This window comes from Thunnus thynnus, chromosome 23 (genome assembly GCF_963924715.1).
Source record: "Thunnus thynnus chromosome 23, fThuThy2.1, whole genome shotgun sequence".
Classification (NCBI taxonomy): domain Eukaryota; kingdom Metazoa; phylum Chordata; class Actinopteri; order Scombriformes; family Scombridae; genus Thunnus; species Thunnus thynnus.
This window is the reverse complement of record NC_089539.1, coordinates 6317598-6389686: the sequence shown is the minus strand read 5'-3', so window position 1 is coordinate 6389686 and position 72089 is coordinate 6317598. Positions and strand designations below refer to the sequence as shown.

Genomic DNA, 72089 nt, shown 5'->3' with positions numbered 1-72089 from the left:
TGTAGGCATATTTTGACAGTCACAAGAACGTGGAGAAGCCTGGCAAGGTGAAAATGCTGGCAGGCCATTTAGCCAGCAAGGACACAAAGTTCTTTGTCCCCTTCCTCTCCTGCACTCTGAAACTACTGGCCGATTTCAATGTTGCGTTTCAGGTGAGCTGATGATGAGATAAACTTATTGCATCTTATCACGAGTGAATACTTGTGTTGTGGATAGCTTAAAGGATAATTCCTGTGTGATACTCAGATGGTTCTTTGGCTTGAGAATTATATTTTAATGTCCATTCTATTCCCACATTCTCTCCTAAATTAATACATTTTTTTATTAAAATATGTCTCATGACTAGGACCCCTGCTTTTGTTAGTGTATTGCTTTCATACAATTGTATTTGGGGTTTCCATATGTTCAATTTTACATTACTCTTTATCATTACCAACTCCTCAAGAACCACCCTTGCTAATTACATCATATTTTATAACTGATAAATCCTTCATGTGTTTCTAGGCTGAAGGGGTGATGGTACACAGGCTGCACAAGGAGATGACCAGCCTGGTGGGAAGATGCCTGGGAAGATTTCTCCCTGCCCACCTTAAGGCTGATGTACCACTTAAGGACATCAAATTCAAGGAGACCAGCCTACAGTTGCCAGATGAAGACCTTTCTTGGAGGACAAAATGGATGACCTTTCCTCTTCAGTCCCAATGATGTGTAAGTAAGCGTTATTGTGTAATCCAAATCAGTTTACCTCATAAAGAAATAACTGAAATCCCATCATACAGTGGCTATAATTGTCCACCTGATCATATGTCGTAGGATAATGAGAGGCTTCTTTGTAGCTGTGACCATAAAGATGATGACAACATTTCTCCTGGACAACATCATCCTCCAAAACCTGACCGTGTTGGACCCAGAGTCACAGCACCAGTTTTCCCCAAGCTCAGGTGCAGTAATGAAACTATTTTTTTAAATTTATGTCATTAGTTGTTTATTTTATTATAATTGGATACAGAAGTTACAGAAATAAAAAAAAGGGCACCTCCTCCAAGCACATCAACGTGGGGCCCCACTGGGTTGAGTGAATATTAGTTAATGCCAGAGATTCACACGAGTTCATGCCAGAGGGGCAAATTATTCTGTATTCTGTCCTGAAATTCTTAAAATTAAAAGTATTTAACATAAAAATGCTGTTGCAGTGTACTTATTATTTTGTTATTTTCTTTCTTTAAAAGTCACCAGTATGCAGGAAACAAAGTCTCTGAACCTTAGACTTTTAACAACCTCCTCCCCCTTTGGTTTCAAAATTATCCCTATTTTTGAGGTCTCAAGGTGGCAACTATGGGTCTTGGTTCCTCAGAACCGGGTGGACCTGTGAAGACCTCTAGTAGTAAGTCACAAACCTCAGAGCTAGCATATGAACATGGGCACAAAATGTGGTTAAAGTATCTGAAAGTAAAGCAAAGGAAGTGATTCTTGTGTGGGCGGTCCAAACTTTTTAAGTGTAAAATGTGGTGAAGATTGAAACAAATTTGAAGGCTGCAAAAAACTTTTACATGTTTTGGACTTAAAGAGGCAATAATATGCCCCTTTTCCAAGGCCTCAATAAAAGGTCTTAATAAAATGTGTTTGAATCAACTCATCCTGTCTAAACAACCCTGCTCAGAACAGCCAGTTTTAATGTAAATAAACTTAGATTTGGTGTGATTTAATTGCAATAAATGGATCAAAAGGATCCTGAAATAACTACATCATGTCCACATGACAACAAGCAAACAACTGTTGAAATGCTTGTTTTCTGAATGGAGTTCAGATTGATCAGAGCTACGCTAACATTGTCGCTCCCCCGTCAACACTCAAAATAACGTCATCTAAAGGCATAAATACAACAGCTTTGTTATTGTTTATACACATTGATATCTACAGACTGTGTAACATTAAAATCATATAAACTCACCAGCATCTAAGATGTTTATTATTGATGACAACAGCTGAAGTGGTGTGTGACTCTGGTGTTAGCTAGGCTGAGAAGCCAGTTTGAAGATAAATCCACTTAATCCCAAAAGTTTAAAAAACAAAGTCCCCCCGCTGGTAAACTGCTCTGGATCAAAGCAGAATCAGGTTTTTATTCCTCCAGAAGACAAGGAAGCAGCTGCAGCAGCAGTGACGCAGGACACTTTGTCTGCTCTTTGGCTGGCTCTCTCCTGCAGAGCTCACTTGAGCATGTGTTGACAAGCAGTGGCTCTGTCTCCCAGTCCAGCCCTGCCATACGGGTGAATTTTTCGCCCTTAGCTTAGCTTATTTTATCCTAGCTTCGCCCCATGTTACATAAGAAGGGGCAAGAAATCTGAATGGCCTGTTGAATCACATGAGTACAGAGCAAGCCAGCCCACACCAAACTGACTGGGTGGTCTTATTTCACATCTTCTGTTAAAAGGAACATCAGGGACCCAAATACATATGCACAAGCACTGAGAAAATGAGTTTTTCCTAATATGACCCCTTTAAGTTAAACTGGAGGGTGTTCAAAAATGGCTGTGGCCTGCAATGAGAGGTGTATTCATCCAAGAAATCCGAAGAAAAAAGGAGTTTAGTTTTTATCTCATTTATGTTCAAAGTGTAAAATTGGCTGTTCAGAGTGCCACCATGGGGTCAGGTTTTTGTTATTATCTCTGCCAGGCGTAAGTCTGGAGGGGATCATGCATTTGGTTGTGTGTCCTTTGTGTGTCTGTCCCCAGCTAATCTCACCTACCACTGGACCCATCAGCCTAATATTTTTTGTGCACATTTATGACTGGACCTCTCGTGGTTGTGGTGATTCGCAATTTTGGAAAAATTCTTCATGAGCCTAAGCTTAGACTTTCGTCTTTTCAGCAGTCCTCGCCATTTTACGATATCTGTTATGACATAGATAAAGGCATTTCTGGCCAGGCTAAAAACAAAGCTTTGGACTTATTTTCCTGTTTATTGTTGCCTATTAAGTTTATACAGTATGGACATTGTGTCCAAGGTTTGTCTCCATGTAGGTTGTCTACTGTAGTTATACCTTGATAATGTATCCCGCATATTGTCTCCCCTTTATTCCAGTACTCACATGCATACTCGCCGAACACACTTCCTGTCCTGCAATTCCTGCTCCCCACCTGCGTGCCCCCAGACTCTACTACTACTCATTCCTGCGGGAGACAACTTTCAAAAAGAGGTAACTGTCAAACTGTCAAAACCGACAAAAAGAAAAGCTCCATGTTGGGACAGTGCCATGTGGGAGTGGTTAAGTAGAAAAGGCTTCAACAAGAATCATTACCTGATGTCAAGCAAAGAAAACAGACTTCCCTGCAAACCAGCAAGATACACCCCAGGATTAATCTGAATTTACTGTGTTCCTTCAAAATGAAGCTCTGCTGAGGTAAGACACATGATATGTTTAAATGTTGCTTATTAAATGTTTGTATGCTTAGATTAAATTTGTTGACATTTGAAATTTCAATTCATACACATCATGAAAACTAAATGTGGCTGCTAACCATTTTCAGAGTTTTAACAAGTTTAATTACTTTAACTTGCAGCAGAAACCCTGCCTCCTTACGTTATAAGTGATTACATTTCCCACAAATTGTTTTTGGCAAAGCATATTTTTGTAGAATTATGTAAACACAATGTCTAGGTTTGCCAATATAACACATAACCTCACATTTTCTTTTGTTTGTTTGTGAACTACACGGTATTTGAATATTCATATACTGTATGTTTCCTTTACTTTACTAAGCCTTCCCTCAATAGGAAACTAAAGTATGTGATAACTTTTATATGTGTCCTAATTTTACTTAAGTGCAAAGTAAAGCTGAAATAAATGGAACTCTCGCTTCTTTGTGTTTGTTCCTGGCACATTTCTGTACTTACACTTTATTTGGATTTTTCAATGTCAACCCTGAAATGTGCGTCAAAACATTTGCATGTGAAAGAAATGATATCCTCTCTTTGCTGTATGTCTGCAGAACACTTCCTTAAATTAACTCTATCCTAAATGATACATTCAAGCATACAGTACATTAGATCAAATATATTATCAGATCTCTCTCTCATCATGGCTGTACTCTTTCAGATAAAAGTAAAAAACCTGGAACCTGAAACTCAGACTTTGAATTTGACTGTTAAATATATTTGTTTACACCTGGCAAATATTCAGCATCCACTATGCGTCCAAAAGACAAACATATTTACAGCCTCCCAAAGGGCTGAGTACCCAACCGAGCTTATGAATCAATTATGTAATAAAGTCTAAATATTTTTTTACAAACATGTTCACAGACAACTAAAAATTCTGGTGATTTTGATACAGCTGACACATCCTGATTCACAGATCTTATCTGTTGGTAAGATAAATTAAGTGTAAATTTAGCCTACAACTGCAGTCATTTAGTAGTAATTTATTATTTATTTATTTATTATTTATTTGTTATTTATTAATGATACAAAAGCTGAAAATAAATTAACAAAATATTTTTGTCTGTATAATACTCCACATATGGGCTGCCACTTCAGGCCAAAGATGTTCCCCCACACCACACCTACTGAGTAATTATTTCCTGGTTAATAAACCTGTATAACAAAAAACATTTGAGTGACAGACACAACCTGGGTGTGTATCTACAGTGACATAACAGGTTAAGTCTCTGATTTGAATGTAACTGCGACTGTTGATTCAATGTTTAGATTAGACATATATACCAGTACTTACCACTTGCACGCACACACACCTATCTATATCTATCTTTCTCTCTCTATATATATATATACACACACACACACAACACACACACATATATAGTACTATACATACTATATGTATACTGTGTATTTATGTATGTGTGTGCATAAATATGTTTGTACTGTATATTCCAGAGAAGGCTGGTCCATAGAGGCAGAGGAGGTTGCTCCTCCTCTATTTTTTGAAAGGCAAGAGGGAGATCAAAATATAAAAAAGAATATTTGATTGAAACAAACCATTACCAAGTCTCAGTATCATTTATAAAATATTTTTTCTCTCTTCTTTGGAAAAATGCATTATTGAAATTCTGATTAAAATGCTTCAACAGTGACACCTGCAGGGCAAGAGGAGAAAGGGCAGTCTGTGTGAAGTGGTGGTGGGGAGCAATGGGTGCAGTGGAGGGCAGAGGAGGATGGGTTCCTGCTGTTCTCCTCAGAGTGGGACCTCTTACATCAATTGAATGTACTTCATTTTTTTTCATGCTAATCTATGATTGGCCAAGACACGTAAAATGCTCCAAGGGAGGACGTCCTTCCTAACCAATCAACAACCAGAATGCAATATTGACGTCACATTTGTCCAATGATAGTTTCCAGATTTCATCTTCAATTCTCCCTTTTTTTTCCTTCCAACTTTATTGATAACAATCAAACTCAAACAACAGTAACATAAACAAATTTAAAGAATAAAAAGAGGACACAGAATCCCAGGGAATTCAGTTATGAAATTAAAAAAAAACATTCGGAAAAGGGATTGTGCAAGAAGCTTTTTACATTCACTAAAAGCAAAATAATACATAGGAAAATAAATAAATAAATAAAGGGGCACAGGTTAATAAAGTGATACAGTTGATAATTTTATGTTTCAAATATTGTTTGGGTCTTTGCTGCTTTTCTATTTGTCATCTTGACTATAGAGTTGTTATAGAGGCTAATATCAATTAGAAATAAAGTAAAGTTTGGTTTTCTGTTGGTATATTTCATTTTATGCATGTGGAATTTGCCAAAAAGTATAAACAGTTGGATTAAAAAGCTAACATTTTTATCTATTGAGTTATTTTTAAAATAAATGAAGCTATCACTACCAGAAAGGCAGTCACTACCGGGCGCAGTGTTACCTTTTGGCCTTTTGGCTCCTTGGGATGTCCAAGTTGGTGAACAACATCAATGGCAGCAACAACATAATTTTTCTCTGCCTCAGGAAATGCAGTTCTGCAAATGACTTTCACTTTTGAATGAATGTTCTTGTCTGTTTTCTCTGTGATGCCATCCAGTCTCAGGTTTCATCTTCTGCTGAATCTGTCAGTTTCATTAACTTTTTGTTCGGTCTCAAGAACTTTCCTCTTGAGGCCACATATTTTTCAGTGTGGCATTTTCTTGTTTTAGATCAGATACCTTAACCATGCGTCTAAGGTCATCTACGCTTTCGTTGATTTAGTTAGTTTTGGTTGTCAGGACACGAATAATGTTATCTTGTTCTTCACCTAGAGATAACTCAGGATTCATCTTTGCCTTCTTTGTCTTAGCTGATCCGTTCTTTGCTGGTGTGTTGGGGCAAGAGTTACATTCACCACCTTCGTTTGATTTGCAGAAATAGGAATGAGTCATACTTATGTTTCTCCTCTCTCTTGAATTGTCCATTTCCATTTCTATCATCGGGTCTTCCATGATGAAGGTTTGTTTTTGGTCTTCCATTTTTTAAGCTAATGCTAGCTTCAAAAAGTTGATGCTAAGACATGTTACAAGAGAAGGAGGTTTTTCCAAAAAATACAGTCGGTAGCTGGTAGTTGGCAACTTTGGTAATTAATTTGACATTTAAGTACGGGTATTTACAACTTAAATAAACTTTGACAAAATATTAGTGAGGAAAACCCAAAGTGTCATTCCTCAGTTGAGGTCCATACAACCGCTCACTCCAGCGCCATCTTGGCTCTTTCTTCAATTCTCTACCACTGTAACGTGCATGTATGTGATGAACTGCAGAGAAGAAGACCAGTGAGATATAGATAAATTGATAGAGTAACATATTAGAAAATAAATTTACATGTGCAAATTGCAAACTATATTTTTAAACACATCAGTAAAACATTACATGCTATTTAGGCCCTTTCAATAACCAAATTTCCTTTTTATCAGATTTAGAAGTTACATTTCACTTCTTTTATCAAGCACTAGATAGCTGCTTCTGTTAGCCAATACAACAGTTGGCTTGTTGTAGCAGCCTTGAAGGACTGTTAAGGATACCACTGCCCTGAAGTGAGCTCCTCTCAACAACAATAGAAAGTTAATGACATAAAACCCTCAACAGGCAACGATTTATCCTCAAACACAGGAAACTTAGAAACAGCTGTAAAACCTGACATATATTTGGACTGTTTTTTTCTTTCCTTAGCTAAATTCAATGATTTGTTCAGCTAAACCATCAACCTGTCTCTTAGACCCCATCCCAACTAGATTGCTTAAGGAAGCCTTACCCTTATTTAGCGCTTCTTTACTAGATATGATCAATCTGTCATTAGTAACAGGCTATGTGCCACATAGCTGTAATTAAAGTAGCTGTAATTAAACCTCTTCTTAAGAAGCCTTCTCTTGATTCAGCATTTTAGCCAACTATAGACCTACATCTAATCTTCCCTTTCTCTCTAAGATCCTTGAGAAAACAGTCAGTTATGTGTCTCTCTACATAACAATAGTTTATTTGAGGATTTTCGGTCAGGATTTAGAGCACATCATAGCACAGAGACAGCACTGGTGAAAGTCACAAAATGATCTCCTAACTGCATCAGACAAAGGATTTCTCTCAATACTTGTCTTGTTAGATCTTAGTGCCGCATTCGACACAACTTACCATCACATCCTATTACAGAGACTGGAACATTTAATTGGCATTAAAGGAACTACATTAAGCTGGTTTAAGTCCTATTTATCAGACCAATTTCAGTTTGTACACGTTAATGATGAATCCTCCATCAAGGCAAAAGTTAGACACAGAGTTCCACAAGGTTCTGTGCTTGGACCAATACTATTTGCCTTGTATATGCTTCCTTTAGGTAATATTATTAGGTAACACTCCATAAATTTTCATTGCTGATACCCAATTATATTTATCAATGAAGCCTGATGAAACAAATCAGTTAAACAAACTCCAAGCATGCCTTAAGGACATAAAGACCCGGATGACCTGCAACTTTCTACTACTAAACCCAGATAAAACTAAAATTATTGTGCTTGGCCCTAAACACCTTAGAAACACATTATCTAATGATATAGCTACTCTGGATGACATTACCCTGGCCTCCAGCACCACCGTAAGGCATCTGGGAGTTATCTTTGATCAGGATATGTCCTTTAACTCCCACATAAATCAAATTTCAAGGACTGCCTTTTTTCACTTACCTAATATTGCAAAAATCAGGCACATCCTGCCCCAAAAAGATGCAGAAAAACTAGTCCATGCATTTGTTACTTCTAGGCTGGATTATTGCAACTCCTTATTATCAGGCTGCTCTAACAAGTCCCTAAAGACTCTCCAGCTGGTCCAGAATGCAGCTGCATGTGTACTAACAAAAACTAGAAAAAGAGATCACATTTCTCCCATTTTAGCTTCACTACATTGGCTTCCTGTAAAATCTAGAATAGAATTTAAAATCCTTCTCTTAACTTACAAAGCCCTTAATGGTCAGGCACCATCATATCTTGAAGAGCTCATAGTACCGTATTACCCCACTAGAACACTGCACTCCCAGAATGCAGACTTACTGCATTCTGGCCGTTAAAGGGGAGTTTTTCCTTACCACTGTTGCCAAGTGTTTGCTCATGGGGGAATTGTTGGGTCTCTGTAAATTAAAGAGTACGGTCTAGAGCTGCTCTATGTGAAAAGTGCCCTGAGATGACTTTTGTTGTGATTTGGCACTATATAAATAAAAATGGATTGATTGATTGATTGATTGACTTTGTGCCAGGGAGCTGGTAAGGTAAAGTCCATTTGGTGTCTGGTCCAACTGGATGTGTATATATATATGTTGGGACTACATGTGGACCACAGTTTACCACATGTTTCAAGACTCCAAGAAACCTGAGCCCTGGGGGTTCGCACCCAAAGTGTGAAGCTCCACCCATGGATCCAGGTTATCAAAACTAGAGATTCCCCTCTTATCTCTCTTTTTTTCTCCACGAGCTGCAGCAGGAGCAGCTCCTTGCTCTCTTTCACACCATCTCTGCTCTCTTGTGTGGCCTGCTCACAGCAGACACACACAGTCTTCTTTACGGCAGAAGACGCGAGAGCCTGCCTAAGACTCAGAAACTAAGTTTCCTTGTGCCAGCAGCTAACACACAAGTCTGCTGGCCAGTTTAACAAGTACAGGAGCCGCGAAATGGAGTTAGCTTGCCGCTAACTCTACACCAAGGAGTGACCTGGGCCCTCTGCATGACTGGAGTGCTGTCTGCCCAGCAACGCCCCTCGTCTTTCAGCTTCAGAGCCAAAGCCTTCTCAGCCTGACTCACCCACGGATTCACCGGCTACAAAGCAGGACACCACAAAGCATCTCTTCCTTCATGGATTGGTAACAACTGGGCATAGCCTAGCAACACAGTGAAGCATAGTACGGCTAAGCAAGAATGTTTAACTCAAACAATGTACTGTACGTGTATTGATTTGGTTAAGGTTATACATTGAACTGTTGTTGTGATGTCCTTGTTGCCTATAGTCAGGTTACTGCATAGCCACACCGCTAGGTTAATGTTAGCATGCTTAACACATGTTACATCCAGTAACTAGGCCTTGCATGCAACTAACCTTGTTTTAACCTGGCACCTTTAGCGTACACCAATTGGCCTTGAATAGAGAACCACACAGTTAAGAGGTTAAAACCTAGTTTGGCAAACTTTGGTTCAGGCAGCACATGTGGTTCAAGACACCACATGGTCTGGCCTTTTATCCCTGTAGTTCCCTTTATCAGCCAAAGTGTCGGCATGCCATGTGCTCAGTCACCAGGTGACTGCAGCCATCTTGCTATTGTCTCCCCTACACACACACACACACACACACACACACACACGCACACACTCACACATTCACACTTGTATATAGATACACTTAGCTAGATTAGTATTGTGTGTTGCTTTTACCCTTTTGTTAAATAAATGCTTTTGGATATACCTGTTGTCTGTTTTAATGTTGCACAAGAATGAGTTTTGCCAACCTCTGCTCTGTAAAGAACTTCAAGTCCTTCAACCATAACTAGCTATTGATATGGTGATTTTGTTTATAGTTATTAAATTAATTATTAATCAAAGTCCCAAATTCATAGATTAGTACACTTTGAGACTGAATTGGCTATCTTTTTCCCTGAGTCCAGGGTGGTGCCCCGTTATTATTAATTCTTATTAATAATTTTATTGATTTTAATAATTAACAATTATCTTTGATAATCGTTAATTATTGCTGATAGCCAAACTTGTAGCCACGGCCCAACAAAATGGCGCCCCGCGTGAGGCAGAATATTGTTGGCAATTATTCATAATTGTGCAATATTAATTTCAGCATAATTTTGGCCAGTACCAAAATTCTGGAATCTAAAACCTTTAGACTATCCAAAAGTCTTTATATTTAACACGACCAGTCTGCCACAGGAGAAGATATCTAGCTGTACTTACTAACAAATGAAGTGTTGGGAGAATTGATTTTTTCAGATCAATTTTAGCTAAAGCAATTGGTAACCCAAATCTTGAGTTGTTGATAACTACCACTTTAAGCCCTCGTAGTGTTAAACTAAGAGATTGCTGTTGCTGCTAGCCACTCAGGTTAAACCTACTCTGTAGGAAGTGTAAGAATTTTGGTTCAGCATTCGAATAGTACACATTCAATGCCATCCAGTCAAGCTGTCAGAATTAGTTGTTAATTCAAGTGCTCCCCTTGTTAATTAAACCACAGTGTGCCACCGGCCTTGTGACACATAGAGAGTTTGTACCTGGCTGTTACTGCCATGCATTCAAGCCTGAGTAAGAAATAGAGCCTGTGAGAAAGAGCCACAGTGTGCTACCAGCCCTGTGAAACTTAGAAGTTATCCTCTAGCTGTTACTGCCATGCATTCCAGCCTGAGTCAACTTTAAGAAACAATCCTCTAGCTGTTACTGTGCTGCATCTCAGTTAGTGCATGTTGAAATCTGTTGTGCCCACTAGAGCCACTAGACGGTGTCGTAGCTACCCCTCCTCCACAGGAAGCTACTCCCCATAGTGTAAGCCACAAAATTGTTTGGTTAGGCTAGTGTACTGCCCAAACTACACTACAAAGTGTCTGCCACGCAACACCATAGCCAACCACATTGTTTTGTTGTACTAGTCAACTGCTAATCTAATCCTCCGTACCGGATACAACAATGGAGAACCCCTGTGTAGAACAGTTTACTTCTTCCCTAGCACAGAGCCTAGAACCTGGCTACCCAGAATTCATCAGCAGGTTGAATTTCAGTGAGTGCAGGAAAGAGATAGACTCACTACTCAAGGACAGGAATGATGCACAGACCTCATCCAAAGATCCATTGTTATGCTTGCTTCTGAACTTCCACAGGCAAACCAGCCTTGCCTGTCAGAGCAGAGCAGCCCTGGAAAAGGAGGTAGATTTCCTTAGAGCGCAAAATGCTTGCCTCCTCCATGAGGTTCAGACGGCCAATAAGAAAGCCATGCGCTATTTAGAAGACCTGTACTCAGCAGAGTTAAATCTCTGCTCACACAAGGAGGAATTGTTTAGGCTTAGGTCAGAATGTCCTGCCCCACTACAGTCATTCAGCCAATGTGATTCCGGTTATTCCGATTCACACTCCTCCCATAATGAAAGGTTAACTCCCTCTCCACTCAGAAGATTGGAACAATTCCCAACTGACCCTAAGTTCTTGGGAAGGAAGTCAGCTTCTCAACCTCCACTGAGAGACAGAGCTAACAGCTACCTGAGTTCCCATCTCTCTGAAACAGACACTGAAGAGACATGTAGTTTATCCTCTAGAAGATATTCTGCCCAGTGTTTTTCTCAGCCACTGATACATGACACATTCATCCGTGCTCATCCTTCCGAAGGGGGGACTAGATCATCCCGGAACTGTTCAGCCTCTCCTCAGCACTATCAGGAAAGTGATAACAGTTGTTCAGCCCCTGCCCTTCAACCAGAGAGAACTGTAGTACGTGATGCACATGTCCATGATAGTGCTAGTTTAGTCTTGTCTTCACCAGAAATGATTTCACAGTGTCCCCGCCTTAAAGTGCTTGAGCTCATAGCTAAGGACATTGATCATTTTGACCCAGACAGCCGTAATCACCACATTGAGGATTACTTTAGAGAACTAGAATACAATCTAGTTGACCTGCCCCATGCAACCCAAAGTGAGAAAGTTAAACTTGTGTGGAAAACCAGCTCTAAAGCTGTACACAAGTTTATACAATCACAACCTTCCAGAGTCAGAAATGACTACCAAGAGCTCCGTCAAGCACTAGTAGAAGAATTCTCTTTTACTGCTGACGAGACCACATCAATGGTTGCAGCCCTCCAAGTTAAACATACCCGTCGTGAGCATCCCAGGGATTACTACCAACGTTTGAGGCATGCGTACTTCCAGGGCAAGAATGCACCAGGCTTAGAAGAAAACCCCACCTTCAAGTCCATATTCTTGCAGAACCTTCATCCATGCGTACGCACTCACGTTGTACTTATGACGCACCAAGGTAACCCCTCACTGCGTGAGATAAGAAAGATGACACAGGTGGCTTGGGAAACTGCTGTCACTTCCAAAGCAGGAGGGAAAACAATTGAGCCTGCCAGCTCAAACACTGAAGCGTCATACAGGTCTGCTGCCTCAAAAGATCACCCTCATAACAGTCCAAAGGGGGGTGACAAAAGGCAGCATAGGGACACTGAGCGTAAGCGCCATGTCCACCAACTGCGTCGAGATAGGCATTCACACAGTAGAAGCTTTAGAAGGCCATACGCAGAGATTCTGGCCCAGAAGTGTGACCAGACAATGGACAGATCAGATGATGACCACAGCATCTCAGACCACAGTTCAGTACATGGTCAACATCTATCAGACAGTGACAGTGCCTCTGAATGTCTCTCTCCCTCTGGCTACACGGAGCGTTACAGCCCTGAGCCACAAGTTAGAAACTTAAGGCACAAGAGCTCTAGAGTTCGCTTCTCACAATTCTAGACAGCAACACAGTCCACCCCTGTACTGACAGTAAGACAGATACCAGTGCCTTACTTTTCCTGCGGTTACATAGGTAAACTTGGGTTTGTTAGCAACAGTAGCAACCTCAGTTATTCTAAACTCAGTAATAGCCAGACAGCCTGCTATTAGTTGAGGAAAGCCTAAATTCTGATTCAGCTCAGACACCACTGTCCTACTTTGCAAGTACAATTGGATCAACTCCTTGGTAGTATTTTGTCAATAGGATCACTTTGCAAAACACTAGCTTAGGACACTTGATTAGGTACTTTCAGAAGTAGTCATACACATGTCCTCACCCACCAAAAGTTTAGGACATAGTGCCAAACAAACAATGATACAGCCATTAGGACTTTGGGATTTTTGGAAATATGATGACATCCTTCTGCAGCTACATTTGCCTGAAGGACAAAATTGTAAAGTCTGCCAAGATCAGACTGAGTACTACATTGAGTAGTCAGTATTGTCATCAGATCCAATGAGTGAAACAACAAACACTCTTGGACACTCCAGAAATGGCTTTATCATTTTAGGTGCCACTCTCTCTGCATCTCACCTTAACAAAGTTACACCACTAACATTCCTGTTCTCACTAACCCAAAGAGTAATGAGAAACCCAAGTTATGTTATTTAGGACTATGCCTTTGTTGTTGTCTATCATGCTTTTGTTTTGCAACTCTGACTGTTCTTGCTTAGCCAAGATAGATAGTGTTAACCACTGCCCAGATGTTACAAACTTGAATGAACTGACAAATGAACTCTTGAACTCAACTGTGGACCATACAGTACATGTATGTTTGTGCTCCCAGGATCACACATCAGGTGCAATCCTAGGACCAAAGGGGGGATGTTGGGACTACATGTGGACCACAGTTTACCACATGTTTCAAGACTCCAAGAAACCTGAGCCCTGGGGGTTCGCACCCAAAGTGTGAAGCTCCACCCATGGATCCAGGTTATCAAAACTAGAGATTCCCCTCTTATCTCTCTTTTTTTCTCCACGAGCTGCAGCAGGAGCAGCTCCTTGCTCTCTTTCACACCATCTCTGCTCTCTTGTGTGGCCTGCTCACAGCAGACACACACAGTCTTCTTTACGGCAGAAGACGCGAGAGCCTGCCTAAGACTCAGAAACTAAGTTTCCTTGTGCCAGCAGCTAACACACAAGTCTGCTGGCCAGTTTAACAAGTACAGGAGCCGCGAAATGGAGTTAGCTTGCCGCTAACTCTACACCAAGGAGTGACCTGGGCCCTCTGCACGACTGGAGTGCTGTCTGCCCAGCAACGCCCCTCGTCTTTCAGCTTCAGAGCCAAAGCCTTCTCAGCCTGACTCACCCACGGATTCACCGGCTACAAAGCAGGACACCACAAAGCATCTCTTCCTTCATGGACTGGTAACAACTGGGCATAGCCTAGCAACACAGTGAAGCATAGTACGGCTAAGCAAGAATGTTTAACTCAAACAATGTACTGTACGTGTATTGATTTGGTTAAGGTTATACATTGAACTGTTGTTGTGATGTCCTTGTTGCCTATAGTCAGGTTACTGCATAGCCACACCGCTAGGTTAATGTTAGCATGCTTAACACATGTTACATCCAGTAACTAGGCCTTGCATGCAACTAACCTTGTTTTAACCTGGCACCTTTAGCGTACACCAATTGGCCTTGAATAGAGAACCACACAGTTAAGAGGTTAAAACCTAGTTTGGCAAACTTTGGTTCAGGCAGCACATGTGGTTCAAGACACCACATGGTCTGGCCTTTTATGCCTGTAGTTCCCTTTATCAGCCAAAGTGTCGGCATGCCATGTGCTCAGTCACCAGGTGACTGCAGCCATCTTGCTATTGTCTCCCCTACACACACACACACACACACACACACACACACACGCACACACTCACACATTCACACTTGTATATAGATACACTTAGCTAGATTAGTATTGTGTGTTGCTTTTACCCTTTTGTTAAATAAATGCTTTTGGATATACCTGTTGTCTGTTTTAATGTTGCACAAGAATGAGTTTTGCCAACCTTTGCTCTGTAAAGAACTCCAAGTCCTTCAACCATAACTAGCTATTGATATGGTGATTTTGTTTATAGTTATTAAATTAATTATTAATCAAAGTCCCAAATTCATAGATTAGTACACTTTGAGACTGAATTGGCTATCTTTTTCCCTGAGTCCAGGCTGGTGCCCCGTTATTATTAATTCTTATTAATAATTTTATTGATTTTAATAATTAACAATTATCTTTGATAATCATTAATTATTGCTGATAGCCAAACTTGTAGCCACGGCCCAACATATATATATATATATATATATATATATATATATATATATATATATGTGTGTGTGTGTGTGTGTGTGTGTGTGTGTATATATGTATATGTGTATATATATATATATACAGTATGTATGTATATGCATGAGAGTATGCGTGTATGTGTAAGTGGTTAAAACCTGTATATACTGTATGTATGTGCAAGTGAAGTTTTTAATTTTGGCCGAGGTGGCTTCTCATAGATTTTCCACCTCACATTCACACACCATTTGTTATTGTAGCAAGGGGACCCTAGGACCCATGTAGTGGTGATGTAAGGGTAGTGGTAGGAATTCAAAAACAGTGAGATATTGTACTTATAATTAAATAATAATTAAATGGGGTTGCTTTAACTTTTATTGTAGGATGAGAAGTTGTAAAAAAAATACCTGATACATAACATATTAATTTAAAATATCGCAAATTCATCTTTATGTTGCACCTAATTTGTAATAGTGCTCTTGTGGTTATTTTAGTATTGTTTTGTTATGATTCATAGCAGTTAATGACAGGTGTGGTCTGTGTACTGGGAGTCCTGTCACTGTTGATAGTGGTATGGTTTGATAGCATTGTGTTTTTATTTGAATTATTGGTTTTACTTTGTTTTTTTTATCCCTTTTCACAGGTAGGATACTCCCAGCACTCTACCAGTGGGTGGTTGGTTCCCCGGCTGTGGTACACCTGTCTGCCCTCTCCTTTTCCTCCCTTTTTAGAGGTATTAATTCCTGTTTTTAATAAATAGCCATTTATAGCAACTACCCCACAGAGATGGTGTCAGATTACAAAAGACTGCAGTAGTATTTACTTTCTAAGTATTTACAATATGTTGCAACAGGTAAATGACTTGGCCTCTTGGGGATGAATCCTCATGTTAAACTGCAAGGGGAGTAACGCTGCTGACTGGCCTGTGTTGATGTCACTGTTGATAGTGGAATGGTTTGTTAGTGTTGTGTTTTTATTTGAATTATTGGTTTGGTTTGTTTTATCCTTTTTCACAGATAGGATACTCCCAGCACTCTACCAGTGGGTGGTTGGATTCCCTGGCTGTGGTACAACTGTCTGTCCTCTCCTCTTCCATCCTTACTAGAAGTGTTAGTTCCTGTTTTTGATAAATAGCCATTTATGGCCGCTAACCCACAGATATCGTGTAAGATTGCAAAAGATTGCAGAAGTATTTACATTATGTTTCAACGGGTAAATGACTGGGCCACCTGGGGATGAATCCTCATGTTAAACTGCAAGGGGAGTGATGCCGCTGACTTTGGACTTTGCTGCTGACAATCAGGAATGTCCTGGGTGACTGGATTAAGTTTAGTAAAAAAGATTGAAAGGCAAACATACCACACTATTTGCATAGAGATCATTTCACTGCTCAGGTTATGTTTTTGCAAGTAATCACTAACAAAAATACAGCTAAACAAAGTGTCAATTAACACTGTTTCTTTGTTTTATAGCCACAGATTAAGACTGATCGTCAATCATGAAGGCCAGAGTTTGTAGAAAAACAGTGGTCAGCTTTTGCTGTTTGACGTTTGCTGCCATCTCCCTTTTCCTGGCTGTGTTTGTCCTCATCTTTTTTCTTTTTAACATGGACGTCCTGGAGGTAAGAATTAGGTCTTGAGTGGGACTGCTTGAAGGGTGGACCCTGTTTGAAATAGTCAGATTTAAGGACATTGTTTTCATATGCAATATGGCTTTGGATAACAGTAATGTCCTTCATTCATATTTCTAAACAAATGCAATTCGAGGAAAATGGTTCTTTTGCTAACAATCATGCATTTGGCTGACAGCAGAAACTCCTTCAAATAATTATACTTTTATATATTTTCATTTTATTATTCCCATCTATATTCTTTTCTTATCGTCAATAAATCCTTTCAAAAGACCAAAACCAACAATGTGTTAGTCCATTTCTCAATATATTCCCTACCCTGTCTATGGCTCTGAGCCCCAAGCACATTAGTTTCTACTGAAGACGTACATGTAAATCTTTAAAAACAGGTCAAAAATATGTACAGCTTTTTTTTCCCTTATGCAGGGTAGTCACACTGAGCTAAAGCTGATGCTGTTACTCTTAAATGCCCTTCTCAATAGTCGCTTGCATAAAGACATATTTTTGAGACAATCAGGTACTGATGGCATGGCTCTGTTGGTGGGAGTTGCTGCCCTGGTAGTATGCAGGACCAAAGTGGTGCCGCTTGCCCCTGCTGTGAGGGTGTTGTGGAAATGGGTGTCATCATGGCATGGCTAAATCATAACAACCCAGGCCCATTGCAAAACTGCTTTAGTTTCTTGGGGACTATTCTCAACCATAGATAGATATGTATTTGCTGCACTGCTGAGTATTTATGGCAGCAGAACAGTGTATGACGTGCACATGAATATGTTAATTCAAAATGAACTACAATGCCCATGTTAATGGTAATAAAAGAACATGTCACCCAGAGCAACAGTGTGGCTCACTGATGTGTTTTTAATCGTTTTTGGGCAACAACTGAGCTCTATGAAACAGAGGAATAATCCACATATATCAGGCCAAGGCTACATGGACAATACTTGTTAGTAGGATCAATTCATTGTTGGGTTTGGTCTTTTCATGAGTTCAGTGCAGAAATGTTTGTTTTTTGCAACATTCTTTAGTGGAAACAAATACAGTACTTCCACAATGAAAACCCAATGCATAGAAAGAGTATTGTTACAGACATTTTAGACCAATTTAACATTATATTTGTACCTTCACTTCTGAGATTTATATGAGGAGGAAAATCAAAACTACATTAGTTTTCCACCAGAATAACCAGTATGAACACTTAAGTTGTGTTAAATATTAACAGTAACAATGTCCTCATTTGAAAATTCATTAAGAAGGTTTTTTTTAAAGGAGAAAAATTGCTCTCTGATAAATAGCACACCTTAAATTTGTCAACCTGTATAACTGTCTGTAACAAGAAATATGAAAAGTAACATTTATTTATTGCTACAGTTGTTACTGAAATGGACTGTAAGGATATTCTGACTGTAGTTTTCCTTCCTTTCTCTTTTTCATGTTGCTGTTATCACTGAGTGTTTGATCAGCTTCTTTCATCAACCCCTACAAATATTCAGTGATTTTCTGATGTGGGGCAGGAAAAACAGTCTTTTTGTTTCATTTAGTTCATTTGTCTTACATTATAATTTTTTTGATATACAACTTTGTCACATCACTCTCTTGACCCCCCTCCTAGTTTCAGCATAAGGTGATCACCACCTTTCCTGTCACGAGACCTCACCTGCAACACCACTTCTACAACTTCCAGCCACAGTCCCCTGAAGATGCTCTTGAGGAACGCCTACTATTAGACTCCATTGCTTGGCCTGAAACTCCATCCCTGCCAGATCCTCTTTCCCTGGAGCAGACCACCAATCCTGCCCACAGCACCTTCACTATTCTCCCAGAGGAGGGTGGACGACAGTGGCATGTAGGGGATCAGCTGGAAGTTATGATCAAAATATATGACTTCCAGGGTCGTCCCAAGAAGTCTGGGGGAGACGTCTTACTCGCCCGTCTGCACAACCGAGCACTTGGTGCAGGTGTGGCTGGGCAAGTGCTGGATCATCTCGATGGCTCCTACTCTGCTGTATTTTCTTTACTCTGGGAGGGAAACGCATATGTTGAGGTGATGCTAAAAAATATGATGTTAAATATGATTGTGACTGTTACTCAGCTACTGTTGCTAGGCCTGTCAACTTTTCGTTCTTATATGAAACATATGCAGTTTGCAATAATACCCAGGGCAGATTTACTACTCAAAATCCTTAGTAATTTTCAAAACAGCGGGTCCTTTATTTCATGAAATGGTTAGATTCTTCTGTATGCTGTCAATCATTCTTATCAAAATCAAGATAACCACTCTACTATAGTCTAGATTTGATTGCTAGCACAGGATTGAGAAGTGCTAAACCAATTCAGCAATCAAAGATTTGATCTGAGAAATATTATCCTGTTAAGCATCATTTAATATGTTAGTGGAAAATTTAAACTTATGTATGTATGTCCAAGAGTAATAAATGCCATTGATATATCGAGAAAAAGGTTTCTTCCATCAAGTGGCAACTATTGGCAGCGTATAAACCAACTAACATAATACAGCAATGAGAAACAGATGGATCTAAACCTTTGTCATCATTTAACAAAAGCAGAGCAGGAGAAAAGCTATCAACCTCTGTGGACTTCCACATCATACCTGTGTGCATGGAGTTTGGAAAAATTTGAGCATTTAGAAGAATCATTCAATGAGACCCTGGCAAGCCTTTTTAGGTGCATCCTCATGAAAAAATTGTAGTGGATCACTTGATGATTAGGATTTCTATATGCCAGCTTAATGTGCCATACTCTGGACCAGCTGATATGAATTACTGTTTATTCTAGACTTTTTGACAAATATTACAAACTGTATGGTGAGTTGTATTACAAAGCAGTAAAAATTGGAAAAAATTTCAAACAAAGATAACAAAATTACTTAAAGAAATATCAGTGGGAGGCTTTGGTGCAGCTGGCATCATGTTCAGTGGACTTTTTTAATGTAACCTGCAACCCCCAAAAGTAATGTAGTATGACATGCTCCTTGTCCTTTAGGTAATGCTGGGTTACTACTGTAGGTAGTAAGCTCATTAGCCGGACATGCTAACATTTGCAAATTACATTAGAGCAGACAAACACACTAATTCATTTCTTAAGCTTTTACTCTAAAAAAGAGAGCACCTTGCAAACTCTTTAAATGTCGAGTATAGCTCTCACTACAACCCCATGCACACCACTTCACCATGTGGAGAAATTCAAAGATTGACATGTCCTCTGTGCCTAGTTATGGTTGCTGAACTATGATTTGGACAATCGCTGCTCAGGGGAGGGGTAAGTGAATGGTTAGTTCTCCAGACATGAGTATCTGGAGATCAATCTGGTTTACACCTGAAATGAAATGTGCAACTTTAAGTAAGTTTACTTTAATTATCTTTACTGCTATGACATGGTTTCAAGTAATGGGTATGAAATTTGAACTGTGGTTCTCTGTCCTATCAGGTGACACTGGTTCACCCCAGTGAGGCTGTCACGGTGCTGCAAAGGTTGACCAGAGAACAGCCGGATAGGGTTTATTTCCACAGCGTCTTCCGCTCAGGCACAGTGTCTGAAACTACCACCTGTAATGTCTTCCTGCGTCCATCCCAGCAGCCACTGTGCAACTACACTGACCTCCACACAGGTGATCCGTGGTTCTGCTACAAGCCAAAGAAGCTGAGCTGTGATGCCAGGATCAACCACTCCAAGGGAGGATTCAATCAAAAACTCAAGGACAAGGAGGAAAAACTCTTTAAAAGGTAAAGGAGCAAAGAGACAGGACTGGCATTTTGTTTGACTTATAATAAATAAATACTATGTATCTCCTTGGTGGAAATCTCAAGAGTGCGTATGATACAAATCAAATAATAAGCCTGATTGACTTTAGTTTATGTTCATGGTGTGAGAGCTGCAGCTCTCACAATGTTATCTTTGCTTTCTTTATTATTATTTTTGTTTTGTTTTTTGGCGTCTATCTACTTCTGTACTGTTTGCCATACAAACTTTGTTTCAATGTCAAAATGTACATCTTGGTAAGGAGATGTATGCTTTACATGTTTTATGTTTTGGCTAATAACTCATAAACTGTGTGGCGTGGCAAAACAATATTTGTACAGCATGTTACTTGGAAAAAGCTGATTCGAATGACATAGGCCACGTTCATTTGCACCTGGAAAAATCTTCCGCCATTTTTGGTTATTTTTGATTTTTTGGTAGACACATCTTTTGCTTCTTTTGGCACATATTTCATGTAATGTTTACCAAACTTGGTACATACCATATTTAGATGACCCTGAACAAAACTTATGAGCTTGTTTTAGCATATCACTTACAGTTTGTCTGGAATTGGTTATCAAACTTTCGAAGGCATGACTCTGATGCCCTTAGGGGGCCATAACTCTTCAATGCTAAATTGGATTGCAACCAAATTAGGGAATGTTGTACATACAGCCATAATACACAAATGTGAAACATTTGATACAGTTCTACCAACATGGGGTATATATATTATAATATGATATTTCTGCAATTCTGTTGTCTTTAATAAAATTAAACCTGGTACACAAGTTCTTCATGAGAATGTCCATGACATATTGAAGCATGGCACCAATACCCCTACTTTGTGGCCATAAGTGAAACAACACCATACTACTTATTTACTGCCATATCTCTTAAATGTAATATTCCATGGTAATCAAATTTAGCAAAGTTGTACAGATGGGTGTGCTGAGCAAGTCTGTTGCATTTGATACAATTTCACCTGTAGGTTCTTCAGAAAATGCAAATATTCCAGTTTAATATTGTTATTTTGTTGTTATTCAGTTATATTCTAATTCACATTTTAACCATGTATTTAGGATGTGGTCTTTTAAAAAACATAAGGATACACATTTCAAAGCTGTAGCAGATGTCAACTTTTCTTCTTTTGTGACAGGAATGCAGCATCTCTGCATGTACTGGACCATTTTAGGAATTTAGTCTCTACATGAAAAATGGTTTGGTTATTACATTTTATTTCTAAACCTTGTTGACATGATGTACTTGTCAGCAAACAATTGTGTATTTACACAGAGCAACATAAGCAATCATTTAGAGTTTCAATATATATATAAATATATATTTAATAGGTGCTAGGCAAATAGTGTGCAATTGGTTTATCAATGCTTTTTGCTGAAAACAGCTGTCTGCTACATATGAGTATTTCATTATGCATGTTTTTTTCTTCAGTGGTGTCAACATGAAAGTCTCCATTAAGGCTTCAGGATTGGCAAATGTCAACGTGTTGCCAAAAATGAAAGGTAAAGCAGAATTTTCACTACTTCAACCTCTGCCTGTAACAATAATTCAAACTTTAATGTGCTACAGACAATTACAAGTAAAAAAAGGTGAGAAGAAACATTTACAAACAACCTACCATTACCTTTACAAGCCAAATGTCCTTTTAATGGGATGTTTTGACAATAGGAAAAATATACAATAATGCCAGCTATAATGCCTTAACTTCTTCTCAGGTCAACCAGAGGTAAAGAGCAGCAGTGTGAAGTCTGGACCCTCTGGCTATTACTACCAGGATACGTGGCAAGCCTTAGGTGGCACCCCAGTCCGCCAGTTCAACACATCCCCTGCTATCAGTCAATGTCTGAAAGGCAAGGTGGTCCACCTGTATGGAGACTCTACCATCAGGCAGTGGTTTGAACACCTCACGGCAGCACTACCAGGTAGTTAATAAACAGAAATCTCTGACAACAGTTCAAGCTGCAGTGTGAACATTATTAATGTGTCCCAACTGTGTTTCCTCTTTAATACTTTTAGATCTCAAGGAGTTTAACCTGCACAACCTGAAGCAAGTTGGGCCCTTTATGGCCTTAGACTATGCAAACAACATTCTGGTGACGTACCGCTGCCACGGTCTCCCTATCCGTTTTGTCAATGTCCCAACCAAAGAGCTGCGCTACATTGCCAATGAACTAGATGATTTAGTTGGAGGTATCAACACCGTTGTTGTTCTTGGCATCTGGTCTCACTTCAGCACTTTCCCCATCGAGCTCTACATCCAGCGGCTGCGGAGCATCCGCAGGGCGGTGGTGCGCCTGCTGGACAGGGCTCCGGGTACGCTGGTCGTCATCCGTACTGCAAATCTCAAAGCATTGTCGCTTTATGAGACGCTGACCAACAGTGACTGGTACTCGCTGCAGCGTGACAAGGTGCTCAGGGCCATGTTCAAAGGACTGAATGTTCGTGTGCTGGACGCCTGGGAGATGGTCTTGGCCCACCACCTGCCACACAGCCTCCATCCACAACCTCCCATTATTAAGAATATGATCGACGTCCTCTTATCCTACATATGCCCCCAAAAGGCCGGCTAGACTGGAAGACTACACAAGTTTAAGCTAACAAATAAACTCACAACCGTAATTTAGCAGGAAGACTGCAATGTCGCTTACCTCTCCCATGGAGTACAATAAAAAAAGGGAGAGGTAAGGGCAGGAGACATCATTTATAGGGGAGGGGGACCCACAGAAGCGAACGTCGGGACACAGAAACTGAGACTCAAATGTTCCACATATTGACCCAGGCGGAGTAGCACATCAGGTTATAACTATTTACAGATTTCTTGTAGTTACATAATACTGCTGTACAATTGTCTCTGTTACATTGTTATGGGGAATTTATCTGTTTTTCGGGTTCTAGCATACATCCATGCTACAACTGAGTGGTGCTCTGCCAAAACGTTCTGGTTGGAACATGTGCTCTAGAATTATTGTTCTGCATTTCTGAGTATGTGGATTATTAAACTATTTTGACAGTAATTGTTTGGGTTGTTGTGTATTCTTCGAATGACTGCATGCACCAAACGGTGACATCCATACTATGACGCTTCGGGACAAATACATGGTTCTAGGAGAGACTCTTAATTAGGATATTGTATGAAGAGACAGGTGGTAGGAATGTTGGAGACATGGCAAACTACTGATTTGTCACAATTTTGCAGCATTTTTGCCTTACTGAATTCCATTCGTGGATTGTACAAGGAATTTGTTGTACTTCTCTAATAAATAATGGAGCAGCCCATGTCCAGACTGCAGCAGTACATTTCTGCCCAGCACAGAATTAAATACAGAATTTAAAAAATCTAAAATCTTATGTACAGATGGGTCACCTTCCTCCATTAAACACACACACACACATACACACACACACACACACACACACACACACACATATACACACATACACACACATATATATATATATGTAGTATACATACAGTACGGTACTAGTGAACATACACTCTCTACACAAACAGATATGAAATAATCACATGTAAAGTTTGGCATTTATATTTTATTAGATGTAGATCTCTTTCTCTACACAAACAATAGCACAATTAAAATTTGCTCATTTAAATGGAGGTCTGCGGCTCAAACACATGGCATCCTTACACTTTCTGACCTACAGTTGATTGTAATGTGTGATGTCATCTGTAAACGATATGGTGGACCGAGCCAATCTGGTTCCTATACTGGTTCTCATGACAACGACCACGAGGAGAGGTTGACCTGACCCGGAGAAGGTAGGACAGCTGGCTGCTCTCTCTATCTGCCTTGTCTAAGAAGTGATGTATGAATAGAGGATTATGATATATATATATATTTGTACATAGTATATATATATGTGAAAATTTTACACAGGTCCATTTTCAGCTACTAGCAAGAAAGCAGCAAGAAAGCTATGGATATTCAAGACACTCGTGGATGGAGTCAAGATGAGACCAAGTGTCTGCTCTCAATTTGTAAACAAAAGTATACAAGCAAAACTTGGCAATTATATCGCAACCGTGCCATTTATGAAGCAATGGCTAAGCAATTGGTGGAAAAATGGCTACAACCAGTCCTGGCTGCAATGTCACGAATGAATGAAAACGAAATATTAAACACATTAAACTGGCATACAGAAATGCCAAGGACAACAAGAAGAAAAGTGGCAGGGGCAGGGTAACTTGTCCCTTTTTTAATGAACTGGACGCAGTGCTGGGTGATCGACTCACGTTTTGCCCTGGTTAAGCTTGTCTTCGATTCTGATGATGCTAATGTTGGCATAGACTCCACCAACTGTGCCATTGACGAGAACAACAGGAGTGGAATCGACAACGATAAAGATGGCATATTGTTATCCACCTTCAACTTGCCTAAAAATACCAGTAATGTTAATACAATGTTGACTTGTTTTTGTGTGTAGATGATGAGGACCATGATGCTGCTATGTCATCTGCAACCTCAGAATTTTATAGCCAGAGGAAGCGATGCCCTGCCACTAATGAAGCAATGCAACATGCCACAGCTCATTGGTCACGATGGTTATTTATTGATAATCACCTGTAAATTGATTTCACTCGCCTGTTCTTTGCTATCAAATGTTTGTGATACAATAATACATTAGTTGACTGATTTTGTGTAAGGGAGCATAATACCTGCCAAATAGTTAGTAACATAGCCTATCTACAAGTGTCAGATATCTGTATGTAAATTTTTTTTCTTCACCTTTACAATCATACACACACACACACATACACGTTTCTAGCATTTGCCTCAGAATAAGTCTGGGTGGGACTTTTCTTAATATTGTTTTTGTGTGTAGATAATGAGGACCATGATGCTGCTATGTCATCTGCAGTAGTGCCCTGCAAGGGCCAAAAACTCCAGCTCTAGCCCGGTTCTGGCTTGGTGTGTACAAGCCCTAGCCTGGCCCCAGCCCGACAAAGTCTGCAATTTTCCAGCCCAAGCCCAACCCGAGAGCACCAATATCACTTTAAGCTCTCTCTGATGCGTGCTCTCTGAACAACACAAAGATGAGGATACTCTGTTGAGCCACACATATTTCGTCTGCATTGTCATAGAAACATGAAGCATTATTAATGCAAAATGTAATACTTTATTTAATCAAACTTTTGAAATGAACTTATTATAGGCCTCAAACATAACAACCAGTGCCACTGACAATCATGCCCACAAATATTATATCGACTGTCTATTACAGATAAGCATAAGCATGCAGTAGAGAATAAAACAAAGCTACGTAATCCAGCAGCAAATAAGTATATAAAGATTTATGGCCTACCTTTCTTTAATGTAAATTTACAGAAAATGAAGAACAATGCTCCAACTTCTCCCTGATTTTCTGCATAGTCAACTATCATATAATGTATGCACATATACATCTGTGTATGGGCACAGTGAAAGGAGAGGAGTTAAATGAGCCTGAGTCCGACCTGAGCCTGATCTAATAAAAAAAAAAATTGGTGCGAGCCTGACCTAAATCAACTCAGTGTGTCGGGACCCGCTGGGACCAAACAGGCTTGCAGACCTCTAATCTGCAGAAGCTGATAGCCGGAGGAAGCAATGCCCTACCACTAATACAGGAGGTACTTGTTAATATTCTCATGACGTGTCGTTCCATACAATATTGCGCAGAGCCATAATTTATTATTTTGTTTTAAAAGTCTGTGTTTTGTCTACTTTTGTGAAGTGAAAGTCATAATAACAAAAATGATTATATTGTAAACTATTAACCTACAATTCTTCTTTCACGTTTCCATCATTCATTTGTTGAATCTATTAAATGCATTTAATAAACTCTAAGTTTGTAACTGTAACTGGCATGTGTACTGTGTTATGTGCAGTGTAGAGCAATATGTGCTCTCAAACTTCTATGCAAGTGGTACCTTAAGGGTGTTTGTTTTATTTATTAATTTATTTTGTTAGTGTTGGGCAATGTAGCCACCTAAAACTATTACTTAATCAAAGAAAAATATTGTTAAAGTCAGCTAAAAATACAGTTCACTGTTTTTAAGGGTTGTAAGTTAAGACAAAACATTAGTCATGAGTAAACATAAACATTAGTCATGAGTAAACATATAGAGGCCATATGCAGTGTGAAAATTAAAGGTGGGTTAGCTATGAACTAGAATTGTCTATGAGCAGGAATTGTTAGGTGATCAGTACAATCAAAACATCTGAAGCTTGTGACTTGTAATAAACTCTGCTTGAAATGTGATGATTTGTTAAATCAGACTGTTAAATGAGATGTTTTATTATATTTGAATGTTACATGTTTTGTTATATTTGAATGTAGGTTTATCACAGGATCACCTGTGAGAAACCTCACTGCTAATGTTTTAGAAAAATCATACAAATGTAGGAACAGTGACATCTAGTGGCAGTATACAAGTATAGAAATAGGAATAACATGATACACATGATGAGATTCAAATTTCAGCTTAAAAAACAAATAATAAAAAATATGAAATAAATCTTCATTAACAAAAATAAATCAGTATTTTCTTGACATTGGAGGTTTTCTCATCCATCTTTATTAGCATTTGTTAGCCACAGTTGTCAATGTCCATCATGTCTGAAAGTCAAATATACAGAAAAGGATCTGTCAGATAATGAAAATTCAAGTCTTTATGTACTTGATTCACAGTTTATGATGCACGTTTTCTGTATGCTTTTTGATGTTTACTCTTAGCATCATTGGAAAAGCACTGTGTACATTCTGTATTATTTGCCATGAAAGTCCTCAGCCTCACACCCATTAGCCTGAACATTAAACCACACTCCCTTTAAATGTTTCAAAAGATTCCCATGACAACACAACAAGGCCTGTGAGTTAGATAGATCTCATATTACTAAGCAAGCAGATGTCAAAATACTATCATGGTCATTCAGTAACCTTTGACCTACACATTTTTGTTACTAAACCCACCTTGACCCCCTTTTATTGTAGGTTCCAGTAAAAACTTCCTCCCCTCTGACTAACAGAGTTAAAGCGTAATTTTTAGGCAGTAGGGCTTTGCCTTCAAAGTGTGGCATAGCTGTGACTTGGAAATTTGAAGGAAGAGTAATGTGATTTTATACATTTTTACAGCCACACAAGTAAGAAAAGTGTGATAAAAATTGCTTAGCTTACTTATTCCAGGCATTAGATGAATTTTCCAGAAGAAATAATTTGAGGCACTTTAATCCTAAATTATTGGTAAGAGAAGCCCAACTTTGTGTGTCAGTATACTGACAGACCCACCATTTCATTTAAATGCCAAAGATAGGATGGAAATTATTATTTCCTCCTCTAAAGGCAAAAATAATGAACAATTATAAAAAAACTGCAAAAAAAGTGACTTTATTGTATGAATATGAAAGTAATATCAAAGAGCTAAGAAAGCTACAAAGTTGTATATCTGCAAACTTTTTCCATTCTTTTTAGGAACAAAAAATCATGTTTAACAAAGAGGAACAGCAGTCATAAAGTGAAACTAACAAGGATGTGACTGACATGTCCAGAGATTGACTAACTAAAAAAAGGTTTGGGCTAAGCCCTGAATGTTTACAACGTTTGGCTCTGCCCCTGACTGGAGATGAGGACAGAGGAGCAGATTAAGGAAAATCAAGACCACTGAGGCAATTGTTGTGACAAAAAACAAAGCACCATGTTTGAGGAGTGGCCTATGTGAGTGGTTAAGTAGAAAAGGCATCAAAAAGAATCATTACCCAATGTCAAGCAAAGAAAACAGACTTCCCTGTGTCGTGGAAAAATCTTCAAATAACTCTTCAGGTCACCCACAACTTAGTATTAAACTCAAAACTTATGAGAGAAAAACTCAAAAAATACACTGGAAGCTGGTAGAGTTCAATGTGAATAGGTTTACTGTACATAAAGAGATACAGAGCAACCCGAGGCTTCTTTGTCCTGGGACAAAAAAAAAAAAAAAACCTGATGCAAAATCATAAAACCTCATATTATATACTTTTCATAACTCCTCCTATCGTGGAGCTTATTTTCTAGTCTCCACCTCATTTTTCATTATATTTAACCATCTGGTCATTATTTCTGAGGTTCATAAGTGACCTTGACGCTTTGGTGATAATACAAGTGTGACTTATCTTAAAAATTACTGTCTCAGCATCTTCCACCTTTTTCTTTTCTTTTTTTTCCACTAAAAATGGACCTGGCGGCCTTTAATCATTTCACACAGAAAACCAAAATGCTATAACACAGATTAGCCGTCTTGCTAACTCCCTGGGAACTGTCTGTTCACTAACTGAGACCACACGAGGACATTAGATTTCAATAGTTTAATTGAGATAATGAAAGAGAGCTGATATGTTGATGGATGGGTTGGAGAACCTGATGAAGGATTAGGGATGGAGGGATGAAGTGATGGGGAGAGGAAAGGGTTGAGGTGTGAGAGTTGAGGAACATAGAATGGAGGGTTAAGGGACGATGATGGATGTCTGGTATGTCGACTGGACGACGACTGCCGACAGTAGGGAGGTAGGAGGGAACAGGGGGGAGAGGTTGAGACTCTGAGTGGGGGAACTGTCTCTCCGGTTCATCGCCTGGATAGAGCCCCCAAAAAGAACTTCATGCGGAGATGTGTTCAAGAACGTGGCTGGAGTATGGTTCTGGAGAAATCGCCGACTTGTGCAAAACTTGCAGGTTTGCAACCAGGAACATGTGGCAACTCGCCTGGTTTGGCGGTGGAGAGTGGGTTTTGTGGATAAGCGTGGTGGGCTAGCCTCTGGTTTATGTAGGTTTGAATTGTTCTGAAGGCTCGAATAAGAATTTACGTGAAAAGAAAAGTGGGGCAAGAGAAGCCGAGCTGGTTGGTTTGCTTGCTTAAGGTTAAATATGAGGGTATCTGGGAGTGGCGTCCTTGTCTCCGAAGAATGAATGGGAATATCAGACGTCGTTGCATGCTGTAGAACGTCTGTAGAGATGTGGATTCTACGACTTTGTCAGGGTAGGGAGGCAGGTGGCCTTTACGGGGAATTCTGGCATAGCAGGCCAGGATGATGATGAAGTGGGGGGCAAGCGCTTCGACTTAAGGCTGGGTTTGGCCTTACTGACCTTTGGATAACATGCCGAAGTGTGGAGCGAGGCTGGATATGATGTCATTGAGGATTTCTTGTTTATAATGGTTAGCAACGATATGGCATGGGAACGAGGATGACTAAGACCTCTTTTGCCCCCAAAGAAGGGCTTCGATGATGACTTGACGTGGTTCATCGAGCAGGGTGGGGGAGGGGGGGGGGCAGTTGAGGTGGCCGACTGGAGGTGAACCACCTAAACTGCTGTAACCCCGGAAACAGAGAGAGACGCTGAGTCAGTGCAGCTGTATGTTGCGAGAACAGGCAATGTGGTTGTCTCCGGAAGGGTTGAGTGTCAGGACTTGGTGGAAACTGTGGGACAATCACGTACGAAATGGATGGAAATGGATGGTCTGGCGGTTGAGATGGTTCTTTGGAGTTAATGGCAATTAGTGCTTTAGGATATAGTGGTGTCATGGACCGTGCTTGGTGGGGTTCTGCGGGCCACTGCACCTAACATAGGCACCACTGAAGGAAGGATACTGTACGTGGGTATCGACGGGCGTGATGCACCTGGATGGGTACGATGGCCGTCGGAAGCGAGAGGAGAAGTGCGTGGCCTGCGATGAGCTTTAGCTGTCAAGACTTTAGTAGCCTGTGATGGGGCTTGAGACTGTCAGGACCTGCAAAGCCTGCTGCATGAAGGGAGTCGAAGAAAGGGGGAAAAAGGGGGAGATGGTTGGGTGTGGGGGCTGAGTGCGAACTGTGGGATAACCGTTTAAAGGAAAACTGATGGTCTGGATGGCTCTTTGGAGTTAACCGAATGGAGTGGGTCGGAAGAAGGAAGCTCCGTGGCCCGCTGATGTTATGAACTAGTGGTGGGGGAATAGACGCTGACTGGAGCACTGAATTGATGATGAATGGTTATATTGGAGATGATTCGTTGTGTTGAAGCATTTTATATAGTCGGTTGACGGCAATGAAAGAGTGAGGGCGCACCCTCCATGGTGCCTTGAGATTCAGATGAAGGTAGAATGGATGGATTTGAGTGAGCCATGTCGGCTGTGGCTAGAAAGCGAAGAACAAAAAGGTGCAATTTTATGGATAATATGGGAGGATGGAAGCCGATGTGATATAGGAAGAAAAGATAGAAAGTCTGGAGGGAGGCACGGGGGATGAAGGGGTGAGGGTTGGAGGGATGAAGGGTGGGGAACTCAATTCAATTCTATAATATAGTGCCGAATGACGACGAGGTCGTCACGTGGCACTTTAGTGTAAAACAGGTCTAGACCATTCTCTTTAATTAACGGAAACCCAAAAATTCCCCCGTGAGCAAGCAGTTGGCGACGGCGGTGAGGAAAAACTCCCCTTTAACGGGAAGAAACCTCAAGCAGAACCTGGCTCTAGGTGGGCGGCCATCTGCTTTGACCGGTTGGGTTAGAAAAAACAAACAAACAAGAACAAACAAAAACGAGGGGGGGTGAAGGAGGTAAGTATGAAAAATGAAAGGGTGAGGGTAAAAGTAGGGTGGAAAAGGAGGAAGGATAGAGTTAGAGGGATGAGGGGAGGGGGAAGGGATGGAGGGGGAAGGGAGAGGGTCGGGGGTGTGAGGATGAGGGGGTAAGGGTCGAGTTCGTGGGATGCGGGATGAAGGGATGAGGGTCACGGGATGAAGGGATGAAGGGAATACTTACCACGCATGAGGAATAGGGGGGGAGGGGTGAGGGATGTTTATTGGATGAGTGGTGGAAGAGCAGGTGTGGAAAAGGAGGAAGGATAGACTTAGAGGGATGAGGGGAGGGGGAAGGGATGGAGGGGGAAGGGAGAGGGTTGGGGGTGTGAGGATGAGGGGGTGAGGGTCGAGGTCGTGGGATGCGGGATGAGGGGATGAGGGTCGAGGGATGAAGGGATGGGGGAAGAAGGAAATATTTAGCATACTGGTCGAGAGAGAAAGGGAGGAAAAGAAGAGAGAGAAAGGGAGGAAAGGAAGGGAAAGGAGAGAGAGATGATAGTGATGGGGGTTGAAGGAAGAAGGGTCGACGGATGAAGGATGAGGGGATGCATGTATGGCTGTGGGCATGAGGTCGCTCGACCTGGCCCTCGGCAAATGTGGGAGCCGTCCGCTGCTCTGCTGTAGTGGGCGGTGTGGTGCCGTGGGTGTGCCCGGTATAAGAGACGTTGGGCAGGGAACCCGGAGGTGAGCAGCTGGATACATCGGTGATGAGCTGGAGGCTGTGTGGAGCGGGAAAAGCACGGCTTTTGAGACGAGGAGGTGGTGTCTGAGTCGGGTAGAATGCGTGTATGATACGCTGGGGATGATCGATGGTCCATTGTTTGGAGAGAAGAGGATGAGAGTTCCTGAAGAGAAGTAGAAGCGTTAATGAAGAAACATGAAAACAGAAAAGTGAGTTAGTATGAACCATGGAGTTACGCGAGCACTTAATAAATAAGCAGGAAAATGGGATGAAGGGTTAATTCGGAAAATAAAATTAAAAAAAAGGAGGGAAGAAAAGAAAGTGGAGTGTGCCCTGGCCGGAGCTGGAGAGTCAGGGCTCCGTTGTAGCAGGCAGCGTGGTGACGACATTGGTGTGCGGTGTGCATTGGGTTAGCGTTAGGCGGTGAAACCGGAAGAGTGGGACGATTTGAGCTGCCGGCTGGAGAGGTGAGGAAAAAGTTTCTGTAGAGTTGGAAAAGTTTGGCAACGCTATTGTTTCGCTGGAATGGTGTGTCCGTCTGTTTGGGGGCACTCTGTAGGCGAGTGAGTGTCCGGTCGAAGATGTTGCTTGAAGGAAAACGAGCCGGGTCGGAATCGGCTATAGCCTGGGTGTGTATGGGTCCCAGCTGATCAGCAGTGTGGCGTCTGAGGGAGTAGCTTTTCTTCCGAGGAGCAGCGGTGTAAACGGCCTCTGCGTGGATGTGGTGGTGAAGGAGGTATCTTGTTGGTACTGCGGGATCGAGTCGTGGATGGTATTGCTGGGGAACGTGGTCCAAGGAACGCGGGCGAGGGGTAAGCGTTTGCGATGCGACCCTGTCACGGGTCACTTGCAACTGAGACGAGGGGAGAAGAACGGATGGGGTGTGCTTAAATACTTTGTAGTGCGGAAGTGGGATGTGTACTCGGCGTGGTCTCTGTTCCCGAACCTTGTTTATAAATCTATAAACTTCATTTATTGGCATAATGCTATCTTTGCAGTCTCACTGGCACATTCATCATGGGAAGGCAGTTTTCCACCACACCTGCTGACCAGGAGGATACACTTCAGGGGTCTATTCCAGTAAGCAGTTTTAACAAACTATGATCCCAACCCTGAACCCTGAGTCGATGAACCCTTAGATGGAAAACTCAGAGTTTTAGACATCTATTTGGATCTTGGCTCAACAGCATTCAGTGACTTTTTTTCAAGTATTTTAACAAATATAGTTAATTTAAACAGTCACTGAAATGCTGTTGAAACACGTACAGATTATAGGCAGCCTATTTAAAATACTCACTTTCAAATTACATTTAGTTTGCAGAGGCACCACAATCCTGCTCACTCATATTAATATAATCTCCAAACTGACATGAAAACTGTAATCGAAATGTTCAATCATTGCGAACAATCACATCATGAGTGACAGAGAAAATTATTCATTGATCTTCTGTCTAAAGCTTCATACATTTTTTTTTATCATTATTTAAACTGAGATTATACATTATGGGCCCTACCTTACGCACGGCACAAAGCAGTGCCAAGCGTGACGCAAGTGTCTTTGTTAGTTTAAGACCAATGCAGTTGTCATTTTCCAGTCCAGCGCCCACGTTGTTTAAATAACAAATGCATTTGCGCCCATCAGAGCGCCCATGGGCGTGTTGGTCTTAAAATGAGGTGTGGTCAGGCTCATTGTTGGCGCATTGCTAACTTGAGGCAGCAGAGAGCAATTGCACTATGGACCAACAAAAACCTGGTCTGAAGTCAATGGCGCAGTGTTTCACTGTTATTTTAAAGGCGCATTATCAAGACAGTAATATGCGCCTACATAGGCGGGTGAACAACATACACTCTGCTTTTTACACACAGGAGGCGCAGCAGCACACAGACATGCAAAAGATTACAAATAAAAGAATTACAATGTGAAAGATTATTATTGTATCAAAATATTTTAAAAAATACATGTCATAATGGTTAGACATAATATTTATCAGAATTAACTAATCACAGTAATGACGGATAAAATTGTCTAATTATTTGACCAAATTGTGGCAATACACGTGGACAGACGGACAACAACAGATCAGACACAAATCGACTTTCCTGCTGCATCAATACATGATGACATGAGGAACACATGAGGAAATAAATGAGGTGAAAACAATGATTAAACTAAAGAAGGAAATAAATCTGCACAGCTTCTAGCTGCTGCTAGCAGCAGCAGCAGCAGCACCTTGGAGAGCTGACCAAGTCCTGATAACTGTGTTGATGATTCTTTACATGATTAAAATTAATTATTTAATTTTTGAACAATATATAAGAAACATTCTTTAACATTTTTGAGAGTACAGTGATCAGGTTTCCATACTTTCAACAATTAATACCCTGCTGATTTTACCTGTTACTCCATGACTGGACAAAACAATTTTAAAGATCTGTAATCTGTAATTCAAAAAATAAACCTTTTCAAAAACCAAACGAAAATACAAATTACAAAAACAAATTAATGAACAGAATTTTAAACTGGTGGTCTGGGGCCATGGGAGGGTTCAGGAGCAGCAGGGGCCAGTGCTTTGAATCATGCAGAGCTACTCTAGTGGAGTCCAAAAATAAAAATTTACAGCTGAAATGAGCATAATAGGTCCTCTTTAACATTTCTCAACACAAAAACATGAAAGTCAGTTACATTTCAATCTACCTGAACCCGATGTGCATAGATGAATTTTCAAAATAAAGAGACCCGACCAGAGGAGGACCCAAGCTGCCAGATCCAACCCAAATCGACCTGAACAGAGAGAGAGAACACAAACACTGTTGTATTGTTTAACATTGCTGCTCTTTCACTGCGGTGGGAGATTAATAAATCCCTGCTTTTGTTACAACAAAATGTTCTAAATAAATAAAAATGTTTAAACTGAAAAGTTTGGACTTATCGTACTGTTTATTTTTTATACAGTATGGACATTGTCTCTGAGGTTTGTTTCCATATAGCCCGTCTACTGAGGTTACACCTTGATAATGTAACCTGCATATCGTCTCTCCTTCATTCCACTACTCGCATGAATAAACACAGCCTGCCCTGCACTTCCTGTTCTCAACCCACATAACGCCAGACACGCCTGGCAGAGATCTGCACTCTATTGAGTGCACTCTTCTAGACTGATAAAAGAGGTAAAACCGGATTACTATTTATGTATTTAGGAGTCAGGTGACATGGACCAGTGGAGAAGTCTGAGGGCATGTGGTGAGCAAGTAAAGATCAACAGAATACTCATACATGAATAGGCCAGGGGGAAGTAAACAGTGGCTGGGGATAAGTACAGAGGGGCAGTTTGATGAAAATCAAAACCACTAAGGCAACTGTTGTGACAAAAAGAGGAATCCTTACCCGATGTCAAGATAAGAAAACAGATTTCCTGCAAACCAGCAAGGTACACTCCAGGATCAGTCTGAGTTTATTGTGTTTCCTCGAACTGAATCTTTGCTAAGGTAAGATACATGATTTGCTTAAATGTATTTAAGTATACATGTATTTGATGACATTTGAAGTTTCAATTCATCATGACATCATGAAAACTAAATGCTAACCATTTTCAGAGTTTTAACAAGTTTAACTGCTTTAACTTGCAGTAGAAAGCCTGCCTCCTTATGTTATAAGTGATTACATTTCCCGCAAATTGTTTTTGGTGAAAGAAATTTTTGTAGAAAAAAAATGTCTAGGTTTGCCAACATAACATGCTCACATTTTCTTTTGTTTGTGAACCAAATGATATTTGGATATTCCTATATTGTATGTTTCCTTAACTTTACTAAGCCTTCCCTCAATGGGAAACTTAAGTATCTCAAAACCTTTATATGTGTCCTGGTTTAACTAAAGTGCAAACTAAAGCTGAAATAAACTGAACTCTAATTTCTTTATGTTTGTTCCTGGCATATTTCTGCACTTACACTTTATTTGGATTTGATATCCTCTCTTTGCTGTATGTCTGCAGAACACTTCCTTAAATTAACTCTATCCTAAATGATACATACAAGCATACAGTACATTAGATCAAACATATTATCAGATCTCTCTCTCGTCATGGCTGTACTCTTTCAGATAAAAGTAAACAACCCGGAATCTGAAACTCAGACTTTGAATTTGACTGTTAACTATATTTGTTTACATCTGGCAAATATTCAGCATCCACTATGCGTCCAAAAGACAAACATATTTACAGCCTCCCAAGGGGCTGAGTGCCCAAACAAGCTAACGAATCAATTACGTCATAAAGTCATACATTCAACAAGTATAAGTCATACAAGTCAACATTTCTACAAACATGTCCACTGTGAAAGAAAATTGAATAGTAGGTTATCATTTTATAAATCTTTTGTATATATGTTACAAATGTTTTCAAACTAAGGAATCAATGTTTGTTATCAACTGAATGTGATGTAATGTCATTGTCATTTTGGGGATACATGTTGGTGAAGAAATCCTACTCCTAGGCTAGTTGAACTCTTGAACCTGTTTCTATCTGAGGATTGCTTGCTGACCTCTGGGGTTAGCTAGAGATATCTTTGACTTAAGCCTACTGTTTTAGAGACCATACTTGTTTGTAAGAAGGTTTAACGGTTTGTGGAAGTGTCCATTTAGGGACTAGACTGTTTTTAGCTTTGCTTCTAGAGAGGTATAAAGCTGTCTAGTTTTAGTTCACAATCTTTAGAGAAAGGGCTGGCTTTAGGGAAAGGGCCAGCTGAACAACATGCTTTCTCTCCAAAAATACAAGATGATTGTATTTTTGTTTGTGTTTGGACATTTGTATAATTGTTACTGATGATGTGATGGATTGTACAGTGTTTACAACTGCTTCAACAAGTAACAATGTTTAATGCTTTCTTTATGTCTCCATGTGCCTCTTTCTCGAGAGAAAATTTCCACAACACCACCAAACACAAAAATTCTGGTGTTTTTTTGATATGGCTGACACATCCTGATAAAATTAACAAAATATTTTTGTCTGTTTAATACTCCACAAGATTTTCACCCACACCACACCTACTGGGGAATTCTTTCCCGGTTAGTTAACCTGTATAACAACAACAATAATAATAATGATAATAATAATAATAATAATAATGATAACTTTATTTATATAGCACCTTTTAAGAACAAAGTTTACAAAGTGCTTTGACAGATAAAGCAAAAGCAGTACAATGCAAAGCAAAGACATGAAACAGAAGACAATAACAGATCTGACCTTAAAAAGATGGTGGCCAAAGGCAAAGAAAGACAATAAAGAGATGATAAAAAGTTTAAAGGAAAGATGAAAAGTAAAAAAAAAAGAAGTTTAAAAGAAAGATGATCTAAAGACAACATTACATAAAAGCAAGTCTGTAAAAATGGGTTTTAAGAAGTGATTTGAAAGAAGTTACTGATTCTGCAAGCCTTATCTCCTCAGGCAGGCTGTTCCAACAGCCAGAAGGGCCCCACCTGAGGATCTAAGGCTGCGGGCTGGCTCGAACGGGGTCAGCATATCTGTTATGTAGCTTGGAGCCAGACCCAGACGTGCTTTAAAAGTGATCAGTAAAATCTTAAAATCAATTCTAAAACAATAACAACAAACAATAAATATTTGAGTGACAGACACATAGTGTACCTGCAGTGACATTATAACAGGTTAAGTCTAAGACCTGGGGTCCGTTTCACAAAGCAGGTTTAGTGAAAACTCAGAGTTTGTTAACCCTGAAATGAGGGAAACTCTGAGTTTTCCGTTTCAAAAAGGGAGGTAACTCAAACCAGAGAAAGAGGGATAACTCTAGCCTGTTTCAGAGAGAGAGGTAACTTAAGCTCTCGGTCAGTTACCGTAGCAACAGACTCTATGAATCTAACCTGGTCGGGACCAGGTTTTTCTCAATGAACCTCGAGTTTCTCTCGGTCTTCGCCCTCTTTCAGAGCCAAACACTCCATTTGATTTCCTCATTCATTCAGTCAGCAGGCGAGTTTTGGCGTAGCCTAGTTCTGTCATTTAAAAAAAATCCTTAAAAAAAACAAACAAACAAAAAAAAAATCAGTGTCAGTATATTAGAAGTCCATTGGGCACAGTGGGTGGCGACTTTTTTCACTAACATGGCATGTTCTTTTGATAACGATCCTGTGGATGAAGGTGCAGCATTACTGCGCAGAGAATTAAATATTTGTCGAGAGATGGTTATCAGACCACGCATAGATGTTCTAGCATTTCCAGACAATTATCTTTTTGAGCGGTACCGTTTCACGTCACAGTCCATCATCTACACACACAACCTAATCCGTCCTTACATTTGCAACATTACTAATCGTAGTCATGCTCTCTCATCCCAGCAGATATTGTGTGTTGCGCTGCGTTTCTTTGCAAACGGAAGTTTTTTGTACAACGTCGGAGCCAGCCACTGGCCTTCCTAAATTCTGGCTTATGGCCAGCTCCTCTGCCTCAGTTAGAGGTGGCGGTGCTGGGCCACCACCCGTTTTATGGGCATCTGCCTTCTTTCTGTTGGCTGAGTAGAAGTCTGTGTTAGTTTAGATAGGCTTAATTATTTAACAGAACATGATGTGGATGAGAAGACATTTATGTGTGTGAAACCAGCATTATGTTGGGGATAAAACAACTGCACAGTCAAACAGCCACTTAACATTTACTTTTTCAATGTAAAACATGATCAAAATGAGGTACCCCCATGAGATTATGTCGAGGTCTCACCTGTTTGAACAATGTTCAACAATTTCATCCTAAACTGCTGCCAAGTGCGCTTCTCCCCCGCGGGATTGGACCTAAATGAAATAAATTAATAGGCGACCATTCAAGCAGTTTTCCTCTGTAATATTATTGTGATTACAAAGGACTACATTTAAACTTACGCATTGACCGAGCAGCAGCCGTCTCCCTCTCTTTTGCAGCTGCAGCGGTGTTGCACTTCTTTCTGAAAACATGTTCAAACTCGTCGTATGAGAGAATTAAGATTTCGAGTGCTAGTGGGGTGAAAAACGCAGCCCTCCGCTTCCCCGTTGCCATGGTGACTCGTTGAATCGGGGCTCCATTGATGTTGACTTTTTATAGTTGTGGTGCACGCGCTTAACTCCAGGTGAAACTACTCCGAGTTGATTAAACTGACTCAAATCAGCTGTTCTGGAACCGGAAACTCAGAGTTTTCTATCTCAGAGTAGATCAACTCAGAGTTCAGGATTAGACTCAGAGTTTGTTGAACCTGCTTTGTGAAACGGACCCCTGAATGTGACTGCAACTGTTGATTGAATTTGAATTTACATTAGACAATGTAGATTTTCACAGCTCACACTCACACACCATTTTCTATTGTAGCAAGGGGACACTAAGACCCATGCAGTGGTGATGTAAGGGTTGAATGGGCCTTCGTGCCCCTGCGCGTCGGGCCGCGGCGCAATCAAAGGGCTTCTGTGACGGGCATGTAGATGTCTTCAGACCCGGGCTGTTTTCAGACAGTGCAAGAAGGAGATAAACATCACTTCCTTTGTCCACTATTTTGCCCGCTGTTGGGGCTGCTTTACTGAAATTTCGTAGGGGGGGCGCTATTCAGCCAGTTTGCATCACTGATGGAATATTGTCATGTACACACATTAAGGCCGGGAGTCTTATCAACCATGTAAAGTTTGGTGCAGACTGGAGCATTTACAATAAAGTTATAGAAACTTCCTCTGTCATGGCGAAACATCAAATGTCAACAGTGTAAGGATGAGAATTTTCTGCAGGGTGAGACATGGCTGCCTTGCTCACACCTGTGTCATAAAAATCATGCAGGTTTTGTGCCCATTCACTTGAATTTCAATTAGTAAATTGAAAACCCTTGATGATTTTGTGTGTAAAAACAAATTAATTTCCTAATTTTCATCAAGTCTATTTTTAGGAATGTAAAGACTTTTAACTTGGGATGCACGACATTAGATTTTTGCCGATATCCGATATGCTGATATTTCCAACTCATTGTGGCCGATTGCCGATGCCGATATATGCACATATTTTTACCAGCTGGCTGAGGAGGCTATTATGCATGCAAGCATAGATTATACTATGATCAAGAAAGACAATATATGAAGGAAGAACTTAGGAAGACTGGAGTTCAGTAGCTCAGCGTTAAAGTTCTTCCCTCATATAGGCTATAGTCTTTCTTGATCATTAGTACAATATATGATTGCATGTATAATAGTCTCCTCAGCCAAGTGGAAAAATATGTGCATGTATCAACATCGGCAACTGGCAAAAATGACAGTCAAAAAGTGATCATGTTAAATAATCAAATTTAGGGTTGAAGTGGCGTATAAATAAAGAAAGAATAATAAGAAAGAAACAAACAGATGAAAAACAATAGGGTCTTTGCCCTTTGGGCTCAGGCCCTAATAATAAGAAAGAAACAAACACACGAAATACAATAGGGTCTACGCCCTTTGGGCTCAGGCCCTATTAAAATAATAGTTCAGTGAGTCTGCTTCAACTTTATTGAAGGGCGAGAAGCTGTAAAAAAGATATGTGATACAAGGCACATAATGTATTCATCGAAAATCGCACCTATTTTGTAACAGTGCTCTTGTGGTTATTTGAAGCTTATCCAGCAAAGTTTCAGGAGCAGGACCACACCTCAACTACTCCACTTCCAGTATTCCTATAAGTAGCACTTACCCCTTCCCTCCTCTTTCATTCTTGTGTTCTGCGCTTCACATGCATGCAGTCTGAGTCTAACTTTTCGCAGTCACTCCAGAAACAAACTCAAGCTGCCACCAGATATTAGCCATTTTGTCTCAGATTTATCAACAGACAAACCGTACTTCCCACCTAATCGCATGATTGCATTATCTAAACTTGGACAAACACTGAAATTTCGATTCTAAAAAGTCAACTCACCTTGGATCACAAACTGCTGATCAACCCGTCCAATTCAGATGATTTATTTGAAACTGGTTCTGCTCCATCCACAACACAGCAGGCAGACCACAGCCAAGCGCCCCAGCGGACCTGCTGCGCTCAGTGGTTTGCGTACTGGTCTCGGAAGCACCTCCATTCAAGCTCCCTTAACATGACTCTCCAAGTCCTGGTAGATCTCAGACCTCCTTTCCTCTGTCAGCGAGCAAACCATGGACACAACAGGCATAGACGCGGGGGCACACGGCTTCAACTCTCTCCTCATCAGCTGCCTCTCTACAGTCCGGGATACTAGCCACCATTGTGAACCCATGGTGCACCCTCCTCTTGATTCGGCAAATCTTTACATCCACAAATGGAGCCTGACATCTGAGACTGAACTGTCGCCCGCATCCAACAATTACTGTAAGACATTCCCTTCGACCACAGTGACAATAAAGCCAGACTGTTTCATCTCTACTCAGTGGCAACAATGATCACCGAGTCTCCCGCACCTCCGGCTTTCTCGCCAGAGCAAATCACTGCCATAATTGGCAAGTGGGACGTCACAGAGCCCCACTGCCTCCACAGCCACAGCCTGCATCATCAGCAGTCCCTGGTGGGGGCCAGGTTGTATTTCCCCCTGTGCAGCAAACATCGCCAAAACTTTTCCAGCAGCTTTAAGTTCCTCACTCTACACAAACTTCCCAGTAAACAAACCATTGGCACTGGGATGCCAGGTTTTCATCATCCCTCATTCACCTTAACAACTCTTTTCTTACCAGATAAAGCCAGTACTGGCAGCGGGATACCACTTGAATTATTCCTGCCCGATTAACCTCTGGTTTGTGTGAGTGGCACCGGGTTGCCACTTTCTTATTCTATTCTCCATCAGTTTCATTTTAGAAGAGAAAAGTCAGTTATTCTCGCCACACTTTAGAAACATCCTGGCATTTCCACTATAGACACCGGGGTGCCAATTACCCGGTCATTCTCACTAACGTCACTTAAGTAATGCCTGCCTTTACATGCACAGGGTTGCCAGTTATTAATACAAACGGGTTGCCAGCAAATTACCAATACAACTAATCTAATGTCACTACAGTAACGTCTACCGTTACGTACATTGGGATTGCAAGTTACTATACAACTAATCTAGAGTCCCTTCAGTAATGTCCACCATTACACACACTGGGTTGCCAAATACTATTACAACTAATCTAACATCACATCAGTAACGTCCATTGTTATGTGCACTAGGTTGCAGGTTAATAATGCAACTAACCAAATGTCATTTGAGTAACGTCTGCTGTTACATGTACGGGGTTGCAAATTACTAATGGAACTAATCTAACGTAACTTCAGTAACTTCTATTGTTACATGCACCCAGTTGCCTATAACTAAAACTGATCTATCATCACCCTAGTTACGTCTGCCATTACATGCACTGGGTTGCAAGTTATTAATACAACTAATATAATGTCACTTCAGTAACGTCTACCGTTACGTACATTTGGATTGCAAGTTGCTATACAACTAATCTAGAGTCCCCTCAGTAATGTCCACCATTACACACACTGGGTTGCCTAACACTATTACAACTAATCTAACATCACATCAGTAATGTCCATTGTTATGTGCACCAGGTTGCAAGTTAATAATGCAACTAACCAAATGTCATTTGAGTAACGTCGGCTGTTACATGTACGGGGTTGCAAATTACTAATGGAACTAATCTAACATAACTTCAGTAACTTCTATTGTTACATGCACCCGGTTGCCTATAACTAAAACTGATCTATTATCACCCTAGTTACATCTGCCATTACATGCACTGGGTTGCAAGTTAATAGAACTAATCTAATGTCACTTCGGTAATGCCTACCGTTACTTACACCAGGTTCCAAGTTACTACTACAACTAATATAACATCACTTCAGTAACATCAATAGCTACTGGCACCTCTAAAATGGCTTTAGTAACATCCATAGCTACTGGCACCGGGTTGCCAGTTACTAATACAACTAATCTAACATCACCTCAATAAGGTCTGCCATTACATGTACTGGGTTGCAAGTTACTAACAAAACCAATTTAACGTTACTTCAGTAACTTCACACTGTTTCCATTATTCTGCACCAGGTTGCCAGTTGCCCATTCTCGCCTCACTTTAGTACTTCAGATGGAGCACCCAACACCAGAATTCCAGGGCCCTCCACCTCCCCTCAGGTTTTTCAACACCAGCACCAGCAGCCTACATCATCCAGGGTGAACAACACTAGGATGCCAGCGCCCCCCGTCATTCAGCTCCAGCAATCACAACAGCCAGCCTTAGCAGGGGAACCTGGCATCAGGATGCCAGTGCCCCCTGCCATCCAGCCCCAGCAATCACAACAGCCAGCCTTAGCAGGGGAACCTGGCATGGGGATCACAGTGCCCCCTGCCACCCACTTCCAACAACCACAGCAACCAGCTTTAGTTGGGGCATCTGGCACTGGGATGCCAGTGCCCTCTTCGGCCTATGTCCAGCAGCCACAGCAGCTCGCTCTAGCCGGGGCTATAGGCACTGGGATGCCAGGATGCCCCATCTCCCAGCTTCACTGATCCCTGCAGCTCATTTCACCTGGGACCATTGGCACTGGGATGCCAGTGCCCCCTGCTGCCCACTCCCAGCAACCGCAGCAGACACAGCCCCAGACAATGTCAGCTTGACATAGATGTTGTTCTTGCTGTTGGTTTTGGGGGTTTCCATGGTGGATGATGGTTTTCCACCAAATGGCCAAGCGAGATCACACAGTTCTTGCTTGCAGAAAATTCTTCAAACATCTCCAGCTGTTTATGAGATCTACCCAGTCATCATTCCTTCACAACAAGTAAAACATAACCTACCTGTCATTCAGTCTCATCATCATGCTTGTTTTGTTACCTGCGCCCCTTCAGTGGTGGCCATGAAAACACATACCATTCATGTTTACCTTAGCGGCATCAACTTCTTCTCTAAACTCCTTAGCGGTATCTGCTTCTTCTCCAAACTCCTAACTGACAGCTGGGCCTGGTCTCCAGCCATTCTCATTTAATTTCACTCCTCAGAGGACTTCAACGCCAAGAGCCAGATAAAAATCCTCACCGCATTCCTCTTACTGCTATCTTGCTGTCGTCAGCATCCATACCATCTGCTCCAGATATTCAGACATTTCTCACGTTGCTCGAAATTTAGAGGTCACATTCTCACTTGCATTCTTCGGTTTTCTCATATGCTCTGAATTCACTGCCTCAACTCTTCACCCCAACCCAAGCCACCACACCTGCTTTTCAGACTTGTATGTATTTCTCAGATGACACCGGTCAAGGCAGATGGCCACCCACCTAGAGGCAAGTTCTGTACAAGGTTTCTTCCTGTTAAAGGGGAGTTTTTCCTTGCTGCCATCGCCAAGTGTTTGCTCATGGGGGGGGGGGGGGGCTGACTTGACTACTTAACTAAAACCGATCAATCTGGTCAGCCATACCCACTTCAAAGTTCAATCTCTGCTTAATCCTTCTGGGACAAACGCAAAATTCTTGCAATTCCAGAAATCCTAGAGTTTATCATTGACAGAGCCTCTCTTCATCTCTGAATCCAGACAAGTTCATTACCCCAGACACTTCTTAAGGATCAGAGCCGCCACTTCAGCCTCCCATAATGGCATCCCAAAGCACTTCATACAACTCATTGGCCAATCCTCCCAAACATATCATCGCTACACCCATTCAGAATTCAAATATCTCAGTTCTGCTCAATCTTATCTTAAGTAACTGGAGGTTTTTGGCGGTCCGTTGTGCGCTACAGCGGATTTCCTATAAGCTTCCCCACAACGCAGTCAGCAAGCGGAAGAACTACGCACATTAATTGTTTTTCTTAATAAATCATTGAAATGCATCTTGCTGATGGTGTGGTCCTTGCTAGTATATTGAAGCTCATCCAGTGAAGTTTCAGGACCACACCTCAACTACGCCACTTCCAGCATTCCTATAAATACCACTTAATCCTCTCCTCACTCTTGTATTCTGCTCTTGTTGATGGTGTGGTCCTCGCTAGTGAATTTAGTATTGTTTTGCTATGATTCATAGCAGTTATTCACATGTGTGGTCTGTGTTGATGTCACTGTTGATAGTGGAATGGTTTGTTAGTGTTGTATTTTTATTTGAATTATTGGTTTGGTTTGTTTTATCCTTTTTCACAGATAGGATACTCCAAGCACTCTACCAGTGGGTGGTTGGATTCCCTGGCTGTGGTGCAACTGTCTGTCCTCTCCTCTTCCACCCTTACTAGAAGTATTAGTTCCTGTTTTTGATAGATCGCCATTTATGGCAGCTAACCCACAGATATCGTGTAAGATTGCAAAAGATTGCAGAAGTATTTACATTATGTTTCAACGGGTAAATGACTGGGCCACCTGGGGATGAATCCTCATGTTAAACTGCAAGGGGAATGACGCTGCTGACTTTGGCTATGGCCTTGGTTGATGTTGATCAATCAGAGGAATGTCTTGGGTGACTGGATTAAGTTCAGTAGAAATGAGTGATAGGGAATCCTAACATTACTATTTGCATAGAGATCATTTCACTGATCAGGTTAAATTTTTGCAAGTAATCACGAACAAAAATACAGCTAAACGAAGTGTCAATTAACACTGTTTGTTTGTGTCATTTTATAGTCACAGATGAATGATCGGCTCTCACTTCCTCGCTCTATATGCAAATAAACATGTACATCATTTATGTTTGAAAAGACCAAATTCATTTGTGGGAGGACTGGGGGTCTGTGAACCTTCTGTCCAAAGTTGTGTTGAACTTGTTTGATAACAAGATACACAAATATACAGTGCATGTGCCCCCTCACAAAAAACTAATGCCCATCCTAAGGATTTGCTCTAGCGCCGTGTCGGAACATATATGTGTAACAAATACAGTTATATGCAGCGATCTCCCTGCAACTGTGTCTCCCCTTTGAGAGACACTGTGCGCATTTACGCACAAGAAGCAGCAGCATAACAGCATAACCGATTATTTAAATCTCCGACACACAGACAGGATCGGTCAGGACCTAATGTTAATTAATGTTCTGTGTTCTTCTACACATCCAAAAAGTCACACACACAGTCCAGGTTCATACTGTTTTTGGTAAAGCAGCCATCCTCTTGATAAATCCTGAGCTCATTATGTGGAGCAGCGCAGCAAAACTAAAAACTGTAGTTATCAAAAGGTTAGAGGAAACTATTCAGCAAGGTTTAGCTTCTAAAATACTTTTTAGACAGACTAGCAGAAAACAAGTTATTTTCTGGTTTTGGTTTAATTTCTATTCCAATTGTTGATTTGATGAGGAAGATGGGTTAGGGGAATGTGAAAGAGGAAAAAAATGGGAGGTGGATTATATTTTTTTTTAATTCACATGAAAAACAAAATAATGCATTACTTAATCTTGTTATCAAATACATTGAACACAGCTTTGGACCAGGGGGAAGCAATGCAATTCCCTTGTCTAGTTTGTAGGAAGGCTTAGGGTTTCTGTGGTTGTTCCACAGAAACTGTTATAAATTGACTTTTATTCAGTTTTAAGCCACATTTTCATGATAAATTTAGGTCACTTTTAACTATATCTTTTAGCCGGAAGAAGGATTTTAGTCATTGGACGTCTGGATCTTAAGTTATCAGAGAAATAAGCTGGGCAAACGTTAGCAGCAGCTCAGCTAACAACCCCTCCAGGAAGTCCGGTGGTCGCTGAACATCGTCTGAGAAATATTGACTTTTTAGGTGAAACAGCTTTAATTAGTATTTTAACAATTTTAATCTGCGTGTACGTTTGTTTTTGGAGATGAAGAGACCTCTGTGGATAATTTGGCTCCCGGGATTAACCAGCCGAACATCTGGATCTAATGTTATAAGACAAATAAACGGAACGAGTGTTAGCAGCAGCTCGGCTAAAAGCCTGTACCGGACATCCGGTGGTCGCCGTACATTATCAGAGAAACACTGATTTTTTAGGTGAAACAGTTTATTCAGTGTTTTTCCCTGTAATCACCAGCTGGTTATTTAACAACAAAGACAACAACTCCCATGATCCCTTGCTACTTCACACCGTCATCACACTCCGTCTTTTGTTGTTGTTTTGATTGAGAGACCCCTAGCGGCTGAAATTACATATTGTGCGTTTAATACCTGCTATTACCTGCTATTAAATATATTGGTGGCTCTCACTGCCATAGATCAAAGAATCTGTCCAGCTGGACATCTTATACCAGTTGATGAGATGACAACATATCAGCACACACAATTGTCAAACCTTCCAGGTTTTATGATTTGCATGTGACCGCTACAGTGGGCAGGTCTGTGCCCATTAGGAGTGACTTGGATTTGTATTGGATTTTCATTTGATCCTTGATGGCGAGTTTGTGGAATTTAACCATTTTCAGTGCAACACCTATGGAATAATGAAGGCTGCTGCCTCTTAGCTGCCTACATCAGACTCGTTTGGCCAGATGGAAATACTACAGGCTCCAAGCAAGCATTATGGACTTGGAGTGGAAGGGCCGGAAATGACAGTGTTTAGGCAACTGATCAAACAATAGGTGAATGATGGTCACTCATACCATCCCTAATTGAAGTCTTAGATTTATGTAATAAACATGTATTCGCCAATGTGAACAGTTTACATTGTGTTTTGATCATAGTGCTTGTTACAAGCTGCTCCATTGAGCGCCTGTTTTCAACAGTCAACAAGTTACCATCCAGCAGAGCAACCATGCTCACAGGAAGATTAAATTGCCTCATTGCCGGCATTTGAAAGTAAATTTCTAATCTTGTGTTTCGTTTTTTGGTAAAATGAAATAATTTAATCATTTAAGGCCAAGCCACATCATCTTGCCCTTTAAACCGTCAACTTGCACAGGTAGGCTGTATCCCAATGAATTTTCATGTAAATGTCATGTGGGGGAATGTTGTGTAGACCTATGAGCCTTGGTAATTCATCAGATTCAGTTCTAGTCTTGTCTACTTGCTGTTGTACTATTGAAGGCCTTTTTAGTTTTACTTGATAATGACTGCACTCATTTAAAGTATCCATTAAATGAATGGATGTTTTATGGTTGTGTTATAGACAAGCCTATATTGAGAGTGACAGATGGTTATGGCTCTGGGTCAGAGTAGGCTAATTTATTGCACTGAAAGTCAAAATAGACAACAACAGCATGGCGGCTACTTCACAAAGGTGCTGTTTAGCGTTGTTAGCCTAATATTTGTTGTAGAAAAAATTGGATGTGGTACACCCAGTTTTTCTAATGCACACCCACAGTCGTTTTCCTGCATTAATAGTAGATGGACTGTATATATCTACTGTATATCTTAATCTAAAATAACGCAAATTCATGTACCTTGCACCTACTTTGTAATTATGTGCTCAGGCAGAATATGAAGCAAATTTTCACATTGGCCTAACATGTGCAAGTTTGACTGCTGGACCATTTGTGTTTATTTGCCCCAAAAAGCCAAAAAACATTACTGCACATTAGCTGTAAGCTACCTCGCTATGGAAGGCACTAGGATGTGCAGGGAGCCCAGTATTTGTGTTTGTATCTATATTTGTTGAGTCAGCAAAATTATTTATATTTGTGTTTGTATTTGAATAAAAGTGGAAAAATCCAGCTATTGTTTTATTACGCTTTTAATTTTAGGATATTAAGTTTAAGTGTTTATGAATAAACTATCTTATGAAGTAGGTCCCCACACCGGGTCTCAAACTTGAGTCTCCCAAATCATACATGACTGCGCTGACTACTGAGCTAAAACCAAGTGCATCACAAACAAATACTTTTTAAAATATTTGTACTAAATAAATGTTTGGAAAAACCCATTATTTGTGCTTTGCTGAATAACATCATTGGATTCAGGCCCACCCCTAGAAGGCATGGGCCGTTTCTGTGGGAGTGTGCCTGTCTGTTTGCGTTCAATTCAGCCTCTGACCTAACTGACTCCAGTTCTTTCTATTATTTCCCTCAAGTCTATCTCCTTTCTGTATGTTTTATGGGGTACATTCATAAAGGACTGGGATAGATCTTTTGCTCAAGTTGCTCAAACATTTTCAACCCAGATGGAAATGTATTTGCATCAGTTTGTGTGTACCACACGTAAACACTTGTTACTTATGGCCTTTGTGACAGTTGATCAATCTGAGGAATTTCCTGGATGACTGGATTAAGTTTAGTTGAAATGATTGAAAGGCAAAGGTATCACACTATTTGTATAGAGATGAATTCACAAGTCAGTTTCTGTCTTTGCAAGGAATCACTAACATAAATGCAGCCAAGCAAGTTGTTAATTTTTTTGTGTTTGTGTGTCATTTTATAGCCACAGATGAGGACTGATCGTCACTCATGAAGGTCAGGGCTTGTAAAGAAACGATGGTCAGCGTTTGCTGTTCAAAGTATGCTACCATCTCCCTTTTCCTGGTTGTGTTTGTCTTCATCCTTGTGCTTTTTAACATGGACGTCCTGGAGGTGAGCATTATGTCTTGAGTGGGACTGCTTGAATGGTGGACCCTGTCTGAAATAGTCAGATTTCAGGATATTGTTTTCATATGCAATGTGGGTTTGGATAACAGTAATATTCTTCATCAACATTTGTAAACAAATGCAATTTAAGGCAAATGGTACTTTTGCTAACAATCCTGCATTTGGCTGACAGCACCAACTCCTCTAATTAAAATATTTATATTTTTATATACTTTTATTAGTGTAATTGCTGCCCAGCAGTCACACTCATGTTCTTTTGCATACTCATTATTATTATTATTATTATTATTATTATTATTATTATTATTATTATTATTGTTATTATTATTATTATTATTTTATTCTGTGCATTTCTTTGCACAATGCTCATCTGCAACTCAAAAACCGTTCATACCATACCATTCTTATATCAAACTGTGCAGAATTATGTGTAGATTATGCAAATTTGATGACTTTGCATATTTAATGACTTATTGCAGAAAAACATGATTTTTAAATTTATTTTTGTCACCTATCTCCTACAATTTTTATGCGTCAAAGACATTCCATATGTCAAACCGTGTGGAATTCTTTGTAGATTTATGCTATGCTATAAGTTAGTTATTAGTCACTGTGTACAGTCGAAACTGTGTACAGTCGAAAAATTTCAAAATGCTCAGACAATTATGGTTTATGAGTTATACATGGAAGTCAGTGAAGCCCAATCTGCTCCCATTGTATTAATAATACAGCAACTGTATACAGCAGAATCTCCATTCAAATTTCTTTACGCTCAGTATGGGATGTTGATCAAACATGCATCCTTTCGTAATGATGACATGTATTAGTGAATTTGTTGAGGACTCTTTGTCTTACATTATGATTGTCTTCATCATTATTATCTTTATCACATCACTCTCTTCACCCCCTGCCAGTTTCAGCATGAAGTGATTACAACCTTCCCTGCTCCAAGACCTCACCTGCAACACCACTTCTGCAGCTTCCAACCACGGTCCCCTGAAGATGCTCTGGAGGAACGCCTCCTATTAGACTCCATTGCTTGGCCTGAAACTCCGTCCTTGCCAGTTCCTCTTTCCCTGGAGCAGACCACCGATCCTGCCCACAGCACCTTCACTATTCTCCCAGAGAAGGGTGGACGACAGTGGCATGTAGGGGATCAGCTGGAAGTTATGATCAAAATGTATGACTTCAAGGGCCGTCCTAAGAAGTCTGGGGGAGATGTCTTACTCGCCGGCCTGCACAACCAAGTACTTGGTGCAGGTGTGGTTGGGCAAGTGCTGGATCATCTCGATGGCTCCTACTCTGCTGTATTTTCTTTACTCTGGGAGGGAAGAGCACATGTTGAGGTGATGCTAAAAAATATGATGTTAAATGTGATTGTGTCAATCTTCTAACTGACCATTAGCTAAGCCCCACCCCCCAGTTAGTATTGCTGGACTGGCCTATCGACTTTTTGGATTTGCATGGCACATATGCAGTTTACAATGATATCGGGGGCAGATTTATGACTCAAAATCCCTAGTAATTTTCAAAATAGTGGGTTCTTTATATCATACAGTGGTTGGATTATTCTGTATGTTGTCAGTAATTCTCATCAAAATCAAGATGACACTCTACCTATGATGGCACATCTGCCAAAATCCATGAGCGCAAATGAGATCCACACCTGCGGATGTAGAGGAGTTGCGCACAAAACTTAAACAGCTGTGCATACATATTATTTTTGCAAGTGCTGTCACAGCACTCGTGTGCAAAATATAGCTTGCACAAGCAATATTGTAGAGAGAACAATGCTTTGAGTGCAAGCAGAATCCGAAAGAGAGCGTGACTGTTATCCCCGAGTGCACAGCTACTATCATTGCTCTCCTGCTCGCAAGTGTTTTTTCTTTTTGGCAGTAAGTGGGCGGACTCAGTCACCATTGTATCCCTAACTATAATTGTTTGAGCAGGTCTGCCATCTTGGACAGCTAGGTACAGCAACACCAAGTCAAAACTTATAAATTGAAGCAGAAGAGAAGTTATTTTACGTTATTTTAATTTTTTGTTTTTGTTTTTGTTGGCTGAAAAGCTTGAAATTCATTTGGAGGAAGATACATTCCAGTCCACTACTTGATTCTTTGGACATAGGTAGCATACTACTACCAGACCCAGAATAGATTTTCAGCTATAGTGCCAAAATCTGGTCTCATCTTGATTTTTCTCTATGTAAAGAGAGGCAAATAAATACTTGGTTACACTCAGGCGAGCAGAGATATTCTGCTGTGAAAGTGCTTGCAAAAATAATATGTGTGCTGTTTTAGTTGCACATGTGGCTTTTCTACTTCTGTGCGCATGGATCTCATTTGCGCACATGGATTTTGGCAGAGATATGTTGTCATATCTACCATAGTCCAGATTCGATTACTAGAAATCTATCTAGAAAAGAAGTATTATCCTGTTTAGCATCATTTAATGTGGCAGTGGAAATTTTAAACTTAGTATATCCAAGAGTAATAAATACTATTGACATATTGAGAAATTGGTTTCTCCCATCAAATGGCAGCTAATTTACTGGCAGCGTATAATCAAGCTATTATAATCAAACATAATACAGTGGTGAGAAACAGATGCATCTAAATCTGTGTCATCATTTAACAAACAGAGCAGGAGTTTCTGGTGTTGGATCTAGCAGGAGTGCATTTGGTTATTAGTAATAATTAAAAATTATCAGAGATAATTATGAATTATAAGATCAAGAAATTATTAATTAATAATGCAGGGTACCAACTGTTAGTGAGCCTCACGTGGCAACACCAACTTTTGGATCTGTGAGGAGCATGCCTGGTTATTAGCAATAATTAATAATTATCAGAGATAATTGGGGAGGGAGAGAAACGGTTGCTTTGTGCACAGAGAGAGCGCGTATAGACAGCAGTTGGTAACACACGTTATCTCATTTCCGATCGACAAAGCAAGTTACTTTCACACTCACGTTGGCACAAACACAGTAGTCCTGAGCAGGACAAACACAAAACAGTCTAGCGTGGTGAACACAATTAAACAGGCAGCAAACTTCATAATTCTCAGCGGGTGTGTCATTGAGTGGGGAGAACCTGTTAGAAATATGAACTGGTTGGTGGTGAATCATGGGCTTCTGCTATGCTTCCTTTCGACAGTCACTTAGCCACCCTGGCTTCCCGACTGTTTGGGAACTACTGGGGGAGTAGGAGCTACTCTAGGTCGGCCCGCACCAGCTACTGGGGACTGGCTAACTACAGTAGCTAACGACTGGTTTTCCATGGTGTGGAGACGTGTTTCCCATTTGCTGAACCTTACCTCCAACACTGCAAATAAACTACATTTATTACATGTACCATTATCACTAAAAGACGCAGAGGAATAGCTAAACATGTGACACACCGAGTAAGAGAGAGCGAGAGAGGGAGAGAGAGAAGCCATTGCTCACTGCTACTGCTCACACCTTTGCTCGTTGTGTTTTCCTGTTTGGAGAAGCTAAAAAAGAGAACACCCTTCAAACTCTTTAAATGCCAAATATAGCTCTCACTACAACCCGTGCACACCACCATGTGGAGAAATCCAAAGATTGACAGATCTGCTGTGCCTAGTTGTGGTGGCTAAACTATGATTGGACAATCGCTGCTTGGGGGAGGGGTTTAGTGAATGGTTAGTTCTTCACACATGGGTATGTGTAGATCAATCTGGTTTACACTTTAAACGAAATGTTCAACTTTAACAAATGTTCAATTTATTTGTCTTTACTGCTATGACAGTTTCAAGTAATGGGGCTGAAATTTGAACTCTGGTTCTCTGTCCTATCAGGTGACACTGGTTCACGCCAGTGAGGCTGTCACAGTGCTGCAAAGGTTGACCAGAGAACAGCCAGATAGGGTTTATTTCAAGAGCGTCTTTCGCTCAGGCTTACTGTCTAAAACTACCACCTGTAATGTCTTCCTGCGTCCAACCCAGCAGCCACTGTGCAACTACACTGACCTCCACACAGGTGATCCATGGTTCTGCTACAAGCCAAAGAAGCTGAGCTGTGATACCAGGATCAAGCACTCCAAGGGAGGATTCAATCAAAAACTCAAGGCAAAGGAGGAAATGCTCTTTAAAAGGTGAAGGAGCAGAGAGACAGGACTGGCATTTTGTTTGACTTCTAATAAATGTATGTATCTCCTTGGTGGAAATCTCAGGAGTTTGTAAGCTGGTAAAGATCGAGTCTAAAGGTGTTTTAAGGACCATTTTAGCAAAATACATTAGTCTCTGCATGAAAAAACGGTTTGGTTATTACGTTTTATTTCTTGACGTGGCGTACTTGTCAGCAAACAGTGGCATATTTACACAGAGCAATATTAGCAGTCATTTAGAGTTTCTATATACACTCACTGGCCACTTCATTGAGTACACCTGTGCAATCTAATGCAATCCAGTACAACAGCTCTGCCATAAATTCTACATTTATGAAGCTTATACATTTTCAGTTTTTGTAGACATTATCAGAAAGTTGATAATTCTACTTTATGTTTATTATTGAGGTTGTAGTGGGAGGTGGTCATGTACTGGAGTGTATTATATTGAAAAGTGTTCCTAATATTTTGCCCCCCTCATGTATGTTAATGGGGTGGACAAAATATTAGGAACACCATTCAGTATACCTCAATAATAAACATAAAGTATAATTATTGTTTATCAATGCTTTTTTTGCTGAAAACAGCTGTCTGATACATATGTGTATTTTATTATGCACGTTTTATTCTTCAGTGGTGTCAACATGAAAGTCTCCATTAACGCTTCAGGATCAGCCAATGTCAACGTGTTGCCAAAAATGAAAGGTAAAGCAGAATTTTCACTAATTCAACCTCTGCCTGTAACAATAATTCAAACTTTAATGTGCTACAGACAAGTACAAGTAAAAAAAGACAGGAAGAAACATTTACAAACAACCTACCATTACCTTTACTGGCACACTATTGGTTTTAGTCTTTTAATGGGATTTGTTTATAATAGGAAAAATATACAATAATGCCAGCTATATCCCTTAATTTCTTTTCAGGTCAACCAGAGGTAAAGAGCAGCAGTGTGAAGTCTGGCCCTTCTGGCTATTACTATCAGGATATGTGGCGGGCCCTAGATGGCACCACAGTCCGCCAGTTCAACACATCCTCTGCTATAAGTCAGTGTCTGAAAGGCAAGGTGGTCCACCTGTATGGAGACTCTACCATCAGGCAGTGGTTTGAACACCTCAATGCAGCACTACCAGGTACTTAATAAACAGAAATCTCAAGCAACAGTTTAAGCTGCAGTGTGAACATAATCAATGTGTCCCAATTTGTGTTCCCTGTGTGATAATTTTAGATCTCAAGGAGTTTAACCTGCACAACCTGAAGCAAGTTGGTCCCTTCATGGCCTTAGACTATGCAAACAACATTTTGGTGACGTACCGCTGCCACGGTCCCCCTATCCGTTTTACCAACATCCCAACCAAAGAGCTGCGCTACATTGCCAATGAACTAGATGATTTAGTTGGAGGCATCAATACTGTTGTCGTTCTTGGCATCTGGGCACACTTCAGCACCTTCCCCATTGAGCTCTACATCAAGCGGCTGCAGAGTATCCGCAGGGCGGTGGTGCGGCTGCTGGACAGGGCTCCAGGTACGCTGGTTATCATCCGGACAGCAAACCTCAAAGCATTGTCGCTTTATGAGGCGCTGACCAACAGTGACTGGTACTCGCTGCAGTGTGACAAGGTGCTCAGGGCCATGTTCAAAGGACTGAATGTCCATCTAGTGGATGCCTGGGAGATGGTCTTGGCCCACCACCTGCCACACAGCCTCCATCCACAACCTCCCATTATTAAGAATATGATCGACGTCCTCTTGTCCCACATATGCCCTAAAAATGGCAGCTAGATGTGTGTTTGTTGGGAGAAAGGAGTGGGAATTCAAGTACTCGTGCTGAGGTTACATGTTATCTCCGTGTTTTCGCCAGGTGCTGAAATGCACTTGATATTTTTCTATTTTTAATCAGGGAAGTTGACAGAGCACAAAATGCCTAGAAAAAAAGAAATAGAACAGGATAAAAAGCAGCTGCATGACAGGTCGAAGTTTGAGCTGTAGTAAACTGCTGACGAACACAAACACAAGTGCAACATTATGCCCTGTGTCATGGGATTGTCAAGCAGCATCCTGGGAGATGCAGGATCACTGACAGTAGAAGATTTAAATGAAGCAGATTATGAGAAGTAATGCCTTGAAATATTGATGCAGAGGCCCAGTCCTTAATTAGTTCATCTATGATAAATAGTATAGGATTCTGAGCTAACCATCTACCTCCAAGAGTCATTGCTGCATCTCTGATTGGTACAATGTGATCAGTGTAGTTCACCACAGGTATCTTAGTGTGAAATTAGTATTGTGGTTGCTGGAAACAATTTATGGTAAAAGATCTACTATAAATACGGTGTATTTAATGGTAATGTTAATTTCTGGATCTGTCAACTCAACTACTCATCTTGCCACTTCAGAATTGTCTTCTACAGGCCTGACTTAGACATCACTTGCAATTTTACATCATACCACTTTAAACTAATCAAGTGGAACTTGAACCATTTACTTTGGGAAAATATTACCTATACTTCTTCAATGAAAACTATGACATAAATTTTTGTTGCTGAAACTTTTTTCACAACAAAAACAGAACTAAAAGTAAATACAAACAGAAACGTTTGATGAAACTTATTACATTTTTCATCAACAAATATTACAAGGCCTCACAGGCTAAACTACATGTCCGTTACTCTAAGCAACAAAGAAAGTCCTTAAAAGACTCAGTCTCCCAGAATCCACTAGGTACTTCACACCTGGATGTTAACTCCGCCACTGGAACCAGCTTTCAGCTACCATTGGTCGAGTGTGGCCTGCGACTAATGACGTCAACTTAACAACAACACCAATAAACAATTTTAAATCCATCTCTGTGCAATGTCCCATCACTGTTAAAAGGCCCTCTCTGTGCTGTACTTCTGCAAAGGTGACAGAGATACCCTTCTGACCAGACAAGAACAAAGAACAAAGGGACCACGTTTTTCTTATCCTAACCACTTGGCCATGTATAGTGTGAGATTAACTCAGCTTTGTTCAGTACTCGTGTGATTACAAGTTTATAACGGGTTAACCACTGCAAGTCACGCAGTGTTTTTGAAGAGTGAGAGGTGATCAAATCCCTTCTATCTTCTGACATCAACAAGATCTCTGCTTTCCGCTCCACTGCTACACACGGGACCAGAAAGAGATGTGACCCAGACCCAGCTGATGAGCCAGCACAACGAGATCACATGCTGTGCTGTGGCGCAGGACCCACTTCATTATAGGATTGTGTGTTATTTTGATGCTTAACACTGATGGTAGATGGTAGATGCTTAAGCCTGATGTTAAATGTTTTGTGAGAGTTCCACCTGTTGAGCTGTGTTGTTTCGGTCAATCTAACTGTTGATTCAGTCTTCACTTTGTTGTGGTTTCACCCAGTTAGACTTTGCATGCATTTCTCTCTCTCCCTCTATATCTTTCTTTCTCTCTCTCTTACTAACATACACACACACACAAACAGAGTGAGTACCTATTGTTCGCGCTCAACTCTTTTCAAATCCTTCTACCTGTGTTAGCAGCTCCTTTGTGTCTGTCTGTTTCCACACACGTGATCTCATGCACCATATGTGGTTTGTCTGCCATATTGTTGTAGTTCTTCCTTCCTTTGTTTACTTCACCCACCTGACATGGTTGAGTCAGCCGTAATGCTTTGTATTTCCCCTTTTGTCTTTCATGCCACATACACACACACACACACACACACACACACACACACACACATGTTATATATAATTACACCATTAGCTAGAATTTCCAGTTATATTGATGTTTGTTGTACTTGAGTAGTTTTGGATGTAGTTGTTATTGTTGAAGTAGAATAAATCCTGTGGTATTGTAAGTTGCATTGGTGGTTTTCGCTTGAATATTGTTGAAGTCAACCTCTGCCGTACAGTAAATTGCCTTTATTGTGTTATTTTATTGATGCTACAGACTCAGCTATAATGATTTTATGACTGAATGTGGGTATTAATCATTTAATCATTTCATCCTCTTATTTGATAATCTTTAGTAATAATTAAGATATCAAAATTCAGGATGAATTATTTATGAGACTAAATCAGTGAGTTGGTTGTCAGTTCCCTGTCTTCCAGGGTGGTGCCCCCAAGGTGGATTTAATGTGATGTAGGAAAATGATGTAGGAACTACTTTTTCATAATAATGTACTTGTATACACACTACAGCGACTTCTGGAGTTGTTTTTGAGAGAATTTTACTTTTGCTTCTAAAAAAGCTAAACCGGAAGTGACACAACAGAACGGAGTGCTGTCAAGTTGAACAATGAGAAAGGAATTTTATCACAGGTTCATGCTCACCGTTTAAAAAGGAATCTAGAAGAGATAATAAGTGAAAGCCAACATGGCTTCATGGCCAAACATCATATTAGCTCTACTATCAGATTAAAATTATTTAAAATTATTAAAATAATTCAAACTACATAAATTCAAGTGCACTGCTTGTGTTTCTGGACTTCTATATGGCATTCAATTCAATTGAACATTCTTTGATTATACAAGCCCTGCAGATATTTGGTTTTGGAAATTATTTTATTAATAATATTGCCATGTTTATAAGGACATGAATAGCTCCTTAATTTTATATCCCAACATTTCCAAAAGGTTTCCTATTTCAAGAGATATACGCCAAGGATTCCCTATTCCTTGTTTTCTGATTTTGATTGTTGCTGAACTTTTGTTTTTAAATATTTCACATAGTCCAGATATTCAAGGTTTAACAATTTTTAACAGAGAGATAAAAATTACACAGCTAGCTGATGAGACAGTATTATTTTTAGGTTAATATTAAGGTTAAATGGCAAATACAGAGTGCATTACATGTAACTGGAGAATTTTCAGAAGCTTCAAATATTAAACTCAACATCAACAAAAGTGAAATTTTATGTTTATATGAGACTGAAGAGAAACTTATGTTTAATATCCCTGTGAAACGATGTGTAAAATATCTTGGCATTCATATTTCAAAAGATATGGCTCTCAGACAGCAGCTAAATTTTCTTCCAAAAATTAAGTCAATTCTCAACATGTGGCTTTAGAGGGACCTTTCCATTTTTAGAGGAGTGTTATTGACAAAGGCTGAAGGTATGTCAACATTTGTTTATCCTGCTCTGTCACTTTTTGTTAATGATGTACTCTGTAAGGACATTAATAATTTATTTATCAAATATTGTGTGGAAAAATTGGCACCATTATCTCAAAAAAGAAATGCTAAGTTTAGAGAGAATGGAAGGGGGATTGGAAATCTTAAATTTTGTTCATTTATGCCGTGCCTTTAAGATTAAGTGGCTTAAAAAATGTTTCAAACTTCTGCAATCATTATGGCATTTTATACCACATAATATATTTAAAAATTTAGATGGCTTCTAATGGGGTGTAACTATACTGTTTCTAAATTGCCGGTAAAGCTCTATCAGCAGGTTATGTTCATTCGATATGTTAATGTTTTGTTGACAATGTTGAGGATATCATTAAAATTAACAGTGAGGAAAATATTTCCCAGCAGCAGATCCTCCTGTCCGCCCACTAGACTGATGCAGACCATTGACTGCACTGATAAAATTAAAATAAAGAAATGAAAACAAGAACAAAATCTCATGATTAAATGTTAAGTAACGGAGTGGTCAAATATAGGTTGAAAATGTATAAGGCCCAATGATGTTCATTCTATGGGCAGAGGACATCCCTTTTGGACAGTCTGCTCTCAACCAATTAATGAATAAAAATAAAAGTAAATAAAACTTGTACAACTTGTTCCTCGTATCGATTCACTTCACCATTTACATTCCCCACTCACTCAAAACACACTGTTTTCCCCTGCAGTGATTGTGACATAGGCTACTATATGATCAGAACTGATAACACCTACACTTGGGTCAGTTCGGTTCCACTCAGGTATTGAACATATTGATATACAGACCTGAGACCTGTGGCAGTAAAAGGGGACCCAACCCAACTCGATTAGACTGAGTAGAATTTGGCCCCGGTCCAACTGCGGTCCCAGGACGGGTCATTATATATTTTGACAGGTGCCGTTGCCCCAGAATTGGACAAGGAGGTAACAAACTTTTGCCAACATCAACCCTTTGGTGTCATGTGTGATGAGAGTACCAACTGAAGCACAAAGAAGGAGTTTGTGATATTGGCCAGATTTTTTGATGAGGAAACTCAAGAGTTTGTCACCAAATTCCTGCATATGCCAGTGTGCAACAATGGAACAGCAGAGCTATGTTTAGGTCCCTGACCACAGTGCTAAGGTAAATGTATACTGTCTATATAAATTACAATACTCTAGGAGGCTGACCACTGACCAGTAATGTTGTACTTTGATTTCTAGTGAGAGAAACATTGACTGGAACAACATGGTGGCCTTTAACACTGATAGCACCAGTCTAATGAAAGGAAGGCATAACTCTGTGGCCAGTGGGATCAAAGAGATTCAGCCATGCCAAATCAACATAGATTGTATTTGTCATCTGGTCCAGCTGGCAACAGGATGTGGCATCAAAGCTGTCCACCAGCAAACTGAAGAGGTCTTAAGTAGCACATATGCTCACTTTGACATCAGGTAAGCATATTGATATTTTGCACATTACACTTACACATAAGAGTGCATTATAGTCTGTGTGGCACATTTGACAGATATTGGATGTCATTTTTGTCCATTTAACCATTTATTTCCTCATTTTTTCTTTAATTTACCTCAACTTTAGTGCCAAGCGATGTGAGCTCTACATGGAGTTTGTTGAGATAATTCAGAGACTCTGAAGCTTCTCAGGTATTGTGCAGCGAGGTGGCTCATCCTGCTGGCCTCCATAAAGTGTGTGCTCAACCACTGGAATGCACTGTAGGCATATTTTAACAGTCACAAGAACGTGGAGAAGCCTGGCAAGGTGAAAATGCTGGCAGGCCATTTAGCCAGCAAGGACACAAAGTTCTTCATCCCCTTCCTCTCCTGCACTCTAAAACTACTGGCAGATTTCAATGTTGCGTTTCAGGTGAGCTGATAAGATAAATTTATCGCATCTTATCACCAGTGAATACTTGTGTTGTGGATAGCTTAAAGGATAATTCCTGCGTGATACTCAGATGGTTCTTTGGCTTGAGAATTATATTTTAATGTCCATTCTATTCCCACATTCTCTCCCAAATTAATACATTTTTTATTAAAATATGTCTCATGTCTAGGACCCCTGCTTTTGTTAGTGTATTGTTTTCATACAATTGTGTATTTGGGGTTTCCATATGTTCAATTTTATATTACTCTTTATCATTACCAACTCCTCAAGAACCACCCTTGCTAATTACATCATATTTTATAACTGATAAATCCTTCATGTGTTTCTAGGCTGAAGGGGTGATGGTGCACAGGCTGCACAAGGAGATGACCAGCCTGGTAGGAAGATGCCTGGGAAGATTTCTCCCTGCCCACCTTAAGGCTGATGTCCCACTGAAGGACATCAAATTCAAGGAGACCAGCCTACAGTTGCCAGATGAAGACCTTTCTTGGAGGACAAAATGGATGACCTTTCCTCTTCAGTTCCAAAGATGTGTAAGTAAGCATTATTGTGTAATCCAAATCAGTTTACCTCATAAAGAAATAACTGAAATTCCATCATACAATGGCTGTAATTGTGCATCTGATCATATGTTGTAGGGCAGTGAGAGGCTTCTTTGTAGCTGTGACCACAAAGATGATGACAACATTTCTCCTGGACAACATCATCCTCCAAAACCGTGTTGGATCCAGACTCACAGCACCAGTTTTCCCCAAGCTCAGGTGCAGTAATGAAACTATTTTTTTTTTTTTTTTAAATTTATGTCATTAGTTGTTTATTTTATTATAATTAGTTACAGAAGTTACAGAAATGAAAAAAAGGGCACCTCCTCCAAGCACATCAATGTGGGGCCCCACTGGGTTGAGTGAATATTAGTTTATGCCAGAGATTCACATGAGTTCACACCAGAGGGGCAAATTATTCTGTATTCTGTCCTGAAATTCTTAAAATTAAAAGTATTTAACATAAAAATGCTGTTGCAGTGTACTTATTATTTTGTTATTTTCTTTCTTTAAAAGTCACCAGTATGCAGGAAACAAAGTCTCTGAACCTTAGACTTTTAACAACCTCCTCCCCCTTTGGTTTCAAAATTATCCCTATTTTTGAGGTCTCAAGGTGGCAACTATGGGTCTTGGTTCCTCAGAACCGGGTGGACCTGTGAAGACCTCTAGTAGTAAGTCACAAACCTCAGAGCTAGCATATGAACATGGGCACAAAATGTGGTTAAAGTATCTGAAAGTAAAGCAAAGGAAGTGATTCTTGTGTGGGCGGTCCAAACTTTTTAAGTGTAAAATGTGGTGAAGATTGAAACAAATTTGAAGGCTGCAAAAAACTTTTACATGTTTTGGACTTAAAGAGGCAATAATATGCCCCTTTTCCAAGGCCTCAATAAAAGGTCTTAATAAAATGTGTTTGAATCAACTCATCCTGTCTAAACAACCCTGCTCAGAACAGCCAGTTTTAATGTAAATAAACTTAGATTTGGTGTGATTTAATTGCAATAAATGGATCAAAAGGATCCTGAAATAACTACATCATGTCCACATGACAACAAGCAAACAACTGTTGAAATGCTTGTTTTCTGAATGGAGTTCAGATTGATCAGAGCTACGCTAACATTGTCGCTCCCCCGTCAACACTCAAAATAACGTCATCTAAAGGCATAAATACAACAGCTTTGTTATTGTTTATACACATTGATATCTACAGACTGTGTAACATTAAAATCATATAAACTCACCAGCATCTAAGATGTTTATTATTGATGACAACAGCTGAAGTGGTGTGTGACTCTGGTGTTAGCTAGGCTGAGAAGCCAGTTTGAAGATAAATCCACTTAATCCCAAAAGTTTAAAAAACAAAGTCCCCCCGCTGGTAAACTGCTCTGGATCAAAGCAGAATCAGGTTTTTATTCCTCCAGAAGACAAGGAAGCAGCTGCAGCAGCAGTGACGCAGGACACTTTGTCTGCTCCTCGGCTGGCTCTCTCCTGCAGAGCTCACTTGAGCATGTGTTGACAAGCAGTGGCTCTGTCTCCCAGTCCAGCCCTGCCATACGGGTGAATTTTTTGCCCTTAGCTTAGCTTATTTTATCCTAGCTTCGCCCCATGTTACATAAGAAGGGGCAAGAAATCTGAATGGCCTGTTGAATCACATGAGGACAGAGCAAGCCAGCCCACACCAAACTGACTGGGTGGTCTTATTTCACATCTTCTGTTAAAAGGAACATCAGGGACCCAAATACATATGCACAAGCACTGAGAAAGTGAGTTTTTCTTAATATGACCCCTTTAAGTCAAACTGGAGGGTGTTCAAAAATGGCTGTGGCCTGCAATGAGAGGTGTATTCATCCAAGAAATCCAAAGAAAAAAGGAGTTTAGTTTTTATCTCATTTATATTCAAAGTGTAAAATTGGCTGTTCAGAGTGCCACCATGGGGTCAGGTTTTTGTTATTATCTCTGCCAGGCGTAAGTCTGGAGAGGATCATGCATTTGGTTGTGTGTCCTTTGTGTGTCTGTCCCCAATTAATCTCACCTACTACTGGACCCATCAGCCTAATATTTTTTGTGCACATTTATGACTGGACCTCTCGTGGTTGTGGTGATTCGCAATTTTGGAAAAATTCTTTATGAGCCTAAGCTTAGACTTTCATCTTTTCAGTAGTCCTCGCCATTTTACGATATCTGTTATGACATAGATAAAGGCATTTCTGGCCAGGCTAAAAAACAAAGCTTTGGACTTATTTTCCTGTTTATTGTTGCCTCTTGTTAGATCTTAGTGCCGCATTCGACACAACTTACCATCACATCCTATTACAGAGACTGGAACATTTAATTGGTATTAAAGGAACTACATTAAGCTGGTTTAAGTCCTATTTATCAGACCAATTTCAGTTTGTACACATTAATGATGAATCCTCCATCAAGGCAAAAGTTAGACACAGAGTTCCACAAGGTTCTGTGCTTGGACCAATACTATTTGCCTTGTATATGCTTTCTTTAGGTAATATTATTAGGAAACACTCCATAAATTTTCATTGTTGATACCCAATTATATTTATCAATGAAACCTGATGAAACCAATCAGTTAAACAAACTCTAAGCATGCCTTAAGGACATAAAGACCCGGATGACCTGCAACTTTCTACTATTAAACCCAGATAAAACTGAAATTATTGTGCTTGGCCCTAAACACCTTAGAAACACATTATCTAATGATATAGCTACTCTGGATGGCATTACCCTGGCCTCCAGCACCACCGTAAGGCGTCTGGGAGTTATCTTTGATCAGGATATGTCCTTTAACTCCCACATAAATCAAATTTCAAAGACTACCTTTTTCATTTACCTAATATTGATGATTGAAAGATGCAGAAAAACGAGTCCATGCATTTGTTACTTCTAGGCTGGGTTATTGCAATTCCTTATTATCAGGCTGCCCTAACAAGTCCCTAAAGACTCTCCAGCTGGTCCAGAATGCAGCTGCATATGTACTAACAAAAACTAGAAAAAGAGATCATATTACTCCCATTTTAGCTTTGCTACATTGGCTTCCTGTAAAATCTAGAATAGAATTTAAAATCCTTCTCTTAACTTACAAAGCCCTTAATGGTCAGGCACCATCATATCTTGAAGAGCTCATAGTACCGTATTACCCCACTAGAACACTGCACTCCCAGAATGCAGACTTGCTGCTGTCCTAGTCTTTAAAAGTAGAATGGGAGGCAGAGCTTTCAGCTATCAGGCTCCTCTCCTATGGAACCATTTTCCAGGTTTGGTCCGGGGGACAGACACCCTCTCTGCGTTTAAGAGTAGGCTTAAAACTTTCCTTTTTGATAAAGCTTGTAATTAGAGCCGGTCAGGTCGCCTCCTCCTCCTCCTCAACATCTGTATGCATTCATGTACCATCATTGTGTTGATGGCATGTTACTAACTTGGCTTCTTCCTCAGAGTTTTTTGTCCTTTCTTTCTTTCTCAACCCAAAGCAGATGGCCTCCCACCAAGAGCTGGGTTCTGCTTGAGGTTTCTACCCGTTAAAGGGGAGTTTTTCCTTACCACTGTCGCCAAGTGCTTGCTCATGGGGGAATTGTTGGTCTCTGTAAATTAGAGTGTACAAGAGTACAGTCTAGAGCTGCTCTATGTGAAAAGTGCCCTGAGATGACTTTTGTTGTGATTTGGCACTATATAAATAAAAATTGATTGATTGATTGATTGACTTTGTGCCAGGGAGCTGGTAAGGTAAAGTCCATTTGGTGTCTGGTCCAACTGGATGTGTATATATATATATATATATATATATATATATACACAGTATTTATGTATATGCATGAGAGTATGCATGTATGTGTAAGTGATTAGAACCTGTATATACTGTATGTATGTGCAAGTGAAGTTTTCAATTTTGGCTGAGGTGGCTTCTCATAGATTTTCCACCTCACATTCACACACCATTTGTTATTGTACCAAGGGGACACTAGGACCCATGCAGTGGTGATGTAGGGGTAGTGGTAGGTATTCAAACACAGTGAGATATTGTAATAATTAAATAATAATTAAATGGGTCTGTTTTAACTTTTATTGTAGGATGAGAAGCTGTAAAAAAGATACCTGGTACATAACATATTCATTTAAAATATCGCAAATTCATCTTTATGTTGCACCTAATTTGTAACAGTGCTCTTGTGGTTATTTTAGTATTGTTTTGTTATGATTCATAGCAGTTATTGACAGGTGTGGTCTGTGTACTGGGAGTCCTGTCACTGTTGATAGTGGTATGGTTTGATAGAACTGTGTTTTTATTTGAATTATTGTTTTTTTTTTTTAATCCCTTTTCACAGGTAGGATACTCCCAGCACTCTACCATTGGGTGGTTGGTTCCCCGGCCGTGGTACACCTGTCTGCCCTCTCCTTTTCCTCCCTTTTTAGAGGTATTAATTCCTGTTTTTAATAAATTAAGTTTATAGACTTATAAACAAAGTTCGGGAACCAAAGACCACGCCTTGTACGCAACCCATTTCTGCACCACAGGGTATTTAAACACACCATATCCGCAGCTTGCAAGCATCCTGTGACACACCAGCATAAACTTAAAAAACTTCTTACTCACATCATGGACCTCGAACTGCTCCTCAACGCCTCGGACGAGGACTTGTTCGAAGTCCCGGAGTCCCCCGGCGTCCGATCTTTCCGGCAGCCTCGCCTGCGCTCCTCGGTTTCCCTCATCCCGGCCTCTCGGCCCTCATCATCCGTCAACGACAGTATCGTCGAGCCCTCGATCCCCAGCGGCTCCAGGGGAAGGTCCCGTACTCGGCATATACATCCCACCACCCCAGCATCCCTTTCTCCTCTCTGGCTCCTATCTCTGCTGCCCCTTCCCTCCCGACCATCTCAGCCGCTCCTCCACCCGCACCAACCTCGGCAGCCGGTCAGACAGCACAAACAACAGCGGGCCCCAACAGCTCCACGAGTTATACCCAACCTTTTCCCCCCCTTTCTTCTCTTCATCCTCCCTGCCACCTCCCCTACCTCCCTCCTCCCCACCACCCGCACTCTAGCATTACCTGTACTACAGCACCTGCACCTCCTTATCCAACTGCCTCACACACGGCCAGCCTCGGCCTTTTCCTGGCTCCCGCACCTCCATCTAGCAACTACACCCTGGCCACCGCCCAGCCACCAGTGCGCCCCCCAGCATCCGCCCGGCCCTCCCCTGTGTCTCCCACCCTCAGGCAGCAGATCCTAACCGGTAATTACATTTATCTCGCTCAACTCATTCACCCTACATCAATCAATCCTCACATCCCTAGGGAACTGCTCACCTCATTCGGCCCCTTGGAACTTAAACAGCCACTTCCTGCCCGCTCCAAGGACCTCACAGTCGCCGAGTTCGCTTTTGCTTTCTCACTGTATAGGGACATAATTTGTTCAGCCTTCCCCGACCGCAGGTCCGAGCTCGATGATTACTTGTCATTAATTCTCGACCTGGCCTTGCGTTTCGGAGGCAACGGTTTCTATACCTATCATATCCTCTTCGCCTCCCAAGCCGCCGGTCGCCTCCAACAGTTCAACCAGGGCACATACTGGGGAACACTGGACCACGAGCTATACTGCCGAGTTTTTGCAGCTCGCGATTCTCTGCACTGCGAAATGTGCGGCGCCCCTTCCCATCCCGCCGCAGCATGCACCCTCTCCGCCCCCCTGCCCCGCGCCTCGGTAACAGACAAGCGAAGCCCAGCCATGCCATACCACTTGCCATCGGCGGCTCCCCCACCATCCATCACCCCCAAACCTGCCTTAGATCACCCGTCCATCCTCGGCCCCCTCCCCAAAGGCATGGACAGGAGAGGGAGACCTGTCCTCTACCAGGGAGGACGGATGATCTGCAATAACTTCAACGACCTCGGTTGCAGCTCCTCCAGCTGCAAATTCCTCCACACTTGTTTATTCTGTGGGGGAGCCCACGCCAGAGCTACATGCCCACACAACCCGACAAAGCAACAGCTGTAGTCAGCCCAATCGGAGTGGCAACCAGGAAGTTGCTAGAGCAGCCCAAAAAAAAAAAAAAAAAAATTTCGACTCATTGTCCGAAGCCCCCGTCATACGGTCTCACCACAATGATTTCCGCATTCACTGATCTCGGCGTTCCCCTGTCTCCAGAGAAAATAGAAGGCCCAAGCACATCCTTGGAATTCCTCAGCATCACCCTCAACTCCATTACACTCCAAGCATCTCTGCCTACTGAGAAACTCCACCGCATTTCTCTACTCATTCAAAACTTTCTCATGGCCAACACATGCACCAAACGTGAATTACTCTCTCTGCTGGGCCATTTCAACTACGCCACCCGCATCATCCCTCAGGGCCAATCCTTCTTGTCACACCTTCTCTCCATAGCCACCACCGTCCCATCCATCCATGACCACATCACGCTAGACAGCCGCCGACACCGCCCCTTCAGTCGGCTTTGGCGGTTACTACGGCGGCAGATGGTTCTCTGCCGAATGGCCACCCGACTCCTCTTCCCTGGCCCCTTCCTCCACCATTTCGGAAATGTACCCGATTATCATTGCTGTCATCCTTTGGGGGCATGAATGGTCCAAAAAGACCATCGCCATCCACTCTGACAACAGCGCCGTCGTTGACATCCTCAACAAAGGCCGGTCACACAATCTGGACATCATGCAGTTCATGCGCAAGCTCACATTGGTTTCAGCCCAGCACCAGTTCATCATCCGATCACTCTACATTCCAGGCCACAAAACGCAATCGCTGATTCACTCTCTCATTTCCTGTTTCAGAAATTCAGACAACTAGCTCCAGTCTCCAACCCTCTTCCAACTCCAGTCCCACCGTTTTCAGCCACAATCTACAACTGAACCCGCAACTGGAACAACTGGTCACCTTTTCACGGGACAACATCATCAACAGCGTCGCCCCTCGAACACTATCTTCATACCTCACTGGCTGGAATTCCTTTAAAGCCTTTCACGTCTCCCACGGACTCCCATTCCCTTCACTGGACATTCTTAACCTCTCCTGCTTCATTACATTCTCCCACATTCAACTCAAGATCAAGTCTTCCACCATACAGACTTACCTCAGTGGAATCAATTTCTTTGTTAAATTGATTTCCGGAGCACCATGCCCAGCCTTGTCCCACTCTCATATTAATATGTTAATTAAAGGTCTCCGCAAGGCGGAACCGCACCCCGCACCAAAACATTCACCCCTCACGTCGGACCTTCTGGTCCGATGCATTCACACACTCCGCACAGGCTACTTGTCTCCCCACATAGACAAAACCCTAGAGTCCATGTTTTTACTAGCCTTTTTTGGCTTCCTACGCTGCTCAGAAATCACAGCTCCTTCCTACTCCTTTGATCCATCACTACACGCCACATTGTCCGACATCTCTTTCCACTCTTCAGACACACTCATCTACCACCTCAAACGCAGCAAGACTAACCAGTCGGGTCAACCTCAACCCATCTACCTTTTCCGCCTAGATTCATACATAAGTCCTTACGAACCCATCCACGAGTACATCAACACAAGACTAGCCAACTGAGCTTCCCCTCAAGACCCTCTGTTCATCACGGAAACGGGAAGGGTAGCAACACATTTTTGGTTCCATCACCACATGCGCTCAGTACTTGCCAGATCCGGAATACCCCCAGACCATTTCTCAGGACACTCATTCCGCATTGGAGCCGCTTCCACCGCCTCTAGACAAGGCATTCCCAACAACGTCATCAAAATCCTCGGGCGTTGGTCATCCCCCGCCTATCATACCTACATCCATCACGACCTGGATAACATTAAGAAATCCTATTCTCACCTCTCTGGTTGAAGTCTCTTTGGGGGCCTCATACAGATGCCGGATCATCAAGACAGCACCCCCACCCTGAGTCTCAACCCCCTGTTCCCACTTACCTCCCCGATGTCGACGCCTCTCCTCCTTTCATCTATCACTCTCCTATCCACTCCCTCCTTCCCCTCTTTCCCGCCTGCTCTTCTTTCTCCCCATCCCTCGACCCTCATCCCCTCGACCCCTACCCCCTCATCCCGCATCCCACGACCTCGACCCTCACCCCCGCATCCTCACACCCCCGACCCTCTCCCTTCCCCCATCCATCCTTCCCTCTCCAACCATCCCTCTAACTATCCTTCCTCCTTTTCACCCTGCCTTCCATCACACTCCCAACAAACCATTAAATCCATATTCTAGAAGGAGTGGTCTTGGTTAGTGAAATTAAGTTTATAGACTTATAAACAAAGTTCGGGAACCAAAGACCACGCCTTGTACGCAACCCATTTCCGCACCACAGGGTATTTAAACACACCATATCCGCTCCTCTTCCCTTTGTCTCAGCTTGCAAGTCCCTCCCACCCGACCCCTCCGCTAACTTTCCTCTCTTCTCTGCTCAAACACAAGAATGGGGGGCCTCGTACAGATGCCGGATCATCGAGACAGCACCCCCACCCTGAGTCTCAACCCCCTGTTTCCACTTACCTCCCCGACGTCAACGCCTCTCCTCCTTTCATCTATCACTCTCCTATCCACTCCCTCCTTCCCCTCTTTCCCGCCTGCTCTTCTTTCTCCCCATCCCTCGACCCTCATCCCCTCGACCCCTACCCCCTCATCCCGCATCCCACGACCTCGACCCTCACCCCCGCATCATCACACCCCCGACCCTCTCCCTTCCCCCATCCATCCTTCCCTCTCCAACCATCCCTTTAACTATCCTTCCTCCTTTTCACCCTGCCTTCCATCACACTCCCAACAAAATTAAATTTAAATTAAATCCATATTCTAGAAGGAGTGGTCTTGGTTAGTGAAATAGCCATTTATAGCAACTAACCCACAGAGATGGTGTCAGATTGCAAAAGACTGCAGTAGTATTTACTTTCTAAGTATTTACAATATGTTGCAACAGATAAATGACTTGGCCTCTTGGGGATGAATCCTCATGTTAAACTGCAAGGGGAGTAACGCTGCTGACTGGTCTGTGTTGATGTCACTGTAGACAGTGGAATGGTTTGTTAGTGTTGTGTTTTCATTTGAATTATTGGTTTGGTTTGTTTTATTCTTTTTCACAGATAGGATACTCCCAGCACTCAACCAATGGGTGGTTGGATTCCCTGGCTGTGGTACAACTGTCTGTCCTCTCCTCTTCCACCCTTACTAGAAGTATTAGTTCCTGTTTTTAATAAATAGCCATTTATGGCAGCTAACCCACAGATATCCTGTAAGATTGCAAAAGATTGCATAAGTATTTACATTATGTTTCAACGGGTAAATGACTGGGCCACCTGGGGATGAATCCTCATGTTAAACTGCGAGGGGAGTGATGCTGCTGACTTTGGTTATGGCCTTGGTCGATGGTCAATCAATCAGGAATGTCCTGGGTGACTGGATTAAGGTTAGTAAAAAAGATTGAAAGAAACATACCACGCTATTTGCATGGAGATCATTTCACTGCTCATGTTAAGTTTTTGCAAGTAATCACTAACAAAAATACAGCTAAACAAGGTGTCAATTAACACTGTTTCTTTGTTTTATAGCCACAGATTAAGACTGATCGTCAATCATGAAGGCCAGAGCTTGTAGAAAAACAGTGGTCAGCTTTTGCTGTTTGAAGTTTGCTGCCATCTCCCTTTTCCTGGCTGTGTTTGTCCTCATCTTTTTTCTTTTTAACATGGACGTCCTGGAGGTGAGAATTTGGTCTTGAGTGGGACTGCTTGAAGGGTGGACCCTGTTTGAAATAGTCAGATTTAAGGACATTGTTTTCATATGCAATATGGCTTTGGATGACAGTAATGTCCTTCATCCATATTTCTAAACAAATGCAATTCGAGGACAATGGTTCTTTTGCTAACAATCATGCATTTGGCTGACAGCAGAAACTCCTTCAAATAATTATACTTTTATATATTTTCATTTTATTATCCAATCTATATTTTTTTCTTATTGTCAATAAATCTTTTCAAAAGACCAAAACCAACAATGTGTTAGTCCATTTCTCAATATATTCCCTATCCTGTCTATGGCTCTGAGCCCCAAGCACATTAGTTTCTACTGAAGACGTACATGTAAATCTTTAAAAACAGGTCAAAAATATGCACAGCTTTTTTCCCTTATGCAGGGCAGTCACACTGAGCTAAAGCTGATGCTGTTACTCTTAAATGCCCTTCTCTATCGTCACTTGCATAAAGACATATTTTTGAGACAATCAGGCACTGATGGCATGGCTCTGTTGGTGGGGGTTGCTGCCCTGGTAGTATGCAGGACCAAAGCGGTGCGGCTATCCCCTGCTGTGAGGGTGTAGTGGAAATGCGTGTCATCATGGCATGGCTAAATCATAACAATCCAGGCCCATTCCAAAACTGCTTTAGTTTGTTGGGGACTATTCTCAACCATAGACAGATATGCATTTGCTGCACTGCTGAGTATTTATGGCAGCAGAACAGTGTATGACGTGCACATGAAAATGTTCATTCAAAATGAACTACAATGCCCATGTTAATGGTAATAAAAGAACATGTCACCCAGTGCAACAGTGTGGCTCACTGATGTGTTTTTAATCGTTTTTGGGCAACAACTGAACTCTATGAAACAGAGGAATAATCCACATATATCATGCCTAGGCTACACAGACAATACTTGTTAGTAGGATCAATTCATTGTTGGGTTTGGTCTTTTCATGAGTTCAGTGCAGAAATGTTTGTTTTTTGCAACATTCTTTAGTGGAAACAAATACAGTACTTCCACAATGAAAACCCAATGCATAGAAAGAGTATTGTTACAAACAGACATTTTAGACCGATTTAACATTATATTTGTACCTTCACTTCTGAGGGGAAAATCAAAACTACATTAGTTTTCCACCAGAATAACTAGTGTGAACACTTAAGTTGTGTTACATATTAACATTGTAATCAAATTGTAACATTGTCCTCATTTGAAAATTCATTAAGAAGGTTTTTTTT

General features: G+C 41.0%; 2 protein-coding genes and 1 pseudogene across 3 annotated transcripts; all 3 read left to right on the top strand.

Moving 5' to 3' along the window:
• Positions 1-12285: 12285 nt before the first annotated feature.
• LOC137176290 (NXPE family member 3-like) lies at positions 12286-23642 on the top strand. Its single transcript, XM_067582488.1, has 6 exons — positions 12286-12906; positions 18524-18955; positions 20359-20654; positions 22123-22193; positions 22407-22613; positions 22708-23642. The coding sequence occupies exons 1-6, from the start codon at positions 12286-12288 to the stop codon at positions 23259-23261; spliced, it is 2181 nt and encodes a 726-aa protein (XP_067438589.1). The 3' UTR covers positions 23262-23642.
• Positions 23643-35191: 11549 nt separating this feature from the next.
• LOC137176047 (NXPE family member 3-like) lies at positions 35192-55437 on the top strand. Of its 2 annotated transcripts, none has more exons than XM_067582080.1 (7): positions 35192-35443; positions 49226-49374; positions 50304-50735; positions 53359-53504; positions 54151-54221; positions 54443-54649; positions 54745-55437. In XM_067582080.1, exons 2-7 carry the CDS (start codon positions 49252-49254, stop codon positions 55296-55298), a joined length of 1533 nt encoding a protein of 510 aa, XP_067438181.1. In that variant the 5' UTR covers positions 35192-35443; positions 49226-49251; the 3' UTR covers positions 55299-55437. The 2 variants fall into 2 exon arrangements, with proteins under 2 accessions (XP_067438181.1, XP_067438180.1); XM_067582079.1 differs by having other exon boundaries at positions 53209-53504.
• Positions 55438-66354: 10917 nt separating this feature from the next.
• Positions 66355-69413, top strand: LOC137175718 (uncharacterized; annotated as a pseudogene).
• Positions 69414-72089: the final 2676 nt, after the last annotated feature.

Excerpts from the sequence above, each read along its gene's own strand:
- LOC137176290 (XM_067582488.1), top strand. The coding sequence starts at position 12,286 with ATGGTTGCAGCCCTCCAAGTTAAACATACCCGTCGTGAGCATCCCAGG. Across the intron at positions 12,907-18,523 it reads GTTACAGCCCTGAGCCACAA|TTTCAGCATAAGGTGATCAC; the intron begins GTTAGAAACTTA and ends CCCCCCTCCTAG. Across the intron at positions 20,655-22,122 it reads GAGGAAAAACTCTTTAAAAG|TGGTGTCAACATGAAAGTCT; the intron begins GTAAAGGAGCAA and ends TTTTTTCTTCAG.
- LOC137176047 (XM_067582079.1), top strand. The coding sequence starts at position 49,252 with ATGAAGGTCAGGGCTTGTAAAGAAACGATGGTCAGCGTTTGCTGTTCA. Across the intron at positions 53,505-54,150 it reads GAGGAAATGCTCTTTAAAAG|TGGTGTCAACATGAAAGTCT; the intron begins GTGAAGGAGCAG and ends TTTATTCTTCAG. Across the intron at positions 54,650-54,744 it reads CCTCAATGCAGCACTACCAG|ATCTCAAGGAGTTTAACCTG; the intron begins GTACTTAATAAA and ends TGATAATTTTAG.